Source organism: Fukomys damarensis, unplaced genomic scaffold (assembly GCF_012274545.1).
Source record: "Fukomys damarensis isolate Sample0158 unplaced genomic scaffold, DMR_v1.0_HiC HiC_scaffold_4, whole genome shotgun sequence".
In the NCBI taxonomy this organism is placed as follows: Eukaryota; Metazoa; Chordata; class Mammalia; order Rodentia; family Bathyergidae; genus Fukomys; species Fukomys damarensis.
In genome coordinates this window covers 31,130,120-31,202,000 of record NW_022900916.1, presented here as the reverse complement: position 1 = coordinate 31,202,000, position 71,881 = coordinate 31,130,120, and the positions used below count along the sequence as shown (strand labels likewise).

At 44.1% G+C, this 71,881-nt stretch overlaps 1 protein-coding gene and 3 long non-coding RNA genes across 4 annotated transcripts; 3 read left to right on the top strand and 1 right to left on the bottom strand.

Annotated features, from left to right (window-relative positions):
• The first annotated feature begins 1,123 nt into the window (after positions 1–1,123).
• On the top strand, positions 1,124–9,223 carry LOC104864994. Its single transcript, XR_781037.3, has 3 exons — positions 1,124–1,737; positions 1,839–1,943; positions 9,108–9,223. It is a non-coding gene; the product is annotated as an uncharacterized LOC104864994 (long non-coding RNA).
• Positions 9,224–12,723: 3,500 nt separating this feature from the next.
• On the top strand, positions 12,724–17,322 carry LOC104864995. The gene is made up of 3 exons (XR_781038.2): positions 12,724–13,165; positions 14,866–15,067; positions 17,008–17,322. It is a non-coding gene; the product is annotated as an uncharacterized LOC104864995 (long non-coding RNA).
• Positions 17,323–44,376: 27,054 nt separating this feature from the next.
• Positions 44,377–46,680, top strand: LOC117283762. The gene is made up of 3 exons (XR_004514793.1): positions 44,377–44,936; positions 46,170–46,283; positions 46,583–46,680. It is a non-coding gene; the product is annotated as an uncharacterized LOC117283762 (long non-coding RNA).
• A 3,765-nt stretch (positions 46,681–50,445) lies between these two features.
• Positions 50,446–66,063, bottom strand: Mturn (maturin, neural progenitor differentiation regulator homolog). The gene is made up of 2 exons (XM_010628304.2): positions 65,909–66,063; positions 50,446–54,396 (listed from the first exon to the last, which is right to left on the bottom strand). The coding sequence occupies exons 1-2, from the start codon at positions 66,041–66,043 to the stop codon at positions 54,286–54,288; spliced, it is 246 nt and encodes an 81-aa protein (XP_010626606.1). The 5' UTR covers positions 66,044–66,063; the 3' UTR covers positions 50,446–54,285.
• Between the last annotated feature and the right edge of the window lie 5,818 nt (positions 66,064–71,881).

Below are 71,881 nucleotides of genomic sequence, written 5' to 3'. Positions count from 1 at the left end.
GGGGTAAAATTAAAAGTGCCATTAATTCAGTTGGAAATGAAAGAAAAAAAATCACTGAAATTCACTGAACTGAAATTCAGTTCTGCTAAGTCATATATTCAAAGCCTCATGCATTTGCTAAGTCATATATTCAAAGCCTCTAATTGGTACAGTATATTCATACATAGGCGTATACTTTATTTATATAGGGGATGGTATGTGTTACATACCTTAAAGTAGGAAGATATTATGCTTTCTTTTCAAGGCCTACTATCCTTATTTTACAAATACTAAAAAATAGTAAACATTTTTTTTTCACATCATTGAGGTTTATTTGTTTGTTTGTTTGTTTTCTTGCAATGCTGGTGATGGAAACTTGGACCTCCTCATGTTAGGCCAATTCTGTCCCACTGAGCTGCAGCCCCAGCCCTACGCTTGGTGTTTTTTTGTTTGTTTTTTTTTGTTTTTTGTTTTTTTGGTAACAAGCTTGCTAAATGACCATGAGGGAGGGCTGTAGTCAGGGGTAATGGGGAGCCAGCAGGGCACTTTATAATTTATCAGTTGTGAATGACATCTTACTTCCATGTCAGAGCCACACTCTAACACCCCTCACACCCTAAAAAAAGTCTTCTGAAATCTTGTGTGTATGGTACTGAGAATTGAATTAGTTCATGCTAAGAAAGAACTCTACCACTGAGCCACACCCCGCCAACCCTAAAAATCTTTCTCCAGATACAGAGACTTGGTTTCTCTTCCCTTTAACTTGATGCATATAGGAGAGATATTAAAGATGTTCTGATTTTACTGGTTTTAACAAATGCTGTTTTCCTTTACACTTGTTAAGGAAGGAGTCGTGCAGGGTTCAGGATGATGAAGCTGTAACCGGATCATCTGGTCTATGCCTTGAGCAGGCTCAGCATTTCCCAACAGTTTGCTCCTCTGAGTTTGCTGGTTTGGAGTCAAGCCCTAGAGACAGCGCCTCACAGTTAAGCGGAATGCAGTGAGGCGAAGGAGCGCTCTCCTCCCCGGCAGCTGCATCTGCAGTTTGCAGCAATGTAAATACAGCTGGTTTGAAGCCAAGCCACCCTGCCCTCCTGGTAAATGTTCAGAAAGAGATAATGCGAGAAGTTTATTTTAATTTTTAAACACATAGAAAATATTAAACTCCTGGAACCCCTCGCAGACTTAATATGTCACCAGATCCAGAGCCTCACACGTCAGTTGAAAAGGGCAGTTCCTGGGGCAATCCGTGGAGACCCATCTCCAATGACAACCAGCTAAGCAAGTGTGTGCAGCTTGCCCCATCTGGGACCCCTCTGCTGGTGGCTGTAACGACAGGCACACGCGCGCTTCCCATCCACTACGCACAGGCACAATGGCCAGAACTAGTTGAAGTAGCATGAAAGTATTCTGGAAATATTCAATTCAAGATAGTCTTTATTGCTGCCGGGGTTTATTTTAGTTGCTTGAGAAGATCGAGAAGGGAAGGGAAAACTGATTTTACTCAGCCAGCTGTTCCTTTTACCCGCTTGGGTAAGACGCAAAAGTAATTTGCTCCTTTCTGTGTGACCGATCTGCATGTGACTCTCCCCTGGGTCTCCTTGGGCCTCTTCAGACTTTCAGGCAAAGAGATTGGATCCCAGCCAAGTAACCACTCCAGAGTTCGAAAGCCCTCATTATCTGGCCATCCCTTCAATGTCTGTCTTCAGCCCCTTGCTCTGCGAGGTGTTATCACCTCTGGTTTAGATCTCAGCAGAGGTAAGGATGGGCAGTACCCTGCACCGATCTTACATTCTCGATATTGGGAGGCTGTTGAGATGCTTGCTTTGCTATGGCTGTTTTCTTCTTTCTCTCTCCAGGGGTGCAGAGAAAAGAATTTATTTCACATGCAGTTACAAGGAATGCGAAAAATTTATTTTACAAGCACTTCTAATGATAATGCTGGAAGAAGAGAGCATCTAATGGTAAGATAGAAGGAGACTGAAGACAGGCTTCTCAATACTGGATATTTAAATGTTGCTACCCACAGTGGCACCTATGGGGCTGATCTAACTGCCTAGGAAAGACTGACCAGAGAATGCAGGGAAATAAAACAATACTTCACTGCCATAGTTACAGTCACAGAGCCGGGAGTGGTGGTGCATGCCTGTAATCCCAGCACTCGGGAGGCTGAGACAGGAGGATCTCTGTGACTTTGAGACCTGCCTGGGCTACGTAAGTGAGTTCCAGGTCAGTCTGAACTACATAGTGAGACCATCTCTTAATAAAACAAAACAAACAAACAAACAGAGTTATAGTCACAGGACTCCAGCTCTTAAAGATTTTCCCCTGTCTTTGGCCCAGCAAGGTGAGGGGTCCAGCGATGTTCTGTTTTCCAGAATTTTCCTTTGTAAGACTTGTGAATGCTCCAGAGGCATTCAACAAACAAGGCTCTGGGTCATATAAGATAACCAACATCTGTATTTTACAGAGTGTAAAATTCAAATACATTATCCTTCCTTTTGCATCTAACTACATAATGGAGTCTGTTAAACATTACAAAAAGCCATTATTTTGGACTAAATTTCCACACTGGGTCCTAACAGCCTAAAAATCAAAATGGATTCACTCATGCTAAAGTTCATGTAACCATGCTGAAATTGAGCTATTTTTCTGACCTTCAGAGAAATCAGTATTAGAGAGAGAGAACACCCAGATTTCCCAGTTCATTTGGCATGATGATGAAGCTCTGCCTTAATCCTTATACAAAAGAAGCAATAGGAAATAACTTGACATTAACCATCCATCGTTTTCCTATTGTTCTGTGTCCCTGCCTCTGCCTTACAAGGAAAATAACTTTGAAATGACCAATCTGCTTTTTTATTGTTGTTTTTGTACCTGCTTTGTTCAAGCCCTTCTGTGTCTATAAAACCAAGTACCTTTGCTAGGACTGTAGAAGCAATTATTCTGTTTCCTGAAATGAGGTGTTGTCCTATTCTAGAACTGAAAAGAAAGCCAATGAAGATCTTCAAACTAAACTGTTGCAATTTTGTCCTTTGATAACTCTTTACTAAAGCTGGAGAGTCGGTGCTGAAGTACTGACTTAAGTCCTAGTGCTGATGTATTTCGCAGAGAGGCTTGCCCTTTAAGCCTGCTATTGAGTATAAAGGAACCATTTTCCATAGGCAGCCCATTTGATCTAAATATAAAATGGTCGGATGGAAGCAGGGATGGAAACTCCTGCCCTTCCTAGCTAAGTTGGCTTACAGGCCTCTGTCCCTGCAGCAGCAGTGCTTTTCCTGATGGTTGAAGTGAGTCTCCAAGCCCAGGGTGATCTGCAAAGTCCTAGAACAGGGCCACCATCAATCAGCCTTGGCTTCAGATCTTGGTGCTAGATCCACCCCTAACATTAGTGGAGCCAAGGCAAGAGAACCGCTGGAAGTCCCAGCACTCTGCTTGACCCATCTTGTTCTCTGCCCTGGCCTCCATCCTACATTGAAAAAAGATTTTGTGCTCCAACTCCATCCACATTTCAGGCAAAGGCTGCCCTCAGCCACCACTCAGACCAATCAAGGTGCATTGCGAAGGAACAGTGTCCCCTGGGGAGAATAGTCCCAAATAGGCCTTCAGAATCAGACTTGGGACATGTGAGCAGGGAATTCAGGGGTTCTAGGTATGCCTGGGTGTTCTAGAATAGGGATGGGGGCCTGGGCTCCAGGTAGGAGCATCCTTTTGGCCCCATGTTTTTTGTACCATGGTGGGGGCATAGGTGAGGGGTAGAGTGCATGACCTTCTAAAGCTCATGCCTGAACCCTCACTTGCTGCTTCACACAAGTTGTTCAGGGGTCCTAGCTTCAAATTCCCCATGTACAAAATAGGACTAATTGTCACAGCCAGTGGCTAAGGCCCGTCTCCATGGTAGCCACACTAGCCAGAGCACAGCACCAAGCTTGGCCGGGTGCCATGAAGCCTCGGTGGTGGATGTGCAGAAAAGAAGAACAAAGACAAGACCATGTCCCAACTTCTCAACTCTGAGACTCTCAATAACATCTATACCGCCCTTTCTGAGAAGTGTGACCTCCTTCTCTCTGTCCCCAAATTCCTCAAGGCAGCAACTCCTCCCCTCCTCTTTAAAGGCTTTGTTCTCTCCTCAAGGGCAGCTGACTCCCCCTTTCTGTTTGTGCCCAGTGAAGTTAACAGTCTTGTTGCTCACATAAAGCAAGTCTGGGTGGTCTTTCTCCTATGCATCTCTAACACACTGATAACAATACTTGGCTCATGGGTTGTCGTGAGCACTAAGTAAGGTAATTCATATAAAGTGCTTAGGATAGTGATATCTGGTAGCAGTAAGTACTCACAAAGGAGAGCTGTGATTATTCTTTTTGAGAAATTCATCTGTTTCTACTTTTTTTCTGTGGTGCTTGGAATTGAAACCAGGGCCTCATGCATGCTAAGCATGTGTTCTCTTTGCTCCCAGTCCCAGTTCTTATTTTATACTCACAGAATCTCAGTGCAAGCTGGGACCCACTCACCCAGTAACTTCAGGCACACCCAACCCCACTTAATAACGTCACCTCCATGCCATTGTCATAGGGCAGTCAACAGTTTTCTAGGCCAGGGCTGTCCAGGAGCAATCGGATGCAAGTCAACAAGTAATTTTAAGTGCTCTAGTAGCTATGTTTTTGAGAAGGGAAAGAAGAAATGAGTGAAATTAATTTTATAGTACATTTTATTTAATCCATTATATCTAAGATACTGTCATTTTTAGCATATAATTAACATAAAATTATTATTGTGATGTTTTATATCTTTTTCTTAACTAAGCTTCAAAACCTAGTGTTTATTTTACACTTATATCCCTGATGAATACAAAGGACAAAAATTACAACAACTTAGTTTCAAGATGTCAACTGGTTTTATTTGCAATTCTAGGATTGGTTAAAATTTCATTCCATAAAATAAAATAAGTGTTCAGATGGGCTAAGCAAAAGAAGTTGGTTTAAGAGACAGACAAGGCTGAAAAAGGTAGAAACGAAGAATAAATTGATAGATTATTTCAAAATTACTTTTTTTGTAGGGCAGGGAAGAGTAAGAACAATTGGAAAACATCTATTGGTTAATATGATAGTAAGAGTAAAGCAGAGGGGACTTTATTTTCATGCCAATTGAAAAATGGCCTATTTGGGAAATTTGGCTCAGTTTAGCATTGGTGACATGGAACTTTAGCATAGGTGGCTCCATTCTAATCTTTTGCCTGGTCTGTTGGATCCCAGTGGTGGAGCCCTGTCTAAAACAGTGGCCTCTTATATTACCCATTGTTCACATGCCCATAGCCACACATAGCTTGTGGCCACCAAATGGAAGGGTGCAGCTCTGTATCCCCGCTGCCAGAATGGCTGCCTTTCACCAGCAGGCCAGACCTGAGACTGACGGTGCAGGTCAGGGGATATGAGTACGGACCAGACTAGGCACTGCCAGGTAGCCTTGTTGGCAGAAAGCTTGTAGAAGCAGACAGGTGCACTCTCCTCCTACCATCCATTGTTTGTGCTTCTTTGGAGCTCTGTCTAGAACATTTTACTTTACAATACTTGGACTCTGCTCTGGAGATCCTGACATAATTGGTCCTGGGCAATAGGTACTATTTAAGAAGTCCTACAGATGATCCTAATATGCAGCCTTGGTAGACACAGACCAACCCAACTCCCAACACCATGCCCTCCTTCAGTTCCACCCCAGGTCAGGATAAAGACGCCTGAACTCATATTCCTGGGCACTTTGGAATAATGCTCCTATAAGTATACCTCTGTAAAATTGTATGAAACAGTCTTAATTGTCTCAAAACTCCCAGACTGTGTCTGGCTGTCTGTGAACCTAGTGCCTGTTTGGGAAGATCAGGTGTTCTCAATCTGTCTGCCACTCTCTGTTCTGGGCTGCAGTTTGCTAGCTCAGCTAATTTCCCTTTGGCTAGTGAAGTACAGAAAGAATAGAGGATTTATACATTTATGAAAAAATTAATTGTCCCAATAAAAATGTCCATAGTCAACATGCTGATATTGTTAGTCCTTTCCTGGAAACAGTTAAATTCTACAGATATTTATTGAGTCCCCACTGTGGGCCAGACATAATATGAAGCAAAGATGTTTTCCCATACCACACACCATCTCCGAGGACCTCCCCTTTTGTGGACCCAGCAATGAAGGGGCTGGGATTCAGGAGAGTTGAGTCCTCTCTGTCCTTTAGTTTCTCAATCTATGGAAACAAAAATAAAATACCGCATAACATTCTTATAGTATTTACAGTGTCTGAAGAACTTCGAGCATTATTGTTTTTCTTATTTTTTTAAGACAGGGTCGGGTCATGGTATGCAGTTCAGGCTGGCCTCAAATTCAAAGTGAATGTCCTGCCTCAGCCTCCTGAGTTTTGGGATTATAGGCATGCACCAACACACCTGGCCATGCTTTTTAAATTATTTTTATCATGTTTAAACTTTTAAAAGTATAATCTTTATGTATAAGTTTAAGTTCTTAAAGTTACCCAGTTTCTTCTTGCAAAGAAAGCTTTCAGGATGAGGTATAAATATAATTTTATATCATTGACAGTCTAATTTGATGATCAAATATCAAATATACTGTATATTTGATCAAATATACTGTATATTTGATATAATAATGAAATGATTAAAAATATACTTTTTGACTCCCGGACATGTGCACTGAGCAACATCTCCAACCTTGTAATTTCTTTCCTTCTTTTTATTTTTGAGAGTGGGTCTTACTAAGTTGTTAAATTGTCCAGGCTGGGCTCAAACTTTCTATCTTCCTGCTTCAGCCTCCCAGAGTGCTGGGTTTTTAGGTGTGCGCCACCATACCAGGATTAAACAAAATTCTAAATTATGTAAATCATGAATTCGAAAAGGAAGACTTTCTGCTCTTCCGTTTTCTTCATGAACCACGTGCGTGGGGAGGGGTCGGCAGGCAGACGCATGCGCACACTTACTTTGTGCTCACCTGAGGAGCAGGGGGGAAAGGAGAAGGGAAGAACCCTATGCTCAGTATTGGAAAGGTTCTGTAGCAAGTATAATTTGCTGAATGTACTTCTGCAAAATCAAAGCAAACAAAAAACCTGTGTTGAATGTGAGCAGATCTCAGATCATTAAACAGTGAGCGGCAGAGGGAAGCGTAAGCCGGGGAAAAGGAGAGACTTGGCTTTGAAAGGCTGCTTTCAAGGAAAGGCAAGGGGCTGGTGGGTCCAAAAGGAAGAGGTCTTAGAGAGGTGCTACATTTCCTTCGGGAGCTGACAGCTGTCCTCACTGGAAACGGATAGGCCTTCCACCCAAAGAAAACCCGAAGTCCCATTGTAAGAGCGAATCGGTTTGACAGAATGGCTGTTCTGTTTTGCTTGGTTGAGCCTTAGTGTGGACCCCTTGGGGAGCAGTTTAACAGACCTAAGGCTCCCTGTTCCTGGCCAAAGAGCCTTCCCCAGGGACCACTTGGCTTGGGGCTGGCGGCTCATTGGCACCTTCATGTTTTGCTATCTCTGTCTCCACCCACGCCTGTGGACCCCTCTGGGTGCATCTGGGTGGTGGGGCTAGGCAAACACTCCCTGCTCTGATGGTCCCGCCGCCTGCACAGCCGTCTATGCGTGTTGATGGCAGTTAGCCCATGAAGGTGTAACTGTCAGCCTGTGGTCACCTGTTCAGTGTGTCTCCTGCTAAGGGGCAAGGCTGACCCTAAGCAGGCAGTGGGTGACACTGCGGCAGGTGGAATGAATACTGAGCCAGGGGGTGTGACGAAAAGCCTGGACTCACTTCTCTCCCCATCACAGGGCCCGGGCCCCACAGAGCCCATTCTTGGAAAATTGCCTTTGTGATTGTGTGACACTTGGGAAAGAATAATAGCGTGTTTCTTCAAGGAGCTTCTTTGTGGAAAAGATAATACGTCAGGCAAGAGGGAGAGAGGCAGGGGCAGGGCAGGAAGGAAACTGCAGCTGACACTGGCTTGGAGCTGTTTTCCCACCTCTGGGTGTTGCTGCTGAGGTAAATGAAGCCGCTCACCCATCTGCTAAATGGTGGGCGGGCAGCAGGGCAGACACTGAGGAAGCTGCACCCTCCGGTGACTCAGACTCCCGAGCTGGCTAATCCAGTGAGGCTCCTAAGAAGGTGACAGAAAAGGGAAGTACAAAGGGAATGACTAAGAAGGAAGTAATTGTGAGGCTGGTGTGACAGCCCCAGGTGGGAGAGGCGCAAGCCTGCTATTAGGAATGACGAACACAGAAGAGCTGTGTCACTCGGCAGGGTCCCTGACCGGCTCTGTCTCCAGCCTGGCACAAGTGGCCCTGCGGCAGGAGAGAACCGCGTGGGAAGCAGGTGCGTAGGACAGATGCAGCGCTGATGCTGCTGGGGCCTGAGCCAGAGACCTGACTGCTGGAGGGCTTCCGATAATGGGCTGGATTGGGAACCAGAAAGATCAAGAGGGTAATTACGAAGAAAGTGTAGCAATCTGGAAGAAAATGTGGACAATTAAAGGGGAGATCTGTGGTGTTCTACCTCCCTAATGGAAGTATTTTCATTTGCAATATACTTTCCCAGCCTTGCCCACACATACTTATTTTTACAGAATTTTCAGCAAACTCAGAATTCATACCTGGTTTTTAAAAAATTCATCCCTACCTCAGGAACATTTCTCAGTATTCTTTTATACCCTCTTTGTCACTGGTAATTGCTATAAAATATCCCACCTACGGACAGACCATAATTAGTGGAAATATTTCTCTCTATTCTGTGGATAGATCACTTTTTTTCCCAGATAGCTGTATTGAGGTATAATTGGTATACAATAAATTATGCATATTTAAAACATATAATTTGATAATTTGCACGTGTGTAGACCTAAGAAATCATCACTACAATCAAGATAAAAACATACCCCTCACCCCCTGCCTCTCCTCCTGCCTCCTGGGGTCCCTTCTGCCTCTCTGAGTCATATTTGTTTTGTAGACTATCATTTTGGTGGTCCCCAGTGCCTCCTTGCAGTTCAGTCCTACCTTTATGTAGTCTCCTCTCTGGGTCCTGTGTTGTGCTTTAAAGAAGAGGATATGCTAGTTTTAGGCCAAGCCTCAGAAAGCACTTAGAGCATATACTTTTTTTGCAGAATGTTTCTTCTTGCAACCTTGCTGCCATATTGTGAGGAAGCTCAACTCAAGCATCATCACACAGAGAGAGCTCTGGAGAAGAGCAAAGTCCCCTGACTGTCAGCCCCATCTGACATCCCAGGTGGTGGCTAGGACACCCAGACAGACATCTTGGCCTGCCTGCCAGGAATCCTTCTGCCTCAGCCCACACCACATGGAGCCAAAGAACTGCCGAGTCTGCCCACAGAATCCTGTGAAATGAGTTATAGTTGAAGTCACTGTTTTGGAGTAGTTTGGTGTGCACTTCTCAGTAAATAAAATAGAATGAGAACACAACCTTACACAATCAATGTTAAGATGGATTCTCATTCTAATTCTGTGCAACTCTCCACATTTTAGCTCCTATACAAATAAATTTACTTAGTTAATTAATTTTTTATTTGTTCATTGCACTTGGGACTGAACCAAGGCCCCCAAAAGAGCTACAACCATTGTCTACAGTTAAACCTTTTGACTAATTATTTACTCTTGCTATCCATCCTACCATACTTTGGGTCTGCTTTTACTCAGAACTGGGATTCTCATCTTATGACTCCTTGCAAATGCTCTTACCATGGTCACCAGCTTATTCTTTGCAGCTTACTCCAGAGGACTTTGTGAGTTCTCATCTTATTTAATCTGTCAAAATTGCACTTCAATTTGTTAATCAACTCCCTTTTAAAGTTGTCTTTTTATTTGCATATTATATTGTGAGCCACATTTCAGTCTGAAATGTGCAGATTTCAGATATGTAAAGAAATAGTGACTTAAAAAGCATAGGATTTTATCCCACTGTCACACAAACATGGGAGCTGTGTTGTTGACTTTGCTCTGTGACATTATCATAGGCCCACTTTTTTTTTTTTTTTTAGTTCCTGCTTGGGCATCTAACCTGAGCTAGGCTTGGTCATACTTACCTGTAATCCCAGGACTTTGGGAGGCTGAGGCAGGAGGATTGCAAGTTTGAACACAGCCTGTGTGCAACTTAGCAACTTAGCGAGACCCTGTCTCAGAATAAAGCAATAAAAGTGTGTGTGGGGGGGCGTTAGGCACATAGCTCTGTGCAAAGGCCCTGAATTCAATCCCCAGTAATACCAAGAAAAGAAAAGACCTAGGTGTCCCACCTGTCTACATGGTCCAAGATAGTCATTTCTACAGCTACATTACCCCAGTGGAAAAAGTGCGATACATAGTCTTCCTTCCTTCCTTCTCTCTCTCTCTCTCGCTTTCCCTCTCCTCCTCTCCCTCCCACCCCTCTCTGTCTCTCTCTCTCTCTCTCTCTCTCTTGTTTTTTTCCAGTACCAGGGATAGAACTCAGGACCTTGTGCTTGTAAGGCAGGCATGGCCCCACTGAGCTAAATCCCTGGCCCCAGTGCCTCTTTCTTTTAAGAGAATAAACTGTATTTGTATCATCGTGTTCCGATATTTTAGTCAGATATAGTCACATGGTCGTGCTACCTGCAAGAGGTTTTAACTGCGTAGCCATCCACACAGTTCAAAATTCTACCACCACAGAACAAAGGGAGAGTGGGCGCTGAGGCAACCAGCTGTCTCCTCCAGACCCATGTAACTATTCCTTCTCAGTCTTCTTTGTGAACTTCTTCGGCCTCGGAGTCCTGCAATTTTCATATACCATGAGCCTTTCCCATTTGTGTAGCTCTCGATCTCCTATGCCTCCTTGAGGTCAGTGACCTGCAAAGCACTCTGTCTGTAACCCCATGGCCATCCTGACAGTCTGCCCTCACCTCCTTGCTCCCAGTCCCCTGGTATTTGTAAGGAAAAGATGTTCTGTTTTAGTATCAGCCTACTTCACCTGGAGAGCTCAGGAAAGATTTAGAAGTATTTTTCTAAACTTAATAGAAATACTTTAAAAATAGAAAAAAAAAGTGTAGGGAAAGTGGGAAGGGTAGGGGAAAGGGAACAAGGGAAAAGAAAAAAATATGAGAAAATGGAAATAAAGTGTTTGCAAATGGGGAGGGGAGGGGTGAAGGGAGGGCAGGGACAAGGGGAAAAAATGAGAACCAAGACCTGTCATGTGGAGGTACAGGATCCCAGTAATGAATGTAACTGTATTGTATACTTAGATTGTACCAATAAACTCAATAAAAAGAAAAAAATAGAAAAAAGATCTGTTTGGTGTTATAGATGACTTTAAAAAAAAAATCACAGTACAAAAGAGTCATTGGGGAAAAGCCACACGGAATCTGAATTTCCTAGGCGTGGTTAATAACATCTTCCGTGCCGTACAGTGCTTTACAAATCCCACTGTCTCATGTAATGTCCAGCACGGACTGTAAGGAAGGTATTGTCTAGAGGACAGCACCAAGGAACTGGTGAGGTCAAGCCTAGCAGAGGTGACGTGGGAGCAACTGTCACCCACATTTGCACTATGTGCCACCTTCAGGCGTGCACACATAGCAGATAGAGTTTGCTGAAGGAACACTCGGGCTAGAAGTGTCACAAGGGCGTCCGGTTTCCTGAAGGAAGGGACGCTCGCAAACAAAGTGCAACTGATGGCATATGAGGGAGAATGTTGGCAGAGATCATCTACTCTTTTATCATAGGCTCTTTCTTTCTGCCACTGATAGTTTTTCTTTCCCCGAAGCCTGCTGTGTCCGAAATTAACGTAGCTACTCTAGCTTTCTTTTGGTCAGTGTTAACATGATATATCTTTCTCCATTCCTTTGCTTTTAACCTCTATGTGTCTGTACATTTAAAATATATTTCTTATGGACAACATATAGTTGGGTCTTGTTTTTTGATTCGCTCTGACAATCTCTGTCTTAATTCATTTATTTGGACTGTTACCATTTAAAGAGATTATTGATATGGTCATATGAATATTCACCTCATTTGTACCTATTTTATTTGTTATTTCTTCCTACTTTGTTTATTTGGACAGCTATGTAGTCCAGGCTGAATGTGAAACTGAGATCCTCCTGCTTCAGCTTCTGGAGTACTGGGATTATAAATATTCACCACTGTGCCTGGCTTTTTTTCTTATTTTTTATCTTTCGCTCTTTTGTCTTCCATTGTGGTATTTACTTGAATGCTATATATGATTCCATTTTCCCTTCTTTCTTAGCATTAAATTATAATGTTCTAAAAACTGTTTTCGAGTGGTTGCTCTAGAATTTGTAATACACATTTACACCTAATTAAAGACCAGTTGGATGGTATAGTGTCCCATAGTACAATACAGAATGGGTTGAAGAAGAGGAAGGGAAAAGTTATTGTTTAATGGGTACAGAGTTTCTATTTGGGATGCTGCAAAAGTCCTGGAAATGGACGGTGGGGATGGTTGTACAATATTGTGAATATACTTTCAGTCCCTGAATAACATCCTTAAAATATTTTAAAATAGTGTATTTTATGTTACTTATATTTTCCCTCTATTAAATAAAAAAAAAAGAAGTAAAGAAAGAAATGTAGAGGGGGCAAGAGAGAGAAGAGGAAGAGGAAAGAAAGCAGGCCTGCATCTGGGGAGGCTCCTGCTTGCTAACTCAGCAGCTAAACTTCGTGTTGTAATAATCTATTAAAAAATAAACCAGCCAGCCCTCAGCCTTGCAACTGTGAATTCTCAGCTGAATAAGGAAGCATTTCATTTTGTTTAATTTGCATATTCATGCAATGCAAATATCAGAGCAGTAGGAAATGAATGGGGGAGGTGCCGCCAGCAGTAAACACTTCGTTGAAAAGTTGATCACCGAGCTGTTGGTGTGAAGGGCATGAAGATGACAGATGAAGAGACATAAGGTCTGATGAAATTCAGAGGCAGTTCCTCGCAAAGATCCAAGGACAGACAGAAATGTGACAGCAGACACGTGGCAGCAGGCTAAGTGGGTGTAAGGAAGAGACAAGTCTTTGTTTAAAGTTCATTCGAGATTGGTGTCAGTAGAACAGCAGCGAGAGGGAAGGCAAGAAAACGTTGGCAGGAAAAACGCTGATCTTCACACCACCCGTGGGGGAGCCTGCTGCAAATCCAAACACGTCCTTCAAAACTCACATGCACAACTCTTTGTTTCTGCAGACAGCTCTGGTAAGATTGGAGTGTTGTGCAGCTTTCGTTTTATTTCTTGAAAGAAAAACAGTTTTGTGTGTAGTTGACCGCATATGAATCCAGACTTGAATTAGATACCCCTGGCATTGTCTTTAAATGCTGCCAGTCTCAGCCTGCTGGCTCAGATTTCAGACAGAGCAAGTACTCAGCGCACTTTCCTAGGTTATTTGGGCCTTGCTGTCTCCTAGTAGCCATCTTCTCCTACTACTCATTCTCTTTCCGAGCCCGGCAACTTTTCAGATGGTTCAGTCTACCCTGTGCTCCTAAAAACTTGGAGGAAGCATAAACTGCAGTGTAAAGAGGCCTGAGGGAGTTGAAGCAAGTCTTGGAGAAGCGACTGGAAGGAGGCTGGGCTCTCTGACCTTCCTGACAGCCGGAAGCTAGTCCTTAGCCTGGCCTTGTGGGAGGAGGGCCAGAATCCATCAGGTGTATCTACCATGGGCAAACAACGGGGGACCAATGTTACTTGACCCACCTATTTGATGGTTTTGGATGAGGCCTAGTCCCTCTCACTGGTATCTTACCTTTCACTTATAGACACATCCATTTCAATCTTCTCTGGGGTCCAATTCTATGCAAGGTGGCTGTATTGGTTTCCTAAGGCTGTCCTAGCAAATCACCACAAGCTGCACGGCTTAAAACACCAGAAATGCATTCTCACATAGTTGTGGTGGTTAGAAGTCTGAATTCAAGGTCTAGGTAGGGGTTCCTTCTGAGAGCTGAAGAAGGATCTGTCCCACTCCTTCGTCCAGCCACCAGTTCTGGGTGCTTCTTGACAAATGGTGCCATGTTTCCACTCTCTGCCTCCATCTCATGTGGCATTGTATAGCCTTCTGCTCTTGTATCTTCTCATCTTGGTGGTTTGTTTTTGTTTGTTTGCTTGTTACAGGGTCTTGCTATGTAGTCCAGGATGTCCTCTAACTAATGATCCTCTTGCCTCAGCTCCCATGTGCTGAGATTACAAACCCTATAATTCTTTTTTATAAGGACACCCATCACACTGTATTAAGAGAGCACCCTATCCTAGTATGACCTCATCTTAACTAATTACATTTATAACAACTCTATTTTTAAATAAGGCCCAATTCTGAGGTTAGGACTTCTGCGTCTTCATAGAGGACACAATTCAATCCACAGTAGTGACTAAAGCTAAAGTGTTCACTGAAGCCACCTTGGTGCAAGGACAGAATTGAATTGGAATCTGCCATTTCTGCTCAGGTAAAGAAAACTAGGATGATGGAGGAATGCTTCATTTTAACCCGAGGAACTGTACTCTGGGTTATGGGAACTGAGGAAAGAGTTTTCTCCTGGGCTTTGGGATTCAGCTGGACATGATCAGAAAGGCCTTGGAGTTTCTTCTGATGCCTGTACCCATGGCTGGTCCCACAAAGAGGTAACCACAGAGAATTCCCGTTCTTATTCTTAGCCCTTTTACATGCAAAAATACAAATAAAGTTTAATATTTCTACCTACCCACAGTTTAAGTTCATCAGGACAGGCCCTGCTATAGTTTGCATGTATTTCTCCAAGACTCATGTTAAAACTTGACCCCAATGTGACAGTATTAAGAAGTGGGGGGGTTTAGGAGGTGATTAAACCAGGAGAGTGGAGCTGCTGTGAGTGGTGTTAATGACCTTTTAGAAGAGATTCAAGATGCTCATCTCTTTTTATCTCTCTAGCATGTTGGAGAAGACAGTGATTGAGGTGCCGTGCTACAAGCAAAGATCTGGCCCTCACCAGATGCCAACCTGCTAGCACCTTCATCTTGGACTTCCAGCCTTCAGAACTATGAATAATCAATGTCGATTATCCATAAATTGCCCATTCTGTGGGATTTCCTTATAACACCAGAAATGAATTAATACAGGCCCAGAAACTCCTGTAAGTCTATAAGGAATGCAAAAGTTACTTTTTGAGCCTCAGTTTATCTGCAAAATGGGAGCTATTAGCCTCGACAGGAAATGTAGGGCTTCTTTTTCTCTCCTCAGCCTGCAGTCCTGGTAGTCAGCCTACAGGCCTGTGGAACTGCTGGCCTGTGGTGCTTACAATCGGTTGACAAGGGTGGTGTGTCCTTATGTGTCTCGTGGTGACAGTGCTCATGTTTTCCTTTACTCTGGGCCCTCGGGAGTGCTGCAAGCTCTTCTCTCCTTCCGAGCTCACCGCCACCTGCAGACTGCTCTCTTCTTCTTACCTCATCCCTGTGCAGACTTACCATCCCCTGTCTGTGCCCTCACTTGCTCAGGCTAACCACCCTCATCCTCATGAGAAAGTAACTCTGAGGCATGAGTCTCTTGTCAACTGTCTGAGAAACATCTCAGTGCTGTCCTCCCTCCCCCTGCTCTGCACTAACTAGTTCCCTCCACCCCTTCTCCAGCGGCTCTTTCAAGCCCCAGACATCCCTTCTTTCCACCTGTTCCTCATTGATCCCCCACCCTCATCACAATCCATTCCTAGCAAGCCTACAAAGACACTGGTGAGTACACTTGGATGTGCTTACTGTGAATGAAGAGCTTTTATACAATAGACAAAGAGTGGGCTGTGCCTACCCCTGAGATTTGTCTTGATCTGTCATGAAAAAAAAAAAAATGGAGCTCTATGTTCCACAGCTTTGTTTTTGCCCATTTGTTTCTCAGCGGTGTCCCTGCCTTGGACTAATCCTTCGACAGTGATCGATCTGATCCCAATTGTTGGTGGACACATGGGATGTGAAATGTGTCCCTACTATAGATTTTGCTCAGTGGCATCCTTTCCATTCTGGTAATGAATCTCCAGGCCTGTACTGTTCACTACATTTCTCTGCTTTTCTTGATTTCTATGAAATTTTTCAAATCAACTAAACACAACGTCTTGACTTACCCTCCACCCACTTTGTAAAGTAATGTGGAAAAAAACTCAGCAAATGCCTTGCCTGATTGATTTCCAGAAGCCTTTGATTTCATTTTTGCATAATAATCTCTGACCCCTGTGGGCAATGTAGACTAACAACTTGACACAGAGACTCTGAAAAGCTAACAGTATATGTTGATTTTTTTGAGGGAGGAGGTATAGAGCTGCCTCTCTGCTACCCAAATCCCTGCAAAGAAAGCCAAGAGGGTCTGTGGGTGTAGCTCAGTGGTAAAGCACTTGTCTAGCATATGTGCGATCTGATCTTGGGACCAACCTCCAGCACCCCACCCACCTGCCCCCACACAAATAAAACAAAACAAAAAATAAAACCCAGAAGTGTTCTAATTTATTTTTTGTGTTTTGGAGACTGTCTGGCTATACAGTTCAGGCTGCCTTGATCTTGCCATGAAGTCCAGGCTGACATCAAACGAAGTGTCCCCTCACTTCAGCAGTCTGAGTGCTGGGTTTACAGGTGTGTGATAACATGTCTGGCTGTAATTTATTTATTTTAATTGACAAAAATTATATATAAATATATATGTTTATAATGTACAATGTGATGTTTTGAAATATACATACATTGTGCACTTTTTTTTTTTTTTGAGACAGGGTCTCACTATGTAGTTGAGACTGACCTGGAACTCACTATGTAGCCCAGGCTGGTCGTGAACTCAGTGATCCTTCTGCCTCAGCCTCCTGAGTGCTGGGATTACAGGCGTGAGCCACCATGCCTGGCTTTACACCAACACTGTGTAGTGGCTCACATATGTACTTCCTCACACACTGATGAGGTATTTGTGGTCCAATTATAAAAATTTGAATCAACAGTGGGCATCTTCAAGACACAATCATTTCTAAGTCTGAGAAATGATACCCTATATTACCTAAATTTTACATAAGCCCTTAGGAATATGTATTTTATTCCCATTTTATAGATAATAAGACCAAGACCCAAAGACATTAAGGGATCTGCCAAAGCCACACAGCTACTGAAAAATGGACCTGGGATTTGAACCCCTGTCCCGACCAAAGCCCACGATTTCCACCCTGACTCCCAAGTTAGCAGCACAGGACTTGCGAATAACACCATGCCTCTCTGAGTCTCGTCTTGCACTTGACCTTTCACTGCCGTGTGCCTAGTCAAATCTACACACCTCAGAACACAGAGGGACCCAAAGTAAGAAGGAGGAAGGCCAGACGTGGGACGTGGACCTCAGCAAGAACTGGACTCCAGAAGGACTGCCGGAGGATTAGTGTTCAGAATTGGTACGGACAATTTCTAATTTACATTGTCGGTCCCTTAGTTTTTGTGAGCTGGCCTGGGAATCCAACCACCATTTACAATCTTGTTTTTACAGATAAATATCACACAAGCTGTAGTAAACTTTGGGAACCAGGTCGATGTCGTCCAAGCTGCTTGTTAGGATTCGGCGTGACTGGTGACAAACAAGGGGTGGGTTTGTGTTTCTTAGAGCAGACCAGCTTTCTCTCTGTGCTGTGACATGTGGTCACCCTCATTTAGCTTGCTACACACGGAAGGAGCACCCGAACTTTCAAAGGGCTGTGAACCCTGAGACGTGAGGTAACCTGGCCGAAGAAAAGTTAAGCAATGCACAGAAAAACTGGAAGAAAATATACTAAAATGTTAACAGTATTTCAGTGGAGCAGTATTTCAGGAGGTTTAACTTTTTTCTTTTTGTGGTATTGGGAATTAAACCCAGGGCCTTATGAATGTCAGGCAAGCACCTTACCTCTAAGCCACATCCCCAGGTCATCTTTTACTTTTCTATAGTATATAAAAAAACACCCTATATCGTTTTGATAGAAAATATTTTGGGATGAAAGAAAAAGGACTTTATAAAAATCACTCCGCCAGTGGGGAGGGGCAGTATTGCCACACTCAGCCATCTGCTGTATCTTCTTAAGTGTTCCACAGTGTGAGAAGATAATAGAGGCCACAGAGGGGATGTGGAATAAAATATGTACAACTGTGAGAGCCGGGGCACGTTCCCAGGCATTTGCTATAGGTACGGTCGGTCGGTGACTCTTCTTTGTCTCTTCCCTCTTGACTCTCATCCAACTCTGAAGGAGTATTCCTTCCCACCCCCCAAGCTTAGGCTCCTTCCCCCACTCCCAGAGCTGGCACAAGACCAGGAAGCTTAGGTGGTCCCAAAATAAAGGCACAGGCTGCTCTTAACCTACTGTACTTGTCATGTGCTTGTTGACTCTTTCGCCACCTGCTGCTGTTATTGACTGCGCACTACTTTTCCTTTTCTGCTCTGGCTGCCTAGTGTGCGCAGGTGAAGCACTTCTTGGCTAAGCAGATTCTCCTTGAAAACCTGTGCTGCAGTCATGGGCTCCTCTTCCCATATTGACAAAACTTCCCGCAAATTTCCCCACAAATTCCACACACTGTGGACCCTGGCTAGTACCGATGCTCTCTCAGCCCTTTAAGCCCCCAGTTCAAATTCCTAGGCTCTATCTCCCTACTCCAACTCCTGACCTCCCCAGGTGGGTCTAGAATCACCAACTAATAGACCTAGGTGAGTGGTGGTATTTTCAGTAGCCTTTAAAACCCAGAAAAACAGATCATTCAACATGGAACAAAGGAGAGCACAAATTGAAAATGCAAAAACTTGGATCTTCTTTTTGAAGGAAAGTGAGGAAGTTACCATTTTATTCTTTTGCTCAGAAGACCAAAAGCAGCAAAATAAATTACTAAATATGTGCTTATGTTTAAGTAAAATATGTAACCTAACAGACTCCCCAAGTGCAGGGAAGTATCTGGGGGTAAGGGTGAGGCTAGGAAACCATTGTTCCTACTCCAACACATTTTTCCAATGTTGTACTTCTTCAATAATTATTTTGGGGGGCACTGGGGATTGAACTCACAACCTTGTGCTTGCAAGGCAGGCATGGCACCACTGAGCTAAGTCCCCGGCATCTTCAATAATTTTTTTAAAAATGCTTATTCCTTGCTTGGCACTGTGGGCAGGTGGTGGAAACTTTAGGAGGTGGGACCTGGCGGGAGGGTGTAGATTACTGGGAGCGCATTCTCAAAGGTGGCTGTACATCCCCTTTCTCCCTTTTTCTCCTTCACACCTCAGCTACAAGGTGAACATCTTTACTGGTCCACACACTTCTGCCTTGATGCGTTGCCTGCCCACAGGCCCAAAACAATAGGCCAATCAATGATAGACTGAAATCTCTGAAACTGTGAGTCAAAAGTATGTCAGTTATGTCAGGTACTTGTTGCCATTACAGAAAGCTGACTACACAGTCAAATTCGTAGAATAATATAATATTTATCTCTATGAGACCGGACTAGTTAGCTTAATGTCACGTCTTCACAGTTCACCCATGCTGTAGCATGTCATAACTTCCTTCTTTTTTTAACCTGAGTAATATTCCATTGTACATATATTACATTTTGTTCATTCTTTCATTGACTGATGGACACTTGCATCGTTTGCATTGTTTGCACCTTTTGGATATTGTGAATAATCTGCTGTGATCGCAGATGCACAAATATCTCTGAGTCCCTGTTTTCAATTCTTTGGGGTGTGAACAACTTTTCTGAAAGCATTATGTTGACATAATGGCCATTAAGTCCACGGTGAAGATCACGAGGTTAAATTAAGACAATAAGCAGTGGAGAAGTTGGTCTGCGGCAGCTCCTTTTTCATGCTTGTGATGCCTGCCTCTGATGGTGATTTTCAGTGATTCACCCCAATGCAGGTTGAGCATCCCTCTCTGAAAATCCACAATTTAAAGTGAGCCAAAATCCAAAACTTTGTGAGTACCAACGTAAGACCATGAGTGGAAAATCTCACACCTGTCCGTGTGACAGGTCATAGTTGAAACACAGGCACATATACAAATGTTGTATAAAATCACCTACAGGCTATAAAATAGAAGTGAATTTTATGTTTAGACTTGTGCCTCATCCTCAAGATAGGCAAAAGCCCAGATATGCAGAAGTCAGTTATGCATATGCAAGTATTCTAAAATTGGGAAAAATCTGAAATCTAAAACACTCATGATCCCAGGGCTCCCAGGATTTGTGGGGCCCGACAGAAGATGAGATTTCTGAAGTGGTAGGGAAAGAGCCTCCACTCCCTAGTTTTGCACTATCACTATCACTGTGTGTGTGTGTGTGTGTGTGTGTGTGTGTGTGTGTGTGTGTGTGTGTGTGTGTGCACATGTGCATGTGGGTGTGGACTGTACAGCATTGTTTGGGCATTTCACCTCCATGGTCCAGCCTACAATCATACTCCAGTATCACAGCACACTTCACAAAAACAACTTGATCAGCTAGTCTCTTCTAGAAGAGCTCAAACAGTGTCCATCGAACCAGAGAAAAGCACAGCCACCCATCTTCCCCCTGCTGACCTAGAGCTCCCCAATTCTAAGTACCCACCATCAAACCCAAGTAAAAGATTCTAGGCCTTTCAAAGAAATTGTAGACACCTTTGGGTCTATTTGCTTTAGCAGGTCTTCAAAGAAACAAGAACATAGCTGAAAGCCCTTGTTTAAGCTCAACAAGGTCATCTTATTAATTATCTGTAATGTCCTCAGGTACAGATGGAGAAAAACGTGAATGCGTGCATAAGAGTGGCAAAATCAAATGAGGCAGATCATTTCACGGCAGCAGCACACGGAGCTGCCAAATGAAGCTTCCTGGCCACACACAGGAGGATGGCTGCAGGATTAGGAGGTGAGGGCAGGACAGGCTTTGCATGGAGGACCAAGGGAAAGAGCAGATCTTAGAGATGTTCATCTGGGCATGGTAGCAAGCTGCTGATGGATGAGCCGTGTGAGTCTTTGGCAGAGGCCCTTGTATTGAATCTGAAGCTCTCTGAGCTCTTTCAAAAGTATTGGTGGTAATCCAAGTCTATTATTACTGCTGTGTTCTCATTTCCTCCTCTTTCTTCTGTTTGTTTCTTGTTGCCCACACTAATGCAAATGGATTACCTGATATTTTATATATAAGCAACTCAGATATTTTTAACTACAGTGAGGTCACATCCTAATATTATGAATAGGCCTTGTGTTCATTTTAAGAAGAGGAAAAACTCCAATTTTCTGCATGGATCTTAATTAGGCTTGAATAAACAAATAATTTCATAATTTCCTTTCGTATTTATTAAGCATCACATCATACTACCATTTATCTGGAAGTCCCAGTGATTTGATGGAGTCGTGGGTGGAAGGAATGCTTCCAGACCCCTGCTTGTGCGTCTTTATCTTTTGCCGTTCTTATCCTCCCTCTGTCCAGCCTTCCCCAAGCACAGTCGCCCTGTGAATCTGAAGTGGCTGCACAGAGCTGTCCTCTTGCTCCATGGCAAATCTGTCATTCAATAGCTGGTCGTTTTTCCTCACCTATGTAATGAAGCTTATAGTTTACTACAAACTTGGTACAAGGCCCAATTTCTGTTCATAAACTCTGTCAGCATTGGATGAACTGTGCTTTTTAAGGGCCAAGATTATAATGAAACCTCGGTTTGACTGTGTCCGACAGTGGGAACTGGAAATACAAAAGATGCTGTCTTTATTGTGAACAGAGGCTGAGGGTGCCCAGAGTTACTTCTTCTGAGCTTTGGTGGAAGTCTCCTCCATCATCCTCCTTGCTGTTGTTCCCAAGCCTGGACCCTCGCACATTTACTGAATAGCTTGTCTTGAGACTGGTTCCAATGGTCCTTACTTTCGATCTTTCAAACTGCCACCTTTTCTAAGAAGTTCACTGAAGTTAAGCAGAAATGAAATAATGATTTTCCTGCTTTATTCTGCTTCCTTAGAACAGTTTCTCACCTCACAAAATTAGGACAGTTACTTACTTTGCTCCTCTCCAGACGATTTCTTTTACCTACAAATGTGTCATTGTAACATTTTCTAGGACATAAATGGCTGAAGGCACCGGGCAGGGCTGGCACAGAAGATTACTAAAGGAGTGGGTACTTTGTCTCATTCAAGTTGTGTTCTTCGGGGGCCAGAACATAGTAGGTACAAAGTAGAAGGTGGATGGATTGATTAAATAATGAGTTGGCAAAGAATTTTTTCCTCTGAAACAACACTGAGGTGCTTTATATGATGCCCTCTATTTTTTAGAATATGGAGTCTGTCATGTTTCAAGAAGAGAAAGTACAAATACAACAACTTGATTTACAAACAATAATGAAGCCAGAAAAGTTCAGCTCTGAATGAACACTGACAATAATCCAGCCATTGATTTCTTAGTATCAGAAATTTAGAAAAACACCGAGTTGCTACCTTGATAGTGATTTCAAATTGCTTTTTCTCGGTCACTTAGCTTTGACAAGCTGGTATTTTCTTTAACCTCAAACCATAATGATAAGGAAACAGAAAAATACATTGTAGCAGGAGGTGTACACTGCCACATTTCTCAAAGTTGTTTCACCTGGCAGCAGCCACAGGAGAGCTCAGTGGCAAGGTGTATTGTTAGTATCTTAAATATTTCTGTCAATAATTTGCAGTATACAGTTGTATATTAAAGAGTCTGAGAAGCTGATCTGCTAAATATATTTGATCAAAGAATCCTATTTTCATATGGTATCTCTATTTTGTACTGTAACAGTCCCTCAAAGCCAATGTTTGTAGCCAGTGTCCCAGTCTCTGATACAAGTATCAGGTGGTCTTGCAGGGCTGTCACCCATCCTGTGGCTAGCCTGACCAACAGAACATCACTGTGACTCTATGAATAACTAAACAGCCCAGGCTTGGTGGCTCTGTTCCAAAACTGCCATCCTTTGTAAGACTATGCATGAAGTGTCCCACTTTCTGGGCCTTCTGGACTCCCAGCAAAGCCACATTTACAAAGTATGTGGCTAAATGCCAGCTCTTATGGCAGATGGTCAGGGACATCTTTCAGAAGGGGGGATACATTGGTGGCCAGGGCTTGCATGTCATTTCTGGCACAGATGTATTGCTTATTGCAGATCCCTGCTTCACATGCATGAAAATGCTATGTGTAGATTTCAAGGCAGAGTGTAGTGTTTCTCAAACTCACAGATACACAGCACACAGACACCACACACATGCAGGCAAAGACAGATATAACACACACACATACACACAAACACACACATTTGTTTCTTCCTTTAAACCTACTTAGTTTATGTATGCCATCACGGCCTGACATAGGAAATATCAATTAACATCTGCCACAGCGCTGAAATTGTATCTCATGTCTCTGATTACCCAAGTCAGACTTCACTTGAGCTTGGGTGGTGGTCTTGTTGGTCTCCACTACAGCAGCAGAGAATGATCTCCTATACAGTACCTATCCTCTCAATTGCTCTTAACTCGCAGTTTGACACGTGACACAGGCACAGCTGAGACCACTTTGGGGCCACGTCAGCATGGTAGGCATGACGAGGCCAGCATGTGGCCCCCTGGCAGCTTCACAAGGTGTGGCTGCTGCACTAGCATGGCCTTTCATTATGAAAAAGAAATAAACTCCCTGGAGTAAGTTATTGCTATTTAGGGTCTCTATCAAGGTTGATAATTATGTATCCCAATTAACACAATACGGGGGGTGGGCTTGAGTTTTAATGCCTTCGTGTGAATCTGAGAGAAAGCCTTCTCGGTTCCACCCAAGATGCAGAGTCAGAATTGAAACTCCTCCTAGAAACTCTGCTGGCCTCTGTGTGTGATGAGACAGTTAGCCAGGGTGAAACTCATGTCCCAGCCAAACCAGACAATGTGGAAATGCATCTGTCTTTGTCCTGGCTCCACATGAGGAAGATGTATTCCATGATTATCCCTGAACATGGGCCTGCCTCCAGCTATTAGGGCTTTAAATTTACATTACTTGCACAGTATGGTAAGAGGAAAGAACAAAGAGCTCAGTCCTAAGCCTGTGGTACCCCTGAGAACAACCCTGGAGGGAAACATCGTTAATCAAGACAGTGCAGATAAAACTCCACTCAAAAGCATTACAGAACATACAAGCAAACGATTCGCTACGAGAAACCTTCAGCAAATGGAGCAAAACACTCGGGGAAATGGCTCGATGGGCATCAGGCCATGCTGCCTTTAGGGGTTGTGCTCTGCCCAAGCCCTCAAAAGCTCCATGCCAACCTGGGGCCCAGGAGTCTTTGTCACACTGGGAGCCCTGGTGCCTGGGCTCCAGCCTCAAGGTGCACTGATGACATCTGGCCCTCTGGGTCTTGCTATCAACCACAGGAACTCAAAGGGAGTATGGCATGTCTCTTAGAGCTATGAGCTTCAGACCCTTTTCTATTTTGGGAGAAAACTAAACACACACGCCCACACACAGCCACACATGGACAATTTAACTTTTGGGGCGGGTACCGGGGATCGAATTCAGGAGGCCAATTTAACTCTTACAGAACTCAATGCTTAATGTCTTTTTTAGCCATCCAGACAGGGATTGTAGAAAAGGAAAATAATCCTTTTGTTTATTCTCATTCTTCTACACACAAAATAAAAAGTGTTATTTCAATAACTTTCCTTGTCTAAAGCATATGTTTACAGATGGTTTAAAAAGGACACAATCTTCCATAGTTATTAGTTTAGACGGAGAAGTGAACTTTAAAGTAGAATCTCTCTGTCCCTCTACTTGACGTGGCTCTCGCCTTCCTGTTCCCGCAGCTCTTGTCCTTCACCGTTTAGCTCCATGTCACTGCTTCCAAGATTTGCCAGAAGCTCTGGTTATACAATCAATAACTGGTAACAATCAATAAAAAGAGCAGTGGTCAATATTTCTTGAGAACTTGTTTTGTTAAGAGTGCTTTATGTGAGTCGGGAGTAGTGGCACACACCTGTAATTCCAGCACTTGGGAGGCTGAGGCAGAAAGATTGCCAGGAATTCAAGGACAGCCTGGGTACCTAATGAATTCAAGGCCAGCCTGACCTACATAGCGAGATGCTGTCTAAAAAAAACCCAAAAAACAAAAAACAAAATTATCTGAATCTCATTTAATCATCACAGCAATTTAATGAGGTTGATAAAATTCTTATCTTCTATTCAGATGGAGAGAGTGAGAGGTAGCAAATTTAAACAAGTTGTTCAAAGTCACACAGGAAGCTCCAGCACTGGGATTCACACCTGAAGAGCCTGACTTTAAAGCTCTTAAGTCTGAGTTTGGGTTCTCCAAAAGTATAAGATGTGATCAGAAAATGTGACTGATTAAATATATTTTATTATGATAAAAGATACATTTCCACTTACCCCCCCAAATATTCCCTCTCTACCCACACTTAGACCACACTTACCCATCATCTGTGGCAATGTGTTTATTATGAGTTTGTTTTAATGTAAACATTCACTGTATATTTCAATCACTCCTTGCAGGCCATGAAGTAAGGGCTTGGGTGCAAATGGCCCTTGTATGGATGGTGATCGCCAGAAGTCCAAGTGACGCAGATAAGAAGAGCCACTGACAGGTGCTCCAGGGACCTTCTGAAGAGCCAAGTAAAGCAAGCCTCCCACCCAGGATCCAGGGAACTGGGGGCAGACACGCTAACCACAGTCCTTCCTCTGTTGGTGGTTGGTCTTGAGACCTGCTCCTCAACACTCCGGGCTGTCCTGTGCCTGGCCCGAGCAGGAAGCTGATGACACATGTGGCAATGGTCTTCTAACATGTAGGGTTGGGTGAACAGGAAAGAAGCCACGGCCCTGCAGCTCCTTGCCCAATGCGCTCTCCTGCTGCCCTCATCCTCCCATAATCCTGGAATCACATCCTTGTAAAGTGTATGATCTGCCCACTGGCTATGTTCATCAGAACTCTTGCTTATGAGAGAAGCAAATACCAACTTTAATGAACTGATACTAAAAGAGTGAGTTTGTTGGTTCATGGAGCTAAAACTCAACATCTATCCATCCATCTACCATAGGAGGAGGTGCAGTCAGGTTCAAGTGGAAGGATGGATCTCTTAGATCTTCTGTTAGCTGTCATTTCAGCTTTTTACCAGGTGACACAGGCAGCTGCTGGGTCTCCAGTCCCACAGTCTCCTTATCTGCTGTCTTACATAGTAGGGAGTCTTCCTCTTTTGTTCCATAAAGAGTTCTGGGGAGGATTTCAGTAGCTGAACTCAAGTCACATGTCCATTTTTCAATCAACCACCATGACCACACCCGGTTGTGTGTCTACCCCCAAGAAGAGGGAGTCAGCTGCCCTGGAACCCTGTGAGTAGGGTTATCCCCACAAGGAGATGACAGACAGACAGTGGAAAGCAGACACCCACTGTGGTTCTCTTGTGCGGAAACTGCACCCTCCTTCAATGTAGAGACAATATCTGAGAGCACTGTGTATCCCCAGCTCCTCATCCAGGACCTGGCATAGAGAAATTGCTTACTTAATTTTGGCTGAACAAAGGAACGAACGTGTTCTAGTAGTATCTGAAGAGGAAATACCCACTGGGGTTTCGAGAGGCTTTGTGAAGTTGTAATAGGACACTCTGAGGTTAGATTCTTCCTGTTTGTCTCACCTGGTACAGGTGTCCTTCAAATTCGGACCCACTCTACCTCCAGCCTCCATTGCTGCCACACTCCTTGCCCAACACTGTCCATGCTCCTTTCTGTGCCTGGAGCTTCTTCCCTGCCCTCTTTGCAGGGACAACTCTTGTGTACACTTTGAGTCTACCCTGAAAGTCCTTTCCTCAGGGACACCTCTTCCATCTCTCAGTTAGGATAAGTCCCCCTGGTGTAGATTCCTGGGGCACCTCATCCTCTCTCCGAGGCAAGCACATCACCTTATAATGATTATATGTTTCATCATCTACCTTTCCCGCTACACTGTCAACTCACTGAGGCGGGCTTTCGTGCAACGTTTTCTGACACCAACCAATTCTCTGATACTAGCTGGGATCGTATATCTCAATTCAGTTCCAACACTCCCTACCCAGAGTTGGCAGAGACCCTGGAAGTTGAAGTCTCAGATCACATGTCTTTCCACACTTCCGATGCCATTTGCAAGGCCAGGACACCCACACTTCTGATCGATGAGCTATAAGCCAGGGATTCCCACTGCCCCACCTTATAATTTACCAGAGTGACTCACAGAACTAAAAACAAAAAAACACTTTTTAAAAAAATCAATTGGTTTACTAGAAAGGGCACAAGTGAGTAGACAGGTGAAGAGGTACATAGACAAGCACATTCTAGAAGAGTCCCAAGTGCAGGAGCTCCTGTCCCCACTGCTACCCTTTTGACAACATATGGATGTGTTTACCAAAACTTCCTTCTTCAGGAGTTTTTATAGAGTTCATTCTCTAGCTCCGACCATTTACCCTCCCCATGGATTGGTAGATGGAGCTGAGTCCATCCCCTAGCTGCCATCCTCTCATGAGGGTACCTGGAGATCTCATTCTATGCCACTTTACTCTCAAGAACTTGAGTGGAACCCAAAGAGGCTCGTTATAACAAAAGTCATTCCTATTGGGAAATTTAGCTCAGTTGCAAGAACCAAGGACAAAGATTAAATTTCCTTTCCTTAAACTGCTGTTTGCCTTCCTTCCTTCCCTCCTTCCTTCTTTCCTTCCTCCCTTTCTCTCTCCTTCCTTCCTTCTTTTGTACTGGTGATTGAGCCCAGGGAGTACTGAACTACATTCCCAGCACTTTTTATTTTTTGAGACAAAATTTGCCCAGACTGGCCTCAGACTTGAGGTTCTTCTGCCTCAGCCTCCAGAGTAGCTGGGATACAGGTATATGCCACTGCACTCAACTCCAAATATATTTCTTGTATCATAAAAACATGCTGACCATTTTTAGAATTGTGTCCCATGCCTATGGGTCAGGCACATAATAGGCATGCAGTCTACATTTTCCAGATCAACCAATGAGCCAAATGATGAATATGCTATTTCCTATGGGTATGGGAGGCTTCTACGCCAGCTGAACCCTGGCCCTGTCAGGGAAGCTACTCAGGTAATTGAAAAAGCCTCCTGCCAGTTTCTAGGAATGCCCTGGGTGGGTTTGCAAGAGTGCCTCCCTCCATCACAAGAGCAGCAGCTTTTGGCCAGCTCCCTGCACAGCTGTCCTAAAGGCAGCCCAGGGGAAGCAGCTGTCTGTGGGACAAAGGGACAAAGGCTGCCTTGTTTCCAGCCCAGCCAAGCGGCTCTCCCTCAGCCCCCAGAGAAGACGCCTCATATGGGGCTTCAAGGAACTTGTGCCCAGCAGCCACAGAAGCTCCCGGGAAGAAGCCTGCTAGTAACTGAGACCCAGCCCTACCTGGAAAGCAAAGAGAATTGGGATAATGCCACCAAGGGATGAAGAGAAGCCCTGCCCCTTCCTTTGTTTTCTGAGAAACAGATTCCCAGTGACACTGGGGTAGAATGGAATCAACACCAGTCCAGCTAGTGGGGGCCCTATCAGGAGGCTGAGGGTGCAGGACAAATAGCCATTTTAATAATTCTGTTCAGTCACTTTCCCATCTGTTAACTAAATGAAAAAAGTATTTGTTATTGCCAAAAAAAAAAAAAAAATGATGATTACCATCCTAAATGAGAAACCAGGATTTTATTTCATTGACAGTAATGTTCAAAGGACTATAAAAATAGATGTAGCAGTTTTCAAAGTATGTACAATTTAAATGAAATAAATTAAATGTAAAAAAAGCTCCAAAGTAAAAATTTCACATTTTTGAATATGTATTTTTCCTCTAAAATTGTGAAAGTTTATCTTTTAAATTAAGAGGTTAAAATAAAAATCATAACACATGTATGTAGAATGTTTAAATCTAAATTATCTAAGTGAATATTTCAGAAAAATAAAAAGATTCTAATATCCAATGCCCATCTAGTTGCCGATTTAAGAACTGTATTGGGCTGGGGATGTAGCTTAGCAGTACTGTGCCTACCTGGCAAGTGCAAGGTCCTGAGTTCAAGCCCCAGTACTGGGTACCTATGCAACACTCTTTTAAGTAATATGAATTATTTAATACTGCACAGGTTTCCTCAGTTGTCACTTATATCTGTATAAGTAACAATCTGTGAGCAACCCTAGAAACTGATACTCTGTTAATCAAGAATCTACATTTCTGCTGGGCATGGTGGTCCACACTTAAAATCTCAGCTACTTGGGAGGCAAAGGCAGGAAGATTGCAAATCAAGGTTACCCTGGGGAATTTAGCAAGATAAAAAATTTTAAAAGGGCTAGGAATATAGCTCAGTGATGGAGTACTCCTAGATTGGATCCCTACTACAAAAATAAAAATATTATATTATAAAAATTTATATTTCTGTTGTTTAAGTGGAAGGCTTTGACAAATCAATGGATTTCTCATTTGTTTTCTAAGTAGTTATACAATTCAAATCCTTCTTGTACTCTCTCAAAATCATGCAAGCCCAGATGAGAAATAGCAGAAGCACTGATCCAATTCTTCTGGTGCCTTTTGTTTCTCAGACACAAGGGAGGTGTGGAGATCTAGGCCCAAGGGCTCAAGGGTGCTGGTCACAGTGGCACCCTTAGCCCTTAGGTGTACGGTTTGTACTCTTCCAGGGCCAGTCCTGAGAGACCGATGGTATGTGTGTAAAACTTCGGCCCTGAAATGCAGAGGCAGTAGACTTGTTCTGAAAGGATCAGAGAAGACGTATTTCAGCTCTTCATGTCACATGGTGTCTACTGCAAATCCTCAGCTCTGCCACTGTGGTATGAAAGCAGCCAATGCCAATTCAGAGAGGAATCAGGGTAGTTGTGTTGCAATAAAACTTCATAGTTCATGAAGAGAGTGTGCCCTTGGGGAAGTCATTTAACCTCTACAGCTTTGGTGTCCTCACCTGTAACACGGTCCACTTGCTCTGCCCAGCCCTTCCACGGATGGCTGAGAAAAATCAAAACGATAATGATGGTGGTGATGGTGAAGAATACTTTTCGTTTGCGCGATGCTTTACAGTTTTGCGTGTAACTCATGGAAGAATGGAGGCAGGGAGTTGGTATTGACTCTATTCTTACACAGGTGGAAACAGTGAGGACAGAGGGGGTGAATGGTTCGCAGGACTCCTGACTAGTGGCCAGCAGAACCAAGTCTCAAAACCAGGTCTTTCGAATTCCAGTGCAGGGACTCAGTTACTTCAGCCATGAGGAATTTCTACAGGAAAGTAGAAAGTGCTCTAGATAGCCAGTGCTTTTGAAACATTTTCTTTTCACTTGAACTCTTGACCACCTTTATTATAATTCTCCTATTATTTAAACTTACCACAGACACCAGAAAATCTCACACAATGCCTGCGGCACATTTCAGTTATTACGGAAAATACCATTTACAAGTATACCTATATCTTGGATTGTGCCAATAAGATAAAACCCATGCCAACTTTATTCATTTCTCCCCGTATGGGCTTTTTCACCAGGCTGCCAATGAGGGGCCTCGTTGCCAACTCAGTAGTGAGCTACAAACACGGTTCCTCTATGACCTCACCTCCACAGGTTGCACCCATACTTTCACCAGGACACTGTCTCTTCCCCAAGTGGGTTTCAGTGACTAGTTCTGCTGCCTCCTTATTTGTTCATCATGGCTGTTTACCAAATGACACAAATCCTGCTATTGCAAATTTAAAGTTCAGTCCCTTTTGTATCAGTGGAATTATAACTTGTCAGCAGCTCTTGAAATCAGACTGTTTGATTTCTAAAGTCTAGAGATGTTTTCTGTATACTTGTTCTTATACTAAAGGATGTAGCAAGAATCATGTCCATCACTCATTAGAGATGTGATTTCTTCTGATTTTGTTAAAACCCTCTGGTTCTTTGTGTTTCCGTTGAACTGTTCTGTCATAGTGTTTGCTTTTTCTCACATGGATTTGGCAAATTTAATCGCATAAAGCTGTGCTGCCCAACATGGTAGCCACAGATGACACACGAATGACTAGTTGAGTTTAAATTAATTAAATTTGAAAACTCACTTCCTCTAGCCAAATTTGAAGCATTCAGTAACTACCTGTAACAAGTGGCTATACTCTGTTGGGCAGTACAGATGGGGAAACTTCTATTACTGCAGAATGTTCCATTGGACCACACTTACATTGGATTTAGAAACCAATTTTAACAAATTTCATAATCTGGTACAAATTCATTTCAGGACTGCTCTTTTAAAATGCCCATATGAATACTAAGACTGAGACAGAGACTGTCAGTAATAACAGGTCCCATTTGCTGAGCATATCTCATGTGCCAACCCCTGACCCAAGCCCTTAATGTATATTATCTCATTGAACAAGTGCATGCAGGGCTGGGGTGTGGCTCAGTGGGAAGCCCTTGCCTAGCATGCATGAGGTCTTGGGTTCCACCCTTAGCACCACAAAATAACAATAATGACAAGCCCATGTTATTACTGAGATCTAGCCATAATGGAGGCCATCAGTCACACAGGAAGAGGGAGATTTGAAATTTGAACTGAGATCTCTCCAGCTCTAGATCTGAAGCTTTTAAACACTCAGCTGTACCAACTCCTCCATCATCCACTCTGATGTGGGCCTCACCAGAAACCCAGGAGTAAGATCAAGGCTCAGTGCCACACTGTAGGGGGCCTGCCAAGAGGGAGGGCTGGAAATGAGTCGGCAGCATGCAGTACCTTGATGGGGGCAACTCAGCCCAGTCCAGCTTTGTGCCAAATGAAAGCTGTGTCCTTTATCACAAACTGCTGAGACTTTTCACAGACTGGGTACTTTTCCACTGGAAATACCCAAATAAGAGTAATCACTGGAGGCTCTGTTAGAACTGGTGAGTAAAATGTGACATTCACCAAAACAAGCTGAGTGTGTAGGCTTATTATTATCAGTCTCTTTTCATTTTTTCTTTTTGAAAGCACTCATTTCACTCCACATGCCCATGTGCCAGCTATCATGACAGTCTGTGTTTCAAAAATGTTCTCTGGGCCAACTCTGGGGGAAGACTGGCTGCTGCCACTTCAAAGACTGTTCAAAGTAAACAGTCCATATGTCGGCCTTAGTGTTGGGTTTGTGAAGCTTAAAGTTAGTTTTTTTTTAAATGTAAACAAATATGCAGATTAGATCGGAGAAATGTGTCAGCCTCAGTTTTTCTTTAGCATATTATACAAATTCCGCCTTCCCCTACAACCATGGATATATTGCTACAGTCCTATTCTCTCTCCCCTTCCCTTTTCTTCTTTCCTTCACATGGCTCCTTGAAATTTGACTTTCCTATTTGTTAAGGCTTAATTTAGAAAAGTATTACATTTTCTAAAAACAAGTATAGCTTTGCCACAATAAGTACAGCTAACTTGGAACAAGACAGACAGAGATTTCCCTGAAATGAGTTCTCACAGAAAGGCTGCTAAGTCAAGGATTTGTGGAAACTTCCCTTAGAATCAAATAGAACCCTATGATCTTTAGGATTCAATTTTGTTTCTTTAAATCTCCTCTTAGTGAAGGTTCTGGATGGCAGAATAAAGAGCTGGCATCTCTTGCTTCAGGACCGTGGTTCCAGATCCAGGCATTAGACCATTCACTAAGCATTTACCTGGCATCTCAGACACACTGGGCAATTAGCAGTAATGAGTAAGAACACAAGAACAGGCCAATTAATTCACCTATTAGTCATATATGCAATTTACCATTATCAAATACTGGCCAAATCCTACCCATAGTCAAAAACAAAAAAACCCCTCTACAACTGCCAAAAAACAAGGCAGGCTTTTGATATCATGGTGTCAGAATTGGGTTGGACTGCATGAATCAAAATGGAAATTCATCAAGTCAATAGACAGAGTGAATAATACGAGACAATAAGATTCAGAAGAGTCAAAACTGAAAGGTCTGAGGCAGAACAGACTCATGTGGCCAGAGCTGAATTTCACAATTTAGTGACTTGGACAAATTGTTCTTTAATATTGTTGAGTATACTGTGAGCTTTAAGTGGCCAGGGCCATCTTTATTTTGAGTGTTTCCGGAACTATAGCATCAAATGCACCCAGCTTAGAGTAGGCACTCAATTTCTATTTTGTAAATTAGTAAGTGAATCAAGCAAAATTTGTCCTTGTTTTATTTTTGTGGTACTGGGGATTTAATATGGAGCATCTTCACTGAGGTACATTCACAGCCCATTTTTAATTTTTAATTTTGAGACAGATTCTCACTGAGTTGCTAAGTTGTCTGGGCTGGGCTTGAATTTGCGATCTTCCTGCCTCAGCTACCCAGAGTGCTGGGATTAGAAGAGTATGCCACTATGCCCAGCAAACCTTATCTTTTTGATCTTCCCCGTCCTTGGTCATAAGTACTGTTTCTCCAGGTGAAATATCTTCAAGGTGTCCTGAGACACCTGGCAGCTCATATGCTATTTGGGCATTCCTGTTTTGTTTGTCCTTCTGCTCATCAGTACTCAACTATCTCAGAACACAGCTGGGCATGGTAGTGCATGCTCGTAGTCCCAGCACTTGGGAGGCTGAGGCAAGATGACCGTGAGTTCAAGGCCAGCCTGAGATGCATAATGAATTCAAGGCCAGCCTCTGTCTCAAAAAAATACAAAAACAAAAACAAAAACAAAAAACCCTGTAAAACAATGAGAAAACCTATATCAGAACATTGGTGCTAAGAGCTAGTTCATTTCATTAACTTATTTTTACTGGCTTAATGGGTGCAAATTAGTATACCCACCCCCTTACACTATGTTTCACTTTAACATTTTAATAGCAGGGATAACAGTGAGTAGGGTACAGTCAGACCGAGATGGCAAATGGCCATTCATAGCTGGAAGAGCTTCAGCAAATTACTTGGATTCTATTAGCTTCCTCATCTGTAAACATGGGACCTAAATAGCACAATCGTACCTCACAGGACAGTTGTGAGCATTAAGTAAAACCATTTACGTAGAGTGCTCAGCTCAGTCACTATCCCATAGAGAGCTCATGGTAACCTGGCCATTCTCAGAGTGTCTTCCCATACTCCACCATGGGCATTGCTAATAATGTGTTAGAAATACTAAGTCTCGGCCCTGCCTAGACTATTGAATCAGAAAGTGGGGATGGGGCCAGAGTAATCTCTGTTATAACAAGATTTCCAGGTGGTTCTGATGCAAGCTACTTTGAGAGCCACTGCAATAGATGTCAGCTTATAGTAAAAAATTACAATAGCAGCATTTTTATAATAATGATGTACTGATATTATTGTTACTTTGGCAGGGACTATCTAGGATACCACTGTAGCATCATTGTTTCTAACCAAGTTCTGGGAAATTTGGGGCTCAGGGAGATATACAGGAAGCCACTGCAAAACATTGAGGGGCAGAACACAGAGAAAGATCTAAGCTTGACAACTGAGTTCAGTTCTACAGGTCTCATATGCTCTGGCTCAACTCCATATTAATTTGCTTGACACAAAAGGTCTGCTTGGAGATACATCTTGAAAATCACTGTCACCCAAAGTCAATGGGAATTTGTGAGACAATAGACCAGAAATGGAGAATCAGATTTTCTCTGGGCTGTTACCATGTAGGACGATTAACACTGGCCATGCATGCAGACCCAAACTTCACAAGGATTCTTTAAGATGTGTGCCGGGCACAGTACCTTCTGTCATTCCTCTTATTATTAAGCCCTTACAAGGTGCTATTTCCCTCCTTTTCAGATGAGAACGTCACTTATGTTGTCCAAGATCACATAATTAGTGGGGTTGGAGCTAGAAGCCAGACTGCCTGGTCTGAGGTTAGTACTCATTCTCCAGGAATGGCTGCTGGTCATGCTGGGTAAGCAACATCGCTATGCACAAATATTGCCACAGGGAAGTCTGGTCACACTCATGGACTACCAAGAAGTAGGCAGTGGGTTTCGCTTTGCATTTGCTCAGCACAAAAATGACTCATGGTGACAAGAAATTAGAAAGCCCCTGAGTTCTGGAAATCAGAAGGGCTTTCCCTTATTTGTGAAATCAGTGCAGCTGAAAAGATGTAAGATACTGGGTATGTAGGAATAGTGAGCCAAGAATCCAAGGCTCTGAATGTCAACCTTATAAATATGCCAACCCAGCCACCAGATTTCTTGCACGGTTTTAGGCAAGTTGAGTTTAGCCCTTCAGGCCTTGGCCAAATGCCTAAACTGTCAAACTTGTTACTTATCATCCAAGGTGGACTTTGAAACTGAATTAGGTAACACTGAGAGATCTTTGAGCTCCTGGGAAAGTTGCACCATGTATATATACACTTTTGTCATTAACTGTAGTAATACTTGTTCATTTATTAACCTGTTTGACAATGTTTAGTAAGCACTTATCACCTGCCAGACCTGGTGGCAAGTGTTGGGGATTTAACAGTCAATGAGACACCCAAGAGACAGAGACGTGTGGTTCCAGCTTCTGTAAAGCCTACAGCTTGGTGGGTGTGGGGTTGGCACGGGCGGGAAAGGAATGGTCTGTCTCGCTGATTACACAGACATATTCAGTATTCATTACGTGCTAGGCGTGGTGCTAAGTGCTGCCTGTAAATTCTATCACTTCATACTCACAACTGTCCCAGGAGGCTGGGATAACGATCTCTGTACTACAGAAGAAATAGGCTCGGAAAGTTAAAGCAACTTGCCCAGGTAAGGTCACTGTTATGAAAGGGCAGGACTTGCCTGACTTTAAAACTATGTTCTTGGCCTTTACATTCTGCATGTAAGAAATATTTTTTCAGAGCCTAGAAGAATGTCTGGCTTCTAGTGAAAATCAGTATAAGTCATTTAGAGTCCAATAAAAGAAGCAGGTACCAGGTGAGGAAATGCATGGAAGTTCAGGACATCAGAGTGACCCTTCTGAGTAGGGGCAGCAGGCGGAGAGCGCCCCTCAGTGGCTGCCTGGGAAACAGGTGCAGAAGCAGCGGGATGCTGAGAGTGGGCCTTGCCCATGCCCAGAAGCCACCATGCTGAGAATTGTTCTTGTCAGAGGTTTTCAGGAAGTGGTGGGCAAGGGGTGGGGAGGAGAGGGGGTTGATATTTACCATTTCTCCCAGCTGTCTCTGCAAAAGGACATTCTGTTGGTCAGGGACTATGCTGTGTCCACCCAAGTGGCTTGGAAGGTGACTCACAGAGACAGCTGCAGTGAGGGGTGGCTGGTTCTCTTGCTCCTCTGACCCAGCCCTTTATCCTTCCTAATCAGGAGCATTAACATGGCTAATGGCTGAGCACAGAGAAGCTGGCCAATGCCTGGGGTTTAGGCCTGGTGTGAAAAGTAATGACCATTGTCATTAGCTGCCTTTATAAACAGGACCCCTTCTGGCATCACTTCTGCTACTGGGCTATAGGTAACACTGTTTTTGGAAAACCATGCTAATTTGAAAGTCCTGATTTTTTATTCTTAAAACCAGATTACTCAGCATCTCTAGCTAGAATTTTTAATAGATGGAGTCACATGAGGAACATAATATCCTGGTTATTTTTCTTCAGGCCATAGCAAGTCCAGGCATGCAGGGAAGGAAGAACCAAGCACTGGGGTTCGAAAAGCCTGGTTAAGTCCCAGATGTTCCTGCCTGTGTCCAGCTGGCTGTCCGCAAAGCCACCAGGGTCTCTGCCTCTGTGAATGGGCCTATCCTCTTGCCCCTAACAACAGAACACAAAGACGTTGATGGGGTGTGGCTTCTGAGATTAGGTTAGGAGCGACTGCATCTCCTGTCTCAGTCAGTTTCCCTGCTGCCTTCTCTGTTCACAAGCACTGGTGGGATGAGTGGGAAGGGTACAGAGTGTCACACTGTGCCAGACTCAGCCAGCAGGAAACCCAGGCTGATAGCTCAAAAGGAACCAAATCCCAACACTCTGGGAAGCTGAGGCAAGAGGACTGCAAGTGTGAGTCTAGCCTGGGCAACTTAGCAATTTAGTAAGACAATGACTCAAAAAACTTTTTTAAAGGCTGGGGAGGTAGCTCAGTGCAAAAGCCCCAGCTTCAGTCGTGTGTGTGTGTGTGCATGCGTGTGTGTGGTGTGTGTGTGTATGGAAATGGATTGTCAACACTGAGGACTTGGAAGCAAATCTGTGCCTAGCTGAGCTTTCATATGAGGTTCCAGCCGGTTGATCCCCCGATTGCAGCCCCAGGAGGGAGCCTGATGGTGACAACCCAGCCGAGACACGCAGATTCCTAACACACAGAAGCTGTGGGGTGCTAAGTGTGTTGTTGCTCTAAGCTGATGAGTTCACGGTCATCTGTCACCATCTTACCCCTCCACTTTCTTGTATCAAGAAAGTGATAACTATCTGTACCTTTTGGCAAGTGAATGACAATCTGTGCAACTCTGTGTAAATCTCCTTGAGGAAGGGTCTGAGCTCTGTCTGTGTTACAGCTGAAGAACAAGGGTGAGGAGTTAAGCAGATTAGGCAGAGTGTGTGGGGCTCCCAGGCTGCATGCAGCTTGCAGCAAAGGGGGATCTGCAGTCCAGATACCAAGAGGGGCAGAGTGGGAACTGCAGACACCACCAAGAGAACACAGCCACACTGAGATGTAGATTCAAAGGCAAAGCAGGAAGTAGTACTAATAATAAGATGGAGGACCCTTCTATAAGATGACAGTGATGCCCATGGGTACAAAGAACTGATTAGGATATTCCACTTGCTTAGATATAGAGAAAAGTTTATGTTAGACTTTGGGATCTAGAGCTTAAGTGTACATCACTTGGCTCTGAGCCCCTCCCTAGCTTATGAATTGAACTCTTCTCCCCACTGCCTACAAGTCCAAAAGGACTGGTCTTGGGCTGTGATTTTCTAACCCATACCACTTGTCTGAGCTCCAGACACCTTGATCCTGCTTGGCATCTCTTGCTCAGTAGCTGCACTTCAACATCTAGTGGGCACCGGAAGTTTAACATGCTCAGATCTGAATGGGTCCTTCCTCCACTTTGCTTTAGCTGCACCTTTTGCATTTCAATCTTGATCAGATAACTCTGTGTTTGTGCATTTTACTAGAAATTAAACCCAGGAACTGAGATACAGTCCTAGCTAGCTTTTTGTTTGGTTGAGACAAGGTCTCCCTAAGCCACTAAGTTGCTCAGGTTTAGCTGGAACTGAGATCTTTCTGCCTCAGCCTTCAGCATACTGAGATTACAGGTATGTGCCACTCAGCTTTATAAGGAACTGGGATGATAGAAGATAAGATTACCTTACAACACTTATCGTCTATGCAAAACTACGGATTTAAGGATAGTGTCGAGAGAGTGAAAAAGCAGTCTCCTTTCCCCCTTGCTGTTCCTACCTCCTCCCAAGAAGTAACTGCTGAACATAGCTGAATGAACATGTAGCCTCCTTGCCCTCTAGCCTGCGCTTATCTATATAAATGAAAACAGCTATTTTGGTATAAATGCTATTGCCCTGCAGGTTTTGTCTCTGACTACGTCTCTTCAGGTAACTATGTTCATTATGATTATTTTTGCATCAGAACCTATAGCTCTGCCTACAGTCTCATGTCCATGGCTTGTCAACCGTCCTGCCATCGATGAAGTTTGCCTTCCTTCCTCCTTCCCTCCCTCTCTTCTACTTTTCTTTCTCAATAATATAAGCAATACTACAATGACATGTATATCCATAATACCCAATTATTTCTTCAGGATAGAGTCTTAGATGTGGGACTGTGACACTGAAGGGCTTGCCATATAAGGTTTCAAGAGACTGACAAATGGTCTTTTAATGAACCAATTTCCACTCCAACAGCATTTGATGGTGCCATTTTGCTGCTGCTGGAATATTATCAATCTTCTCCAATTTCGTAAGAACAGGGTCTTGTTTTAATTCGCAGTTCCTGGATGGCTAGAGAGCTTGAGTGCACTTTCATACATTTAATTGGCCATTTGTATTTTCTAGTCTATGAATTGCCTCTCTGTATCTGTGGTTCATTTTTCTATTAGGTTATTTATCCCAAATTACTAGTGGAAAATCTGAGGCCTGGAGAAATTAACTTGCTTGGAGTCCCACAACTCGGAAATGGCTGAGCTGGGACTTAAGCTTAGCTCTGTTTCTCCAAAGTGCATATCCAGCCACAAGGTAGGCTGGTCTTCCTTCTTGAGCATGGTCAGAGTTAACTAATGGATACTTAACTAACCAACCTTCAGGCCTTGGCTACATAAAGAAATCAGCATCACTGTCTCACAGAGGCAGAGCCCTTCCTGCTTCTACCTAAATAGGCTCAGCTGTATGTTGCAGCTTCCTCATGAGGTTGGAGGTGAAGGAAATTCAGGCTGGCGCTGCTGGGGAAGAAAAGCCACCTGGCCAAGACTGTGGCTCTGTGTGACTCCACCCTCCCATTCTACTGCCATTAGCAATTATATTGCCCCTAAAGACATGAGCAGATGGAACTAAGTAATAACCTATGGCTTGTGGCCATGTCCTTACTGAGCCAGCTGGAGCTAGGTGGTCCCTGCATTTTGGTGCAATTCATTTTCCAAATTCCAAACACAAGACCCCAGACTGCTCACTGGATTTGGCAGCACTCAGCTGTAAATGTGGAGTGGGACTGAGCTGCTGCTGTCAGCTCATCTGACATCATGCCAGGGCTGCCTTACCATTGTTTGTGACAGAACAATGCCTTTCTCTGCCAGAGGAGATTTGCAGTCCCACTCTTCAGCGTCTGTCCGGGACCCTGCCAACTGCTCAGTAAGCTGAGCATGCGCTGGTCTCCCAAGGAATGCCTTCCCTGTAGACAGAAGTCACTGCAGGCTTCCATCAGACTGGCAGCTCCAACAGCATCAGCACCATGTTGTGCACCACACAGAACTAGCCATGGGCGTGATGGGGAAAGACCATCCAGGAAGAGGTCTGTTCAAATACAGTGGTCTGCATGGAGGATTTTGTTGACTGGCAAGAAAATGAATCTGACCCTCTATCACTCCAGACTCAGTGTCTCATCACAGACATTAGTTCCAGTTGTTTTTACAAGCACAACAAGGCTCCCTGAGATCAACACAGACTCTGCAGGAAGAAGATGGATCAGCTAGAACCTGGCTGCAGTAAGAACCCAGTTCTGCCACCAGAGGATAAACTGTCAAGCTCTGACATAGACCTCTCAAATCCAAACTCCTACGCCCATCTTTGGCAACAGCAGGGAAGCACCACTCAAGTTTCTATGCAGTTTGAAGGGTCATGGTCCATGGTTTGGGGTGACCATACTGGTGAATAAGAACTGCTCACAGAGTCACTAGGGAGAGAAGCTGGGCTATCACTAGCATTGAAACAGCTTGTCTGAGAGAGTACTGAGAAGAGAGGTCAGAACCTAGAAATAGGCAGCAAGCACCAATTGGGATTAAGTGGAAAGGCAAGGCTGAGGGAAGCAAGAGACAATTCGTTTCTGCAGTATGGAGAATCAACTGTGCCCTCAACTTCCACCAAGCAGGAGACCAGAGCTGGGGGCTGCCAAAACCCACCTCAGGCCTTGATGATGACAAAATTACGTGTCCTTGTGACAGATACTGAAGATCCTGGAAGGTTCCTGTGAAGAAGGAGTTTGTGAAAAGAGGCCTTGTGACTTCAGGGTCCCTGTGATTCTGAGAACAGGTGACTGAGAGACTGGATAGATTCGGCATGTGGGTAGCTTCATTGCACTGCTGCCTGGATGAGGCACGTGAATCTTCCTGCCTCAGGCCACCCCCATTGGCATGGGGCCCTGGGTCTTCCCAGAGAGTGTACAGACCAGCAGCCTTGGCAAGCAGCTCCAGCCAGGCAGACAGTGCTCTGTGCTTGGACAGCATGTGTCTAGGAAACTGCAGAAAGCAGGAGGGCCAAGCATGTGTTCTTGCCTTCCCTCCTGGATGCAATGAGGGCTGCTCTGCTTCATGACTTTTTCACCTGCAGAGCTGTACCCCCCATTACTGTTCCTATTCCTGATGTGCTGGAGGATCTCTGAAATGGACCCAATTCTCAGAGACATGAGGACAAAGGCAGGGTCATGGCAGTTTATGACATGGGTCATCGACTTCCAGAGCTTGTCACTTAACACATAAAGGCATGAGAGCCAAGTAGGTTTCCCACATTCCTGGGGAAAAAAGTAGCACTGCTTTTCTTCTCCCCACACATCATTCATTTATTCATTCATTCCATAAAGTTTTCTTAAAAGCCCTTTCTATGCTAAGCACTGGAGATAACTGGAGAACAGAATATTTGCCCTCATGCAGCTTATGATCCACTGGGGCAGGTAGGCAATAAACAAGTAGACAAAGAAATGAATACATCATGACACATTTGAATAATGAAGTGCTCTGTCCTCTTACACTGTGAGCTTTCACTGGCCAACCCTATGGAACAATTATATCATGGGAGTGCAGTAAAGTCCAGGGAGTCCCCTGATTCAGTCTTAGGCTGGATGTAATACTGTAATATTTGTAATATTTTTCTTTCCTTCTGGGGCCAATAAATGTAATGAGGGTGGTGTCATAGTTTTTAGCTGCAATAACGTGCCATATTTCTTGGCCTCTGCTCATTGTTGTTTCATTTGCCATAAAAACATCATCCTTGACAAGAGACTGGGCTTTGGATTCAGGCAGAACTAGCTTTTGCTCTCAGGTCTGGGAGCTTAGAGGGGTACTTTCTTTTTCTCCAAGTCTCAAGCACCAGTGAAGATAGCTGTAGCATCCTATAAAGATTCTCCTCTGGAAGAGGATGCATTAAGATCAGCAAGGCATTTTGCCTAGCACCTGGCACACATTAATCTCACCATGTATCTTGGCTCCTTGATGTGGTGAATGATGATGTGAACCTGGAGGCCAGCTAAACTCCCAAGTTTCTTACAGTGTGGTCTATCAGCCACCTGCAACAAGATGGTCTGATTTATTTGTAAATACACAGCACCCTCTGTCCCTGGCCCGCCCCCCGGGAGAGGGGGCAAGAACCTGCATGCTTCACAAGCTTTCTAAGTGGTTAAGAACCTTGCAGTTTAAGACTTGGTGGTCTACAACTTTAACCAGTGACCTAGGTTTTAGTTACTCTGAGAGTAAAGAAGTCACTTTGCGAGGTTGAACTCTTAAAAAAAAAAAAAAAAAGCTTTTATAAGCAAGTAAAGTCACCTGTTCTAGAACATCCACGCTGAAGCGCTTCCTGAATGGGAAAGGAGACTTTGCATCATCTAGGCCCTTAGTTCTCCTTTGTCCTGGGCAAAACCAGTCTGTTCAACACCCAAAGCACCAAAGAACTTAGTCATTCTTTCAGGAGGATGGCAAGACCCAGTTTGTGCCATTTCCAGAAATTGGCAAGAGAAGAGGTAGACTTTCCAGAAGTAGATTCCATGGCAGAGATCATTGTATGGGAAAATGTCAGGTGCACAACCTGGCTTCAGGGTCACAGTGACACAGCTAGAAGAAAAGGTGATTCTGAATCTGTCACTCAGGGCAAAGTCTAACTGCTCGGGCACATGCCCCTTGGTGAATGGCTGCAATAAAATGTGTAAAAGCCAAAGGAGCTGTCACTGGGTGTCACCTTTATCGGTGTTGACACCTTGTCACTGACAAGAGCAGCCTGGACCACACACCCAGAACAAATACTGCAGTTGATGGAAACCAAGGGGGCCACTTTAGTGGATGACACTGGTGCTCATCTGTAGGCCTGACAGTCCCTCTGCAACTGGGGATTCTGCAGCATTAGCAGGGATGGCTGTGAGATAAAGCCAGAAAGGAGGGAGCCAGGTGCTCTGAGGACAAGCTTGTTAAAGACATTATCAGCCCCTGAGGACCACCCCTGTAACACTGGAGAGGAATCTGAGAATCTCCAAAGTAAGTGACAGAATCAAGGAAATGTAAACTGGTGACTAAGGATTTAATTCTCACCATCCCCCCAAGGCTAGTGTGCTTTGGAGAAGATGGATGACATCAGTGTTCAGAGGTCGGGAAAACAGAATGAGTCACTGTACCCCTGAGGATGAACTCCCTAGTTTCTACCTCCTTGATGATATCACTGCTTCAAAGTGCAGACCACTGTGCCAGATGAAACGTTCTATTTCTAGAGGATTCACAAGGATGCCATGCTGTTGATGATGGACTAACGGACCAAGGTCATGACACTTCCAGTAGCTGCTCCGTTCAAGCTCACACTGGCCATGCTCTTGCTCGGCAGCAAGACTGTCCTCCACTGAGGGAAACACCCTCCACTGGGCAGGTTTCCTTTTGTCAACATTCTATCTGTAATTGCCAACACTAGCTTCCACACTGAGTTTTTCAAGAGTATGTGACCAGTTTTGTTTGTGCTCTTATGGAGTTTAATCCATGGAGGGGAGAGCAAAATTTGAGATACACCCTGGAGAATACTCTTTCATGCACAAATCCAAGGGTTGGCTAGACCTGAGCAGACAAGACTCTGGGGATGGTTAGACAGGTTCACTGGCACCAAGCTGGATGTCGCTTTCGGCTTGCTTCTGGAGAGTGTCGTCTTTCTTTTTCTAATTGTATGATGTGTATATGGAGATGCTTCCCACTCACCACAGGAAGGGCATTGGTTTGTGCTTCCAGAACAATCACTAATTTTCTTCTTCTTATAACCATGAACAGGAGCTACTTGGGGGCTTACCAGCATAGCTAATGCAGTCTTTGGAGGAAGGAGAAATCAAAACTCATTGGGCTGGTTTTGCTCTATTACCAAACACATCCCACCCCTCTGCCAGTGTACTGGTTTTGACCTCAGGATGAGGAATAGGCAAGAAGGTGAGGGAAGGCAGAGGGAGGACGCAGCATTCAGAAAGTAGACCTGAAAAGTCTTTATGAGGGTTCTAGGCAACTGTACTTTTACTTGCAAATAATGTCCAAAGCCTTCTTCTGTCACCTGCCCAGAAAACCTGGCCAGGTGAGCACTAGATCCTTCTGCCCAATTAGACTTGTTGGCTCAGGCCCTTGGAACTGCAATCCCCATAAAACAAAGAAACAGTGAGGGTTGAAGGATAGCTTCATTTATCCCTGTCCTCACTTTTTCAACACATCTTCTCATACATTCCCAACAAGGAGGAGAGAAAAGTGTCCAGGGTTCTCACCACCTCTGCCAGGGGGTGTCATGTACAAGCCAGCTGGCAGTAGCATGAGTTAAGACTCATGTTTCATGGAATATTTTCTTCCAAGTACAGTTTGAAAATTAAGGCTATTTATACATAGAAGTATGTGTTCTTGAAATAAGTGTTGTCTAGTAAAAGATTTAATGATATCCCATATTAAATTCAGACGATGAACTTTAAATCATTGTCCTTGGTACCCCTGAAGGATCAATTCCGGGACTCCCCACAGCCACCAAAATCCTCAGATGCTCCAGTCCTTTATATAAAATGGTGCAGTATTTATATATAACCTGTGCACCTCTTTCCCATATATAGTAAATCATGTGCAGATTACTTATAATACTTCATACAATGTAAACACTATGGAAATAGTTGTTTATAGTATTGTTTAGGGAATAATGATGAAAAAAGGTGTACAATTTGGTAGAGATGCCATTTTCCCTGAATATTTATTTGAATACACAAAAGATACTGAGGGCAACTGTCTGAAGGACTCTGCATCAGGCCAGGTGAGAGCAGAGAGGATGGAGGGTAGGTGTGGTGGGTCAGACAGAACCAAGGACAGCTATCCCAAGGATGCATCTGAACAGTTAGACTCCCACATGCAATCCTACTATGGGCAGAGACTTGAGGGGCAGATAGTGAATTTTATGTCCTTTCCGGTTATGAGAACTCTACTTCTAATAGTGGAGAAAACTGAAATCAGAAGTTTTTAAATTCTGACTTTGCAGGCCCATCCTAAAATTGATTCTCCACAAGTTTGTATTTCTATGGCTCCTCTTAGCCCCAGACTCAAAGGGGCCCTTATTATTTGTGAGCAGAAGAGAAGAAAGATCTGGAAGGTCAAACTCATGTGGCAAGCAAGAGCTGGATTCCATCTGTCTTTGTCACCACGACGCTGTCCTTTCACCCCAAGCCTGGGCAGCTTTGTGTTCCCTGGCACACCTCATCTCCACAGGTTCGTCACCTTTCTGGCCTTCCCTTCTCTTTTCTATGTATCATCTAGAAACCAGAAAAGTGCTGTGGGAGGGCTCAGCACACTCAGTTTGTTACTTCCCAGCAGGCGCACACTGGCCTACAGTGATCAGAAGGTGCCTATCATTAGAGAGTGTTATGGTTTAGATCTAGGTGTCCCCCAAGAGTCCATGTGCTCCTAGGCAGGGCTTTTGGAAGATAAATTAATTTTGGAGGTGCTATAGCAAACCTGCTGTTAGGAGGTAGGGCCTGGTCAGGGGAGGCCTAGAAGGGTATACCACCCTCCCTTGTTCCTCTTCTACTTCCTGGATGCCACGACCTGAGAAGTTTGCTCCACCCAGACTCTTCCACCATGCCTTCTTGCCTTGCAGCCCAGCCAAGTATGGGCTAAAAATGTGAGTCAAAATAAACCTCACTTCCTTTTAAGTTTTGGGCATTTACTATTTGTCCCAGCAACCAGAAAGTGACCAAGACAGGAGTTTATAAAGACATTCAGGACCCTGGAAGCAGGAAAACATATATAGATCTGAGCACCAATGTTCCATCATTTTCCCTATGTTAAGGGCAATGAGAGCAGAGATGATTCAAAGAAGCAGATGTGCACAAAAGCAAACTGAACCTTATCTTTGATATGTGCTGTCCAGTTTCACTCACTCACCGGCCCTGCACGATGCTACAGTAAAACCACATGGCTACTGCACAGCGGTGGCAGTGACTGAGGGGCAGCATGCAGAGGGCGGGAAGCAGCTGGAAATGGGTTCAGAGGTTTGCAGAATACCCTGTGACTAAAATCCTCCGTGCATGATGGTGACTCACCTGGTCCTGTCCTGGTCCTGTCCTAGTTTCCACAGACCAGAGATCAGTGGACCAGGAGAGATTTCTTCTTGCTCTCAGGTCTCACCTGGATGAGAATGAATTTCTCCTGCTGGTTGTTGCAGGGAAGTATGAGTAGAAGCCCTTCACTGTGGTGAGGCAATGCCCTCACACAGCATGCTACCTTAGGTATTCACTCTGTACTGTTTGCTTCATGACAAAATGACTAAAAAATCATCAGGCTGCTCAGGACTTGTAAGGAATATACAGTACATACTCAGCAAGATCCAAAAACCATCGCTCTGAAATTGAATGGCATTAAAGCATTAAGAGGCTTTTCTGGGGACCTGAACGTCTAATGCACATAGACATGTTTGACTTTTTCATTAACATCCCTTCTCAGAGTGAGGATTCCAGACTCATTGTGATCCCCAAGCAAAGGACAATCTTCAAGACTCTTTGGCTACAGTGTGAGAAGTCTCCTCAGAAGACAGGAACAATAACAGAAGACGAAAGAGTAAGAGAGGGAGAAAAGTCTTGTTTCCCTTTCTTGTTCCCCTTTCAGCTAAAAGGAGACCCAGGGCCATACTGGGAGCCCCTGCGGACTGCCAAGGCTGCCTCTGGCTGGGATTTGGAGGCAGCGGGGTGGTGGTGTGGTAGGTGAGAAAGCCTGTGGCTACCCCCACATGGTGTCTGGGCACCTTCCATCTGGGAGCCCCGTGAATGCCTATCAATTTTCAGGGAGCACCACCATCTCAATTCTGCACAGGTCTCCTAAAAATCAAATCTTTCCCCACCCCACCCCTGCCCATACAGGCCTCAAGTACCCAGATTTGGGCTGAAGCAGGAATCAGTGGTACTGGTCCTGTCCTAGACACCCTGAAGCTTGCTGGAAGCCACAGGATGGAGCAAAGCTGGGGACAAACAAGCAGGAAACAGAATGCAGAACAGCCCTGCACCTGGCAAAACGAGTGCATGGAGACCCATCTCATGGATGGCATTTCCCCAACCCTCTCAGGGTGAGCCAAACGCCACACTTCATTCATTGGTCAATCAGCTGTGTGGTATGTGGGTTTTGGAGCCACAGAGAAAGAGGGTGAGAAGAAGCAAAAAAGGTGGGACAGGAATCAAACGTTAGGGGTTTAACGCATAAACGATGTTTCCCTCTCCCCCCACCATGTGGGCCAGCCCTCCTGTTCAGTGTCTACGCACCCTCTTCTCACAAAGGCTCCTCAGGGGAAGGGCCTGTGAGTCCTTCTTTATGTGGTACTGACCTCTAGAGGCTTCCAATTAAAAAGCATCCCAAAGGACCCACTTCATTTCACTGCTGTTTACATCCCATGGTCTTTGTAGTATTTCCCTAGAAAATAAAGGAGGAAAATATATCTTTTCTACTTTGAACACTTCCTTGCAGGAAATGCCTGCCTTGTTTTTTGGCTAATTACTGCTTGCACAAATTCTTTTAAAATGTCACTATTTCTGATGCAAAGGAAAACACCTGAGTCTGGGTTTTCTGCCTGCTATGGGGCTAAGAGGAAAAGTATAGTGCCAGCTATTTTAAGATGCAGTTCTCCAGTTTCCAGGCTACCACATGGCGAAGACTGCCAAACAGAGAAAGGAGGATCTGTTCACCCCAATTTGGCAGGGCACTGGGCAAAACTACCGTCCAGACCTCCTGCACACTGGAGCAAGTCCACCTGGCCCAGCCTTGCTACAGGTCTGAGGCTTTTGTGCCCCTTGTGTGTACATCTACCCATGTGTGTATAGAATGACCCCTGGAGACAACGGAGACTCCCACCCAGCCTGAGTTCACTACAGAATGAGACTTGTTTATTAGATCTCTGAACCAGGGAGCTTCGTATTCCTCATTACTGATCAAATGGCCGGGGAGTAGCCAGATGGGTGCTGCACACCTGTAATCCCAGCACTCTGGGAGGATGGGATAGGAGGACTGCAAGTTTGAGCCCAGCCTGGGAAACTTAGACCCTGTCTCAAAGTAAAGAGTAAAATGCTAGGGCTATAGCTCAGGGCAAAAGCCCTGGGTTCAATGCCCAATATTGCAAAAATAAACATTGTAAAGAAGACTAAAAAAAAAATTTTAGGGCCACTGGCACTTTGGTCATCTACACCATTGGGTGGGGTCTTTTCTTTTCTTTTTTGGTACTGGGGATCCAACTCGGGACCTTGTGCTTGCGAGGCAGGCAGCAGAACCACTGACATAAATCCCCAGTCACTTGGGGTCTTCTTTTCTAAACAGAATCTTAGGTTCTAGTCTGAAGACAGCTTGCCAATGCCAGAGTTTGCCCAGGGCTGCTCCCCACCCGCCTCACTGGCTCCAAGGCCAAGGCAAGGTACATTCCCCATGTCACTGCTGAACAGAATGCAGACAAGAGTCCGTTTCACGCTTACTTTCACTGATAAGGAAACAAAGGCTGGGTGGGGGCAGAAGGGACACACCTAGGGTCACAAACCATCAGAGGAAAATCAGGGCTCAATCCTTTTCTCCTCCACAGATGATTTCAGATTGATTAACTACAAAGGGGAAATGTGGGCTTTCTGAGACAGAATATTGCTCTGCTGCCCAGGCTAACCTCAGCATTTCTGAGTTCAAGGGATCCTGCTGCTTCTGCCTCCTGAGTGCTGTGACTAATGTACCCAGTGGCATGTGGACATTTCTAACATCCAGGATTATATAACATGTAAGTTACACTATAGAATAAATCTGTAAGAGTGAACAAAGGAGCCCTCCAACCAGGAAGGCTTGGTCTGCAGCACCCTGCCGCGGTCTGTGTTGGGCCATAGGATTGGAATGAGTGTACCAGCCCAAAGCTTGGCTAAAATCATGGAAAACAGTCACAATGAAAACAAATAACACCAATTAAGTTATTTAAAATACAAGCACACAAGCCTCTATGCTGGGCCTATTAAGCTGCTCTCAAATCTAATCTCACAATCCATGGAGATCCATTCATTTGAAGAAACCAACCTGCTCTTAATCAAGCAGTGGGGCTTACCAACAACTTTAAGATTTATTATTTAAAGGCCATTGTGCAGTGAGTTACAACAAGTAGGAGAAAGAACACAATAATGGTGTCATGTCATCACAGGATGGCCACAGGATATACTCTAATTGCACCACAAAGGATTCCTAACTAGGTTAGGAAAAATAAGTCCTCTTATACAAAACTGAAGTACTAGTTCAAAGGAGGAGTGGAAATTACTAAATACCAGCTACTGCATCAGAATAGACACATGAATGGCCCTCAAAACACACAAATCATTAACCTTTGAATCTGTGTCCGTATTTGAGGTACCAACCTCTTGCCTTCCCCCAACCCCAGGTCTCCTGCCCACCCCAGGCCAATGGTCCTGGATGGGATTTATAAGGCACATAGGTGTCCTGCAGGACCAAACTTTGTAGAGAGAGTAAACAAGAGGCATATACCACCAGGGTTTGGAAGGCTCTTTAATAGCAAGCGGATGGTTAATTACAGTGTTGGATGAGATCCTGCTCTCCCGGGGAGGGAGGAGGGAGAAGATGGAAATAGGGTGCAAGAGAGGATTTACAGGGTTTGAGGCATCTAACAAAGGGCAACAGTTTTTGGCAACCCATTTCACAGTTTTGTAATTTACAAGAGATTTGTTTCAAAGGAAATATGAAGGCAAAGAAAGAACACACACCCTACAGGAAACACTTCTTGCCTAAAACAACACCAAAGCAAAAACAAACCATAACCCCTTCCTTCCCTCTTTCTCGCATTGTGGAGAGGGCTACATTTTGCCTCTCATTCACACATCAGGAATGGATCACAGATCATGTCAGATTTGTCTGTCATCGAAGATCTACTTCCTCCTCTAAGAAGGTAACACTTGGTGTACAGAGTGCTGCTCTTTATAGTACCTGGTGAGAAAATGAATCTTGAGAAAGAAGAACAAAACCAAAAAGCCCAGGGAAAGGCAGTTTACCAAGAACACTGCCAGCATCCTCTCTAGTACCAGACAACTTGAACATAGTTCTGAGCAAACTAAATGTTCATTTTTATATGGCCTAGGATACACTTTTAACTCTTTGTGCCTTCAGTGCTATAAATGGGGTTTTAAACATGAAATGTTCACTTCCATAGAGACTATAGGCTACCGTCATTCTGGCAAGTTTTAGATTATTCTGTATAAAATCCAAAAGACCTCAGCTTGTTGCATCATACAACAAGAAGGCCAAGATAAGGTCTTTATGACAGAGGGTTATTTTTTAATGCAAAAAAAAACAAAAAACAAAACTTAGGCTTCTCTACAGAAGAGGTAACCGGAAACAGCATCTCTTTGGAGTTGGCTCAACCTTGGGAAGAAGCGATCTGCCCCCAAATGCAGTTTTCCTTGTGCTCTTTCTGTAACTGTGGAGCAGGTGGAGCAGGTGGGCCCACCCTACACATCCTGACCACGGCCCCTCCTGAATCTGCCTGCTCCCCTGAAAGACAGGCTTTTCTGGCTGGCAGCTAGGTTCCCTAAGGAAAGGAGTCCCACCAGATGTGCAGGACACCTGCTCTGTCCTTGGCTGGGGGGTGTTTTTAAAGCCACAAACCCATGCCAACATCTTCTCAACACTCAAGCCTCATTGAAGAAAGGACCCTAGAAAGCCATGAAAACAGCTTTCCTGTGCCTCACATGTTGACTGATGACTGTTTTTCGTTTTTCACAAGTCAGATGTGACTTATGACCTAACTCTCCCCAGCCCCAGTTCTTCTCACACTCAGATTAAATCCTGTCTGACATCCCCTCACTATGGCTAATCAGATTTGTGTCAGTTTTCCAACCCATAAATTTTAACATGCAAAGTAGGTTCCTAAAATATACATTACAGTGACACTCTGGGGTCACAGCTCTCCTAGGACCATACACTCTGTGCTCTCATAAAACTGGAACAATATCCAGGGACACATATTATGCTAGAGAACAGCTTCTACTTGTACACAAACGATGCCAATCATGACTAGAGGAGAGAGGTTTTCACTTAAGTACACTAGAAATCCAATTCTGGCACCAGGACACAAAGAGAAGCACCCTACATAACGGACTTTCTGTGTTTTGGTCATGGGAAAATAAAATGCACCATGTATTGCTGTGAGCCTGGGTGATACACACCGAACCTCTGTGAGCGGAACTCACAGCAGCGCCAGGCACTGCATGGGGTTTTGCCTCTCTCCCTGGCTCTGCAAATGACCAATTCCCTGAAGCCTGCACACTGTGATCACTGGGCAGAGCAAAGGAGCCCGGCAGCCAAGAGAAGAGCATCTCCATGGCTCACTCACACCATGATCCAGGCTTAGTAGTGTGCTCACAAGCACGATTTCAGATGTCACAGCTGGCCACAGTGATTAACAAGCCATCGATCACCAACACCTTGTTCTCTCTCCTACACACACTCACCCATTCACTCTCTGACTTTACTTTCACTGTCACTTTCTTTCTCCTGAATGACAGGACAAAAAAGTCAAAGTACTCAAATTTTACTCTTTTCCAGCTAGTCTCATGCACATTCTCCCAAACAGAGTTAAATGTCTACCATACCAAAAAGTTAAATGTCCACCATACCAAAAAGCCCCCAGTGTCAGGGCACCAAGAAGAGCTCTACCTTCTGCAAATGAAGCAGGGACAGTCAAGACAAGTACATCTTCTGGGGCCTCCCTTCGCCTTCTCCTAAGAGGGACAAACTCCCATTAGCTGCACTGATTGGGCCCAGTCCAGGCTCCGGGGCTGGATGCTCACAGGCCAACACATTCTAAAGTGGCTTGGTGGCCATCATCCTAAAGACAGCATCTTTGGCAAGATTCCGAATGTATTTCTTGCTCCTGGCTCTCTGTGTGACTGTTACTCCTATGCACACATACTTCCCAAGGCAGGCACAGAAGGAGTGTTTAATTCCAGAAGGGCAAAGGGCCCTGATTCAGTCTAGTTAAGTCACTCCTCACAGTCATGCAGACAGTGGCAGAGTCAGGGCTAGGACACAGCTGTTCTTCCTATTCCAGTAGATGTTCCTCCCATACTATCATTGCCTCCTGGTAAATGACTCTGGTCTGGACCTTTGGGAAAGGTCATATTTCAGTTTAGGAACGATTTCCAAAACAACCTACAGGCTGCCAATCTCTCTGACCTCATGAGATGGTCTTGCTTCACAGCTCCAGAAAGAGTAGCCACAATGTGGTAAATGTAGGTAAGTCAGTGTGTGTGTGTGTGTGTGTGTGTGTGTGCGTGTGTGCGTGCGCACGCGTGTGGGCACACATGTGAATGGGAGCACTGGGAGAATCATGCACACCACTCAAGAAAAGGAAGCTTGAAAGAAAACAATTAGATTTGCTAATGACTTTGGAGTTCTGCCATGGAAAATAAGTCACGTCCAGGGTTCCTCTCTCCCTCTATTCCCCTCTCATCCCCGTCCCTGTCTCTTTGTACCTCTGCAGTAGAACAAAGCCTGGAATTTTCATTAGCTCATTGAATGGCTCAGTCTACCTCAATTCTGTTGTTATTTAGAGAATATCAACATGATAATGCCGAAATGTATTGGACAAAGTCTAAATACTTTCTTGAATAAATACATCATATTAACGTCCATTCCATTTCCAAACATACGTGAATTTAGATTTGAAGCCTCTATGTATAACATTCCAGTTTACCTTAGAATGCAAGCTAGCAGAGCTTCATTTCTGTTTCAGAAGGCATTCTTGCATCCTATTGTGTAAAAATGGAGGTTACAAACTGGGCAATAGCTACAGACTGGAGAGCTCAGCCTTCTTTGCTGGAGAGCAAGAGCCAGTGGGAACATAGCAGGGCTGCAAAGGGTGGGGTCCACTCACTCCAGGCTGAGTTCTGCTAACAGGCTACTTGAAAGAAATCCATTTAACTTGAAATTAACTGTTCATGTTTTCTAAGCAAAGAAGAAAACATGGGTACTAAAGCACAGATGGAAATCACTGTGTTGTTTCACCCGAGGACTTAACACTGCAGTACACTATTCGACCACGAACAGCTGAACTCCCCACAGCACCACTCAAACAGAAAATGCTGAGACGATCAGGTTTACATGACATGCCTGGAAGATATACAAGACTCCCATGAGTTCTGTGGCTTCAGCTACTTCTGGTTTTTCTTTTTTTTAAATTCAAAATGCTGATGACCTAATGGGCACCAGTGTGCATGATTAAGACATCCCCAACCGAGACGCTAGGAATAATCAAGTGCTATAAAGGAGGCACCACATCCTTAGGTATTAGAATCAAAGATGTGAAAAGGTCCAAGAAAATAAGTGTTGCAAATAATTCCATATTAGTGTTGCAAACGATGTACCCGTAAATATCTGTTCACTAAATGACAGCAATTGTCTCCATGAGTTATCTGAGTATCTTCATCATTAAAATGCCCCCTTTCAATCCAGCTACCCAATGATTAAAATTCCTACTTTCATAGCACTCAAAGAATTCACTGCCATTAGGTCCCTCAAAAGTACTTGATTATAACTTTAACTATATAATGTAACAGGAGCCTTTTCTTGACTTTTCATTTTTAAAGAATAAAAGATTAAGAAAGTAAAGGAGAATTCCACTGTATTTAAAAAATTTTTTTATCCTGGTTTATTTTCCTATTAAATTTATCTATGGCTTCAAAATTTAAGTGGCACTTACTTGGATTGTAGGTGTTTTCACAATTTAACAAGTTTCCACCTCATTAGAAAGAGAAGGGATAAATGTTTGATTTCATATGTAGGACGCTTTATAAATAGCTGAAAGAAGTCAATAATTTATGTATTTCACTCCATTTATATCTTCCACTATTAGACTTTAAAAGTAGCTTTGGAATTAGCATATTTTCAAACAACTGAACAAGGAAGTAACATTTACTCCTATTCAGGAAACCAGCTGCTACATATGCAGGTACTAATGGCAAAACTCTCATGGCTTCTCTGCCTCTCCTGCCCTCTTAATCCAAAGCTAAGTGATCCTCCTCTTCTGCCCTTGCCTTTGCATTTGTGCAGTTTAATGACTAGATTTTAAAACTCATGCTTTAGAAGCAAAACCTTTCACTTACGGACACTTAAGGGTACATAAAAAGTGCAGACTGCTTTTCCTCTCCGCCATGGTTTTCCTCAGCGAGGTCACCTGTGAGGACTCAAAACACACCCTTAATACATTCAGAGTTCTCTACATTCCAATCAGTGAATGTTAATTCTCCAACATAAACTCAAGAGAGAATAGGCAGCCAAAAAATGGACTCTAGATTCAAAGTGGCAAAGGCTACCAAGACAACTCCATAGAAACCCACTGAAGTGGGACTGAAATTCAGGTCACTTCTGACCAAAGCTCATCACAGATATTTTGTGGTCATGAAAAAGGTATTTCATTTGAATTTGGATGCTGGGAGCCAGACGTCCTGTTTCGAGGTGCTAATGTAAAATGCTAACCCAAGAGCACATGATCCCACCAAGAGTACCACAGGGCTCACTCTCCTTTTGCAGAGGTGCCCTTGCAGTTTTACTGCTGACTGACCCCCATTTGGGGGTGGTCCGCCTCAGGCTCCTCCTCTTCCACGTCCGCGCTGTACTCTTCAAATGCATCGTCATCTGCATCTGGAAGCCCCAGTAACTACAGGGAAAGAACAAGAGAAATGGCTGTGAGCATGAGCTGGACCATATGCAGGAAGACAAGAGGCATCACATCCAAATTCCAAGGCGCCGTGCAGGATTTAACACAGCTGCTGTGATTTCCTGAGAGACTCAATTACCCCTACCATTGTTTTTATAAACTTTCTATTGAGGAGCATGAGAATCTCTATTTTTAAGTATCAAAGCACAGAACCACATATCATGTCTGCCCACAGATACGACTCTGGGCACGCACACTCATCGGGAATGCTGGTGGGAGTGCGTGATGAGCAGACGGATGTGCTACTATCACTTCCTGTAACCCTAGCCCTCTGGGAGGCCGTGGGAGGAACTGACCAAAAGTTCAAGCCCACCCTGGACAACTAACTTGCTGATACCCCGTCTCAAAATAAAAAATAAAATAAGGGCTGGGGATGTACCTCAGTTTAAAGGCCCTAGTTTTAGTCACTAGTAGCACAGCAAAAACAGGTCAAGAATCTATCTTGCACTTATTTTCTCCCCTAAAAACATGTTGCTATTATGAAGAATACATTTATAAATGTTTATTTTATTTTCTGTTTTTCTGAGACAGGGCCTTGCTATGTAATTTGGGTTGGCCTTGGATTGACTATGTAGTTCAAGATGGCTGGCCTCAAAGTTGTGGCAGTCATCCTGACTCAGCCTCCTAAGTGCTGGGATTGTAGGCGTGTGCCACTACACCTGGCTGTATAAAAATGTTGAAACTAAAGTGTTCAACAGCAAATGGTTAAATAATTTATAGTGCATCAGTAGCAGAATCACACATATTTACTTAAAATAGCATTTTAAAATTACTTAGTTAATAAAACATAGGCAAATAAGTGCAAAAAGAGCACAGTAAAACTGCATTTTCCCTGTGACACAGATTTTCTTAAAATGTATACACAGAGGCCAGGCACAGTGGTACAGAAGCATCACAAGTTTGAGGCAGGCAAGGAAAACTCAGCAAGACCATACCTCAAAATAAACTTTAAAAAGGGCTGGGGTGGGGGGCAGGCATTTAACTCAGCGGTTTGGTGGCCTGCCTTGCAAGCGCAAGGACCCGAGTTCGATCCCCGGTACAAAAAAAAAACAAAATAAAAAGGGCTGGGGATAAGGCTCCACAGTAGAATATTTGTCCAGTAAGCATGAGGCCTTGGGATCAGTCCACAGAACTCCCACTGCTGTCACCCCCAACAGCTCCAATGGGGAAAGAGTGAGCAGGGATCTATCAGTAGCGCCTTAAATCTCAAGTCCTGGAAGCCCTGCGCACACACTCAGGACAAAAGTATCTGTGGATACGTTACTGGTCATCTTAGGAATGATAGCCAACTGCAGGCATGTGCTGTACCCTCAGAGTTCAGAGATACTGTCAGCTGGGAGTGGACGGTAGAAAAGCAAGTCTCAGACATCGGACATCGTGGCCTGGCCTTGAGTGTTTGGAAGAAAAGAGAAGCTCCTTTTTCTTATCATTGTCTTCCTTCCAGACTTTAGTGAATGGAATACAAGAGAGAGCCTGCCTTTAATGAGAGAGAAAAGATGGCTGGTCACAATGAAGGCCATTCACTACTATTATGGTGTTAATTTTCATTTGAAGAGCTGACTGAGAACACAGCAAAGTGTGTTTATCTCTCTGACAAATGAGTGATAAAGTTTAAGCAGCTGGTAAACCAGAAACAATGCTGCCATGGCTGGGAACTCCAGAACCACCTAAACACTAAAAGAAGACACAAATTCACCAGTAACTCTCACTGTTCATTGTCCTAAAGGGATGCCAGTAATGAGACTTGGTCAACAGGCTTCCTCTCACTTCGTGGACCTGATTCGTAGGAAGTGTGTGGAGTCCTGGGCTCAGAAAGCTGGGTGGGAAACATCAAGGTTAGGCAGCAGTGATTGTCAGGGATAAGAAGGGCACAGGCGAGGCATGCACATGTGTATTTGCTATCCTTCTCGTGAGAAGACATGCCACCAATGATTCTTCTTCATAGCACACCTAGGGGATAGGTGATTTCCACGGACCCAAGCCATAGCACCCCACTCCCACCCCACCCCACTATCCCTCTCCCTCTGCTTAGTAATGCCTTGTTGAAGGAGCAATGAGGCCATTACTACCTACCTTCCCTTTTCCTCTCTATCTTACCCCATATAATGCAGTAAAGGTTTGTGGGGTACTAGCCACAGAGAGGCCTTCTCTCTGGCCAGAAGTTTTCTGACGGACTGCTTGTCCAGAGCTGCTCTGTCCCTTTGCCTTAGGGGTAGGGTAGAGAAGTGGTCTTCAATGACTTTCTGCTGCAGGGTCTGTAGATCCCCTGAGAAACGAGGAGAAAAAGACTCTGGACCTGGAGTTCCCACACTATGGCTTTAGTTAGTTGGGACTTGATTCTGCTAAACTATGACCTCTGCTGAGTCTCAGCATCCTCCTCTATTAAGGAGGAACCATGACACTTGTTCTACTTCACAGAGGAACTATGCAGCTCAAAGGAGAATGGGAGCTAAAGGAGAGTTTGCATCACAGTCTGCAAACTGCCCAGCCTCACAGAAACACATCTAGTTAGGTCACCCTGCTTCCCACAGCCAGGATCAACTGCCCAGAGAGTCCCTGCTGTCTCTGTAGCCAGCCTTCAGCAGGGCTCTGTGTGTGTCTCCAGCTGTGCTGGCTCCTAGATGCCCCTTGCTGTGAATTAGGCACTATAGGAAGTGAGAAGAGGTGAATCTCACTCCATCAGTCTCTTCCTTTGATTCACAGGTTTCCATTCAGCCTTTCACTGAGCCAGACAATTTCTTCAAACTCCAGATGTCATAACAGTTAATACCATTAACTTACTCTCTGCTAGGCACTTACTCTCTGTGGGGAAGGTGCTGTTATGTCTCCCTTTACAGGTAAGAACAGAGCCAATGTTTAAACTTGTGCAGTCTGACTGCAGACTTTCCACACCTAAACACCAGGCTACCCTGGTGCTGTGCCTATTTTACTCAGAAAAATAGGTTTTAAAAATGTTGTGTTAATGTCTACATTTATGAGCAGCTTTCCAGTCTGGAAGCACACACAAACTACACAAATAGCAGAACAAGAATATGCTTGGGACTCCAAGGACATCACACAGTCAATCTAGCATTGGAGCATTTCCACCTATGTCCTATTCCCATCTGGTGGGAATAAAATAGGTTTTAAAAATGTTGTGTTAATGTCTACATTTATGAGCAGCTTTCCAGTCTGGAAGCACACACAAACTACACAAATAGCAGAACAAGAATATGCTTGGGACTCCAAGGACATCACACAGTCAATCTAGCATTGGAGCATTTCCACCTATGTCCTATTCCCATCTATGGTGGGAAAAACACGTGTGTGTGTGTGTGTGTGTGTGTGTGTGTGTGTGTGTGTGTGTGTGTATGTGTTGTTACTGGGAAATGAACCCAGCGCTTTTACATTGAGCTATATGCCCAGCCCCCCTTTTTTGTGATAGGGTCTCCCTAAGTCACTATATTGCCTAGACTGGACTCAAACTTGTGATCCTCCTGCCCCAGAGTGCTGGAATTACAGGTGTGCACAAGCATGCCTGGTTCTAATTTTAACTTCTGGATCCACGTCTTATAGTCAAGGTCTAACAGAGACAGGAAGACAAAGACACTGGAAGGATCCTGGAGTCCTTGCTTTCACTGCACCAACAAATTCTTACATGAAGAAGGAAACAGGACAAAAAAAAAAAAAAAGCTGAAGTGCCTGGTATATTTAAATTATTCCTGACAGTTACAACTACTCATTCCTATTTCAGTGAATTCTTTCAGTTGATTGAGAAAACAGAAGTCACTGCTCACTCTGGACAAAAGTGTCAGCATTTCCTAGGGCTGCAAAGCTTTCTTGAAGTAACCTAGAGTCATACAACAACAAATGCAGGGCCATACTTGAAAGACGTACTAACACCTGAGAAATAAAGTCCTTTCGGCCCAGAAAGCACAGTTATTTGTGATACTATCTCAGATCTCTGGACAATGGTGTGAACTACAATGCTGTCTGCAGCTGGCACTGTGGGCTAATATCTGCATAAAGGGGAGACCATGAGGTGCACCCTGGAGAGCACAATGGATCAGCTCTGGCTGGGGTCTCACAAGTCTCTGCCTGTGCCTTCCAAAGTAGCTCCCTTGAAGTAGCACTTGCTCTATGTGTAATTCTCACAGAAGTCTACTTACAATGAATCTCCTGACTCAAGGGTCTCAGAAGGAACCTGACTGCTTTTCTAACAAGGTCCCAAGTGACAGATACTGCCAACCATATCCTGAGGGGTAGGACTCTAGGGGAATGTAACACCATTTCTCTTAACCATCCACAGTGCTGGTGGTACAAGCCACCCAGGAAGGAATCCTGGCCTGGCCTGCCAGTCTGTCTTCTTGATATAAGAGAAAAAGAGGGAGCTGGTTAGGATGGGTACAGGGAGAAAATGAGCAAGAGTTAAGAGATGTTCTCTTACTTTCAGGAGCTACTGACTTTCCTATAAACAACACAGATTTGAATATTTATAACATGGACAGAAAACCAAAGCCATGAAAAAAATTAAATTTCTCTACACCCAGTCTCATTCATTCAATTCCACGTGTGTCTGTCTTTTTTTACCCTCAGATGTTTTTGATCACTGGGGCAGCTCCGCTCTGGTAGACCCTTCTCAGGCTCTTAACCAGAGAGCAGGAGTGGAGTCAAGAACTGGACTCTTCTGAGCACACATGATCCTCCCACGGGATGTCACCCTTGCTTCTCCAGCCACTCAGTGTTGGCAACCCCAAAACAATGTTCTTATTCACCTTGGGGAGCTGGAATTGGGGTTTTTCCTAGCAGGAAATCTCTGCTCTCTGAGAGAAGGAAGAAAGTCACACAGCAACCCCAGGGAGAGGAACTGGGCCACTGACAGTGAGAAGCCTCAGTACCCACAGGACCTAACTCCAGGCTGGGCTCTCACTGTGCCATCAAGCAAAGTAACAACACAACAGTGTCATGGCAACAACAGACTTGTCACAGGAGGCCTCAGGACCCTCACATCCACAGCACATAAGGAAGGGGGAGGAGGACAAAACACTAGGAAAGCAGTGGTCCCTGGTCACACTCATACAACTCAGAGACAATTTGAAAGGGCAAAGATAAGAGTTTGAGAGCAAAATTGGAAAAAGCAGGCCTCTCTTGTGAACTGTTTATTTGTCAGGATTCAGCATGGACGTCATCACTAAATAAAAGATATGAAAAAACTGAGCAAAAAAATAAATGGCACAATCACCATTATTGACACCCGTAACCACTGTTTCATTATCTAGCTCAATCATGTGACACCCACCAACTGTCAACTGAGGGCCCCTTAAGTAAGACAAATGTAGGGCTTAGTGACCGTCCAGTTCGTACGCCCCAGAGTTACTCATGGGCGTTTCTGAAGCCATTACTGGGCACAGTGCCTGCCTGGTATGGCAAAAGCCTATGTGGCACTGTCATCTGCTTCCATGTATCACTGGGACATGTGTGCCAGGGCAAGAGGAAGTGAGTAGGTAAGAATCAGACCTCTCTGAGTGATCCTCCTTGGTGAGGCAGGAGACCCTGGAGAAGACTGGAATGCAGTCACTCCAGGAGAGAAGACTGTTAGCTGCTGCTAACAAAAACCATCCATGAGCCAGAAACCGAGACCGGCAGGCTGAACTGTGACAGTCCTTTGTGTTCTGAGCCTCAGTCCAAAGTTCCCCATGAATCCACAGGGCAGTGGATTTTAAAGATGGGAACACTGAGGCTGGCAACCTGCAAGAGGCCACAGCATGGGAGCACAGGGCCACCGATCCACCTTCCCCCACCAGGTGCATTTGTGAGGATTCTGAGATGAGGAACTAAGGCTGGGCCCTTCCTGAACCTTCTCTGGACCAGCCCCCCTTGTGCTCTGAGCACATCTGCATTGGAATCTCTACAAGACGCCACCAGGCTCCTCAGTGCACCTTCTCTCTGCCATTCTAGCCCTTCTAACACACTACACGTGATTCAGCTTTAGAGAGTGCAGTGTGTCTTCTGATTATGTGATGATCTTAGAAAATACTGAAAAGAAAAGAAAAGAAAATTGCCTGTGATTTTGAAGCTCTCTGGTCAATGCTCATAGCGGTGGGCAGGAGCACCCTCCTTGGAGTCTCTGAAGCTAGCAAAGCTAACAGCAGAAGTTGAATAGATTAGGTACCAATGACTGCCCACTGTTCCACTATCAACAGTACCTGCTTTACCCTCCAGTCCCTTTAAAATCCTTCATCTTTGCCAGAGGCCTCTGTTAAACATGTGCTGAAATCACTTAGCAAATTGTTTTCTTTCTCCACCAAAAATGTAAGTTTTCCACAAAAACTGTACTTACTCCCACTTACTTCCCGACAGTATTCTTTTTTTTTTTCCTCATTGAGTTTATTGGTACATTTTAGGTATACAGTACAGTTACATTCATCATTGGGATCTTGTACCTTTACATGACAGGTCTTGGTTCTCATTTTTTCCCCTTGTCCCTGCCCTCCCTTCATCCCTCCTCCCCTCCCCCTTTACAAACACTTCATTTCCAGTTTTTCATTTTCTCATATTTTTTTCTTTTCCCTTATTCCCTTTCCCCTACCCTTCCCACTTTCCCTATACCTTTAGCCCCTTTCTTCCTATTTCACATTGTTCATTATATCATTAGGATCTTATGTACTATTATAGTTTATTTACACCAGAGAAACTATTCAGTATTTACACGTGTGACTTATTTATTTCACTTAGGAGTATATCCTCAATATTTATCCACTTTCCTATGAATGACTAATTTCTCATTCTTTATGGCTGAGTAATATTCCATTTTATAGAAAAACCACATTGTTGGTGGGAGTGCAGACTGGTGCAACCACTATGGAAATCAATATGGAGATACCTCAAAGAGCTGGGACTAGAGGTTCCATTTGACCCAGCCATCCCTCTGCTGGGTATCTTTCCAAAAGAATCGTACCACAGTGATATATGTGCACCCATGTTTATAGCAGCACAGTTTGTAATAGCTAAAACTTGGAAACAGCCCATTTGCCCATCAGTTGGAGACTGGATAAAGAAGATGGGATTTTTCCCGACAGTATTCTGGTGTCTTCAACCCATCCACATTAATGCTCACATTTATTTTATTTAGTGCTTACCATGCATGGTGTACTACACCGAGTACCTGACAAAACCTGTGTTATTAAATCTTCACAGCAAACCAAAAGTGACCGTCATCATTAGTTTTCTAAGTTTACAAGTGAAGACATGGAGAAACAAGAAGGTTAAATAACAGCGAGTAAGTGGGAGAACAGAGATTTGAACCTGAGCAGCCATAGGCCTGAGTCCTTCATCACTGCTGGACCCTGATCCCACACAGCTTGGTTAAAAACACCGCAAGCAACATCCTATATATATTTGCTCAAAACCTCTCCTCAGAAATACTTCTTCAAAGTGGAATGAGCTGAGTGGGGAGCAGGACTGTGTCATTTGTCCCACTCACAGGATGCCTGGATCAAAGCCTCTCCATGCTGCTCTGGTGGCTCTCCCAGCCCTGTTCAGTTCCCTGAGGACGAGGACTGGGCATGCTATGCCTGCCCCTTTCATGTTGTATTGAAAATGCAATGAAGTACAAGAAAAGTAAAAGGGGTAGAATGGCTAAAAGGAAAATAATAATAATAATAATAATAATAATAATAATAATAATAATAATAATAATAATAATCTGCATTTCATTTCAAATCCAATAGTAGATTTCTTCAGGAATGGTGGTCTTGATTGTTTCTGTGGGGGCAGGCAGGCAGGAAAAGGGATGCAGTGTACAGTCTACTGATGGTGAACCTTTTAGAGCTTTCAATGATACAAACAGCCTGCGGCGGCTCAGGTGCCATAGGTTCACTACCTCTGGTCTAGGAGGTACAGATATCAACATCACGGGTATCAGTTAGCATGGCCTTGCAGGCAGATCACTGAAGAAGGTCTGAGCAAGATTCTGCTCTTCCACCTTGGAATGCTGAATGCCCAAGCTTCAGCAAGGTCAGGTACACAGACCTGACTGAGGAAGACCCTGCCAGTCAGCAGAAGTCTGTCTGTCAACAGACAGGTCTCCAATTCTCTGGAGAGATGCACAGGGTAGAGGCTGGCAAGGGGGTGACCATGGGAAAGTAGGGTGTTAGAGCTCAGGATCTATAAGGCAAGTGAGCATGTTCCTCCCAGGGGTGCCCTGCTGGATAAAGTGGCAAATGCCCAAATTGACCCGATGGCTACCAAGTTCCAGGAAATACTGTGCTGGTCTTACCTGCTCTAGTCCCCACAGGATTGAGGTAAGCACTTAATAACAACTTTCAACTATGACAACAGCAGCAAACCCTCCTATGTCTTATTTCAGAAACCCAAAGCTTACTTCTACGAAACACAGAGCACTATTCAGTGGAGATGGAGCAGGGAAGTTTCCCCTCTGATCTGACGTTGCTTTCCATCCAATCTGGGGCACATCCTGAGGAAGAGAAACCAAAGCACAAGCATCTGCTCCACACTAACACAGAGAAGGGGCCTCCCACCAGCCTTTCCTTCAGGCAGAGGCCCAGCCAAGAGTCACCAGCTTATTGCACTTCCCCACCAGAGGGGGCACCACGACCACTCAAGGCCTCCATTTTGCTAGTGAAACCTGGAACCTCAGCACCAGACAATCAAACCTGTCTCCAAGATACACATAGTTCAATCTGAAGAAAAATACTCAACCAACCCAACTACTTTCAGCTACACATCTATGGAGTTTTCTTTTTTAAGACTGTATTTTTTCCTTCTTTACTTAAGTCCACCTGATTGCCAAAATACAACACACTTGGTAAAGGAAAAGTGCAAAATGAACTCTGGAAGGAGCCTGCCTTCCCCAGGCAAACCAACAGAGCATAGGCTTTGCTTGCCAGCACGAACTACATCCACAAAGAAAAAACTGGGCGGTGAAGTGGGGCAGGCTAAAGAACTCCTGCGTGGGAACCAGTTGCTAAGTGAATACTGTTTGCTGACTGATTCTTTTCTCTAGTTAAGATTTGGAGGGCTCAATTTAAAAAAAATTTTAATCTAACTTAACTTGGATATTTAGTAGGAATTTCAAACACTGACATTTCCAAAACTGAGCTCAGCTGGTATCTATACTCAAGCCTTTCCTCTTTCAGGCTTCCCTCAATCAGTCAATGCCAGCATTTTTTTCCACTTCTCAGACAAGAAATGAAGGTGTCAACCTTATCTTCCCTCTCTTTTTTTCAATTCTCCTGCCAATCTATCAGCAAGTCCAGTTGGGTGGGTCTACTTTCAAGGCATCTCCAGAATCCAGCCCCTCTATTCTACCTCTGTTATGTCCAAACCACCATCATGTCCACCTGGAGAGCAACACTGGTTCCTCTCTTCTGTTCTCCACTCATTTTCAACACAATTGTCACAGGGAGCCACTCAGAACAAAAAGTCAGATCATGTCCTCTCCTGCACTAACCTTTTCCATGGTTCCCCACTGCTCCTGAATCAAAGCTAAGTTCTTCTACAACTGTAAGGTCTCACTATATCTCTCACTACCTTGCACCTCCTTTGACTGCTGGCAGCTTCTATACCTGGGACATAGGTCTTCTCCCACACCAAGGCCTTTAGACCTCCTCTTCTCTCTACCTAGACTGCTCTCCCTCTAGCTGGTTCAGTCCTGACTTCACATTCTTACTCCAATGTTACCTTCCCAGTGATGCCTAATTAAAAATCTCAGGACCCCGAATACTTCTGACCCTCTGATTTCTTTCTTTCTTCTACGGCACTTATCAGTGACACATTATACGTTGTACTTGTCTATCTTGTCTCTTCCAACTAGAACATAAGCTCTGTGAGATCTAACATGCTCACTGTTTGGTTGAGCAGTATGCAGTGCCAAATGCCTAGTGAGTGTGTTCAATGAACGCTGAAGATGGGGCAGACACATAGTTTTAAATCAAACAACTATTATGGATGCGCCAAACTGGCTTAGAAAAGTAATAATGCCAATATGATCTGGTTGGATGAGTGATACAAATCAGAGAATGTGACTAAAGCCATTGAAATTCCATTTCTTATAACGGTGGACTAAGTATCTAGGACCAATTCTTCCACTGAGAACAACTAAATCAGGGAAAAAATGTCACATTTAATTAAGTATGAAAAATTCCTTCTTAGATATGTATATTGAAGAACTAGAACCTGGAGAGGTAAGTCCAACGCAAAAAGATGTGTTGGTTCCAAGGGATTCTGGAAGACACAGCTAGAAGCTTTACTGTATTCTCTAAGAGCTGGGGGAGGATTGTGGGTGCTGGTATAGCCTAGGGAAGCAGACTGTCCCCACTTTAAACTGAGACCCCTCAAAGGCCCACACTCCTAGCATGAGGATGAACTGGACAAAACCAGATATGCAGGTCAGCCTGTTCATCATGTGGAACATTTGGAGAAGCCCAAGCCTTCAATGATGAAGGTAGTCTCAGACTGATATGTTCCCAAGTCCCGGCAGGAACTAACAACAATCTTCTCTGGAGGACAGCGATGCCATCTTAGGCCACCATTTGGTCCTATGCATACACTTTCAAATACACTAACCTGCACACAGAGATAGATACCCAACACACAAAGAAACAAAACGCCAGAAGTGAGAACCAGCAGACACAAAAGATGACAACCAGACCGACAGTCCTTGAGATACTGGAATGTCAGACACAGGCTATTATGCAACCAGGCTTACTGTGTTCAAAGAGATAAAAGACAAGCTTGACAATTTTAGCAGAGAAGCTGACAGCATTAAAAATGACTGGGAAAATAAACAGAAATTCTAGAGCAAACATGTGCATCAGGTCCAGTGGGAAGAAAACCAAATGCAGGGGTAATGTAATGATGTCAGTAATCTGACTTTATCTTCCAACGAAGAGAGAGGGAAGTAAGAAATTTTCAAAATAGGGTTGAGTACGCATTTTCCATGTTTATCCACTAGCTTGAACACCAGGCTGTCAGCTAGCCACAGAAAGATTTCTAAATCCCAAGATGCATAGAGGAAAAAAGCAAGCTCTGTACAAGAGACTTTGTAAAAAAATAAATAAATAAATAAAAGAAAGGAACAGAAACAGTATCCAATTTCTTTCTTCTCCATGCCTACAAACATGGAGGTACAAACCTTCCCAGAGCAGGCTTTTAAGCTTCGGGTTTTAGGTCTACATAATACTCCATTGTTTCAGAATCTGCATGTTTCCTACCCTATCAGGGATTCTCAACTGAACTCAAGTGATGCTAGAAATAAGCATCATCCCTGAGACAAACAGCTGTGTCACATCCCGTCCCTCTCCTCCCGCCTTCAGCCTCCCTACCCTGGCTGCTATCTTTACACCAAGGGCAGACAAAAGAAAAACTGTTAGTCATCAGGGGCTATGCCTACTTTCCCCACCACCCCCTTTATTTAAAACACAATCGCTGCAGAAAACAAATGGGCACCTACAGGTCTGAAGGACTTGAAGACTTTCTCCAAGACTTCATGGAGCGTCTTCTTGCCGCAGGAGGAGATGTAGTCCTGCGCTAACTGCAAGAAAGGCAGGCAGTCCTCGCTCTCACTCCACACGTGCTGTGCGCCCATGTCAGGGCAGAAAGAAAACAGAAACCACAGGTCATTACCTCCAGTGAAAATCAAAACGACACACTGACTTTTAAATAATTAATGAATTTGAAGACACCCTCCATTCCAGAGTAAAATCCACACCTTTTCTCCTTCAGTACTGGGGATGAAACCCAGAGCCTCACATAGGCTGGGCAATTGTTTTACCACTTAGCTACCGCCCCAGGCCTTTTAACTTTTTATCCTGAGACAATGTCTCACTAAACTGCTCAAGCTGGCCTCAAACTCAGGATCCTTCTGCCTCAGCCTCCCAAGTAACTGAGATTACAGGCCATGAGCCATTGTACTGGCCTAATTTTTTATTGTGGATCAGAAAATGTCTAGTTCACAGAGCTCCACTGCACCTAACACTTGTGGTTTCTAATCTCAACTGTTCTGTGCACTATCTGCTCACAGGTAGTAAAGACAGCAGCAGGCAGTTATTTCTCACCCACGGTTTTACTGCTTACCTTCTCCAGCAGGCTAAGGATTTTTTTTAAAATAGTAGAGAGGAGAAACCAGGGTCTTTGCCTTCAAAATCCTTCACTTTGCCTTCAGCTACGGACACAGGATTAATTAAGCATAAATGACCATGAACTTGAAACAAGACATTCTTTACCCAGATCAGACTGTGAGTGGGGGTGGTGGTAAATTTACTTCAAAAATGAAATGAACTCAGGGAAAAAATGCAAAGTACTAAGTTACTGGGAAACAGGGGCTTTCTAAAAGCTTTCCTTCCTTCACCATGCTTTAAGAGGGTAGTCTATCCAAGTACCACTAAACTATACACAGAGATGTGATCTTCAGTTTTACTTTGTTCTTAAAGCAGGATTTTTTTTTTTTTTTTGCCATATGAGAATATGTGTTTTAACACATCTTTAAGAGGAGGCAAGGCTCTTCCACAAATGTTCAAGGATCTGGAATAAGCCCAAGAAACAGGCTTAAGATCTAGAAGTGGAAGTTGAGGCTCTCTAGCTGAGTGAGATGGGGCACCTGTCTTCATGGTAGTAGGGTGTCTGTGAGGCACCACAGACCTGTCTCAAGGGCACAAACTGATGACAGTTCACCACTGGTGAAAGTGCTGAGGCCTGGGAGAGGGAAAGACATCTGGCCGACTGGAGTAAGACACATGGGCTAGGCAGCAGGAGATAAGATCTATATGGAGAAATGGTCCATGTCAAGTGCATGCTGGCTCCCTTCTATTCATACAAATGATCAGCGCAATGCCCTAGAAAGTCCTTTACCTGTCACTCAATAAACACATTTCACTGCAGGATTTCCAAGAAGTAGGACTGTAGACTTAAAATACTGCTCAGATCCAAGTGCGGGTAACTAGGTGTAATGTGCCATCTTCATACCCCAATTACCTAGTTCATGCTGTAAAGGTCTGTTTCTGACATCTGCTGCTCTAATTCCAGGAGACTTCTCCAGCACTTCCTCCTGGACCTCATGTAGCCAATAGCTGGGGGTCCTCTAGCTTTAGAACTCCTCCTTATTAATTAGAGACCTCTAAAGCTGCTGAAATGTCACAATGTAATAGTCTCTTACATTGCACAAAAGTCTAATAGTACAAAGTACTTGTATATCCATTATCTCACTTCATTCTTAATGCAGATTCAGTGGAACAACAAAGCCCTATTTTAATAAATTCTGCTTAGGGTCCTTTTTCATACTCAATTGTGCCAAATTTCAGCTTACCTCAAATTATTAACTACAGTAACTATGTTAAAGATGGAATTAACATCTAGTAGCACACAACTTTAAACCTGCCCTCCTGCGACTTACTATGATGGTTGGAGAGTTAAAAGTTTATTCAGTGCTTGGCTGGGGGCCAGGGTGACAGGTAGTAACACCCTCAGTACGTGGTGGACACAGTGCCTTCTTTTCTCTTACACACTTGCAGGAAGATGAGGAGACAAATGGTGAGCTGGACTCCACCTGCCGCAAAGCTAAGGTCACTTAGCTGGAGTACACCAGACACACAGTGTGACTTCACTCTGAATACTGTCCAGGGCAACTGAGTGGCAATTAATTCAGAAGTGGGTAGATTTATGGAATACTTGTATATTTACTTTTTAAAAGTACATTTGGGCTTTAAATCACAAAGTAAACAGAAGAGTGCTAGGCCCAGGATTTGGCTCAGTGGTTCCACTGCCTGTCTGGCAAGTGCAAGGTCCCAAGTTTGATCCCCAGTACCAAAAAAAATCCAAACAAACAAAACAAAACAAAAAACAACAGAAGAGTGCTCCTTAATAACAGATCGGCAACGCATCCACCACCTCCTGGGATCTGTTTACTTAGTTTTTCAAGGCATCTCTGAAATCTCATGAATATTGTTCATGCCACAATTTCCATTACTCTTGGAACGGTTCATTTTTTAATATTTGTTGAAGGGAGATTAAATACTCACTAAAGTGTATTTGCATAAACTTCCTTTATTTGGCTGTCTACCTTTCTCTGGATTCCCAGTCTTATTGGTCTTGTGTGTTTAAATTGCTGCCCACATTAAAGCAGGGGACATCAGTCAGACAGACCCAGGTAGACATGGCCACTTGAAAGACACCATTTACCACCTGTTAATTATTTATATTCATCAAATCTCACAACAACTAGTTATTTTAACTACTTCCTTCTAAAATTAAGCAAGGCAGCTTGCACAGAGTCATAGTACCTAAGACAAGCTGAAAATTGTCTTCAGTTGGGAAAAAAAGGACAAAATAAAAATAAATGAAGGAAATAAGATAAAACCAAGTGTGAGAAGAGGACAAACGGCAATATGTAAGGGGATGGCCACCTGCTAGGCGCTATAACTTTCTCAGCAGCCCACACAAAGAAAGCAGCACTGCCTCCCGTCAGTGCCCAGAGATAAAGCAGACTGACTCTTCGGGAACATCACCAGGCACAGGGCAGTGAGGACAACTGCTCTAGCAGGAAAACAGTCCAGGGCAGGGCTGGTGCTCCTGAGAGCAGGATTTGGGGTCTAACCTCAGTCAAAGGGAAAGGGGCACTTGAAGACCAAGTCCTTGGCCACAAGGAGTGGCCACAGTAAGTTCAGGCATGTATAAACAAATGCCACGTAGGCCCAAAAAAAGGTAGGAGGGGGAAAAATAAAGCAGAAGTCAGAGAACCTGTGCCACACCCTGGCCAACATGGAGTTCTCAGTCCAGAACGCGCTGATTTCCCAACAGGACAGCTGGAGCAAAGGCACAGTGTACAGCTTGCAGGGTGACAGGAGATGCCATGGAGAGGCCTCGGAGGTGGAGAAGAGCAGTGATCTCCAGCGTTAGTGTGGATGGGAATCACCTGGGGGCTGTTAAACACAGATGGCTGGGCCCACCCGAGGGTCCCCATCCAAAGAGTTCATATATGCAAAGTGCCTAGAACAGCATCTCATACAGAGTGAGCTGAATAATCAAGTAGTAGTTGTTCTTCTTCAAAGTTGTATTCTTATACTTTAACAACTGTCCTCCCCACTAGACTGTTACTGATCACTCATTTATTTATTCATTCATTCTCATAAAAATGTACTGAGCACGTATCACTTATCAGACACTGTTCAAGGTGCTGAGATACAGTAATAAAACAGGTAAGGTCTCTGCTCCACAGAGCTTACAGTCTAGTAAGAGGCAGAAAACAATCAAACAACAAAAAAGTCTCGCAATCTCATGAGTGCTATGGAAAGAATAAAAGAGGCTCAGGTAAGGGAAGTAGAGTCAGAAAGACTTCTCCTAGGCCTGAACTGCAGAAAGTGGCCAGCTATGTAAACAGCTGGGGCAAGAGTGTTCTGGACAAAGAGAACAGCAAGTGCCAAGGCCCTGAGGCAAGAGCTTAACTGTGAGAGAACTAGTAAGACCAGTGTGAGCAAAGGGGGAGAATGATCAAGATGAAGTCAGATAATGTATTGGGTTGAAGTCAAGGGCAAGGGTTAGGTTTTATGGCAAAAGGGATGAGAAGTACACTTAGGTAAGGAGAGGAATGCTGGTGACCTGATGATTGCCACCATCTCTACTTATATTTTAAATTTATATAGGTCACGATTACATATTAAATAGCTCCAAAGTCACTGCTAAGTGGAGACTGGCTAAGGGTGGGGATAAAGATCATATGTTTAGAACAGTAGATGAAAAATGACAATGGCTTGGATCCTGCATGTATTCTGAAGGTGATTCTCGCAGAATTTTTAGGAGTCAGATGCAAGGAAGGGTAAAGGGTGGTATTAAGGATATTCCTTAGGTTTTTGGCTTGAGCAATTAGATGGATGACATTTGGTCACATTTAGCAACAAGATGGGCTACCAGGTACTGAGGACTCAGTACAAGTTAAGCGCTGTTCTCAAGTAACCCTGCCAGACACTCCCTAAAATCATCAACCCTACATTAAGAACCAATCTCTAACAACCCCGCTAAGAAGGTGACAGTTGTGGAACTGGCACAGAGTGGGGAGTGGGGAGCTGGGACTTCTGACTTGAGCCTGTGCTACTGACCACCATGCCACACAATCTCTTAGCTTCGTAAAATGGCTCAGTAGCATGAAGGCTATTTGTATGCCAGGTAGCCTTGAATCAGCAGAAAATAAGTCCTCAACAAATATCTGTCAAATAACTGACTGATATGCAAATACTTTGTAAATTGAGAGATGCTATATAAACCTTATTGTTAAGAAATTCTGATGGGCGGGGCATCGTGGCATAGGCCTGTAATCCCAGCACTTTGGAGGTTGAGGCAGGAGGATCACTTTGAGATGGAGGCCAGCCTGGGCTACATATCAAGTTAAGGACAGCCTGAACTGTCTCAAACAACAACCACCACCACCCAAAGAAATCCTGATGGGTATGGTGACACACATCTGTAACCCCAGCTACTCACACATCTGTAACCCCAGCTACTCAAGAGGCTGAGGCAGAAGGATGCAAGTTTGAGCTCAGCCCGGCCAACTTAGTGACTTGGCAAGATCGTGTCTCAAAATAAGAAAACATAAAAATGGCCGAGGATGTAGCTCAGTGTGAAGGCCCTGGGTTCAATCCCCAATAATAAAGGAAATCGGTCAAATAACAAAGATTCCACTGAACTCAAATTTCTTCTAATGCTTAACAAATTTCCTTGGGAAAAGGAAAAGAATCAAGGTAGGACTCTATTATTAGAGGCAAACAACATTTGACACACCTAGCCTGGGACAGATTCAAGGGGAGATTTACCTAAGAAAAGGGCCACAGTTGGCATCTTATCCACTATGGCCTCTAGAAACATTGAGAAAAGTCCTAGTCTGCCCAAGGACTTAGTTTATCTTCTATCTTCCTTATCATTTCCCTCCAACTTTTACCTTCCTTATCTATTATATTTAAATCATCAGCCAACACTTCCAATATGGGTGGCCTGACACAAACAAGGTTCCTCCATGGTGGTCTGAGATACACATTCCAGGCAGGAGAACAGCCTATGCCTTCCAGTCCAGCTCACTCTGGGGAGTCATTTCTTAGGGTATGCCCCCTGTGGTCTCAACAGAACACAGGGCGAGGGCTACCCCATAAAATCTGGAACCACTAGCAACTCCTGTCCTCTTTGTACACAAAGGAGGGACCCTGACAAGCCAGAGCAGCCAGAAGCTAGAAGGGACTCCTGGTCATGCCCTTAACATTTAATTAGCTGCACCTTGCCGCCTTTTCCACTAGATCCCTGGGGCTCACACACACTTTCACAATGGAGCACATCTCTTTAATGATCCCCCACTCCTCCCAATAACAACCCTTCTTTGCTTATTTTATGCACGGTTAACCTGTGTTTACACGCATTAACAGCTTATTGCTCAGCCCAAGTACCCTGA

Bases quoted from the DNA above. Each gene is read 5' to 3' on its own strand.
- Mturn (XM_010628304.2), bottom strand. From the start codon at position 66,043: ATGGGCGCACAGCACGTGTGGAGTGAGAGCGAGGACTGCCTGCCTTTC. The intron at 54,397-65,908 runs GTAGGTGCCCAT...CTTTCCCTGTAG, and splicing joins TCTTCAAGTCCTTCAGACCT to TTACTGGGGCTTCCAGATGC.